General features: G+C 37.6%; 2 protein-coding genes across 2 annotated transcripts; both read left to right on the top strand.

The window, feature by feature from the left end:
* The first annotated feature begins 16,921 nt into the window (after nucleotides 1–16,921).
* Nucleotides 16,922–53,420, top strand: EPYC (epiphycan). The gene is made up of 6 exons (XM_025992343.2): nucleotides 16,922–17,095; nucleotides 39,540–39,711; nucleotides 44,603–44,761; nucleotides 45,803–46,005; nucleotides 47,361–47,456; nucleotides 52,329–53,420. Exons 1-6 carry the CDS (start codon nucleotides 16,931–16,933, stop codon nucleotides 52,497–52,499), a joined length of 966 nt encoding a protein of 321 aa, XP_025848128.2. The 5' UTR covers nucleotides 16,922–16,930; the 3' UTR covers nucleotides 52,500–53,420.
* A 7,686-nt stretch (nucleotides 53,421–61,106) lies between these two features.
* On the top strand, nucleotides 61,107–62,471 carry CCER1 (coiled-coil glutamate rich protein 1). Its single transcript, XM_072722482.1, has 2 exons — nucleotides 61,107–62,137; nucleotides 62,240–62,471. Exons 1-2 carry the CDS (start codon nucleotides 61,107–61,109, stop codon nucleotides 62,469–62,471), a joined length of 1,263 nt encoding a protein of 420 aa, XP_072578583.1.
* The last annotated feature ends 9,618 nt before the right edge of the window (nucleotides 62,472–72,089 follow it).

Raw genomic sequence — 72,089 nt, 5'->3', positions numbered from 1 at the left:
TGACTTTAAGTGAAAGAGATTATCCTTGATAATAAGAATGAGGCTCATCCAATCAACTGAGGGTCTTTAGAGGGAAAACAGATTTCCAAAGAAGAAATTAAGCCTCAAGACTGTAATATAGAGATCTCCTATGAGTTTTACCATCCTACCCTATACATTTCAGACTCAAGGTTACTACATTAACTACTGCCTGAATTTCCAGCTTGATGTCTGGCCCTAGGAATTTTGGACCTACCAGCCCCTACAAGTGTGTGAGCTAATTCTTTAAGATAAATCTCCATGGCATATATACATGTATTCTATTGGTTCTGTTTTTCTGGAGAACCTTGACTAATATTGGGGGTATTGACACCTACCCTAACTTACATCATGCACATAGCTAAAAATTCAGGTAAGGTGTTGATCAAAAACTTGCTTAAAATAGACTGCTGAAAAAAAAAAAAGACTGCTGAAACAGAACCTATATATGGCATCTTCTTATGTTACATGCTGACTCATGCTGACCATTGGAAACCATGCATACTTTCAGAAATCCTAGCTCTGCTGTGAAACTACACACACCTTTAAGATTTCGGGAACTTCAAGGATATCGCCTTAGATTTCAAAGGATAAATAAACTTCCCCTGGTCTATTGCCACTGCCCCAAGCTCCACACACATGCTCCCAAACGCTTAAGTGAGATGGATTCCGTTGCCTTCAGTGAAACCACATCAGAATACCCTGTAAGAGGTACCTAAGTTTTGCACATTTTACTTTCCTACCTGACCTGTAAGTTCCCTGCCATTCTAGAGATTCAGAGGTTCTATGAGGAATCTTTGCAATGACTTATGGAGTTTGAAGAGATCCATTCTTCCTTTTCCAGCTCAAATTTTAAACTAATTAGGATTGACTACAAAATATAAGACATGCTGTTAATCCTAATTTTAGGCAAGCAATGAGTAATTTTTTAGTATAAATCTGTCCCAAATATTACATGAGATATGCTTGTACCTTAAAAAATTGTCATTCATTGAAATTGAAATTTCACTGTGGTGTTATATATTTTTTAAAGATTTTATTTGTTTATTTGAGAAAGAGAGAGCACAAGAAAGGGTGGGGAGGGGCAGAGTGAGAGAGAGAAGCAGACAGATGAGGGAGCCAGGACCATAGGACCATGACCTGGGCAGAAGGCAGATGCTTAACCAACTGAGATGCTCAGGTGCCCTTGTGTTGCTGTATTTTTATTTCCTAAATCTGACAATACTTATCAGTAATTGAGAGATATAATTACAGAGTAAATCAAACAAAAGAGTCAAATTTCACACTTGCTATTGACATAATAATCAATAATATTGATAAAATTATTCATAATTTAGCAATTTTAGTTTAATTTTGATAATAATTCTATAATAAATTATAATTATAAAAGCTGATTTAAAGAGATTTGGTGTTTCCAGGTAGCATAGTTCAAAATGCATCTTACCCTGAGATGGTGAGAGTTGATAAGAGAAAACACTTTTTATCTTAAGAAATAATAATTCTGAAAAATAAAAATCGTCTTAAAAGTAAGGAAAAAGGGTACAAGCTTCCAGTTATAAAATAAATAAGTCACAGGGATGCAATTTACATCACTGGGAATGTAGTTAATAATATTGACCTTTGTATGGTGACAGATGATAGCTAGATTTATCAGGGTGATCACTTTGTAATGTATGTAATTGTAGAATCACTCTATTGTATATGATATTAAGTAGGGGACTAACATGATATTGTATGTCCACCACACTCTAATAAAAAACTAAATAAAAACAAAAAAACTTCCCTGCCTGAAAGAAAAGAAAGAAAATATTGTATTATCTATAATTTTTAACACAGGTAGTTAAACCTTATCATGATGTATTTCCCTCTGGTAGTGTGTGTGTGTGCGTGTGTGCGTCGATATGATAAGCAGAGTGGATAATTGGTGTTATATTCTCTTTGCTGCCTTCTGTCAACCTCTTCAGCTCTGAAGTTTATCATGTTTATTACTTTGTATTCCCTATGCCCATGAGTGATGCATATCAGGACTGAATAAAGACTTCCTGAATCTTCATTCATAATTCATTCATTCAGCAGGTTCTTATGAAATGCCAAGTAAGAGAAAAGTTGGGAAAACTCAACTAACAGTTACCCACTGAGTGGCTAGGACTATGTATCAGACAACAGACAACCTGGTGGTCAGTAAGGGATACCAGCTCCAGAGCTGACACAAGGCATACTAAAAAATCGACAATACCAACTACTATTTCCACCAGTAGACACTTTGGTCATGTGAGGCAACAATCATCCCAGTGGTCTTCCTGTATTTACTTGGTTTTAATGTATTTCTAGACTAATTTGACCCAATGAATGGCCTCACAATATAAATTTTAAAACTCGATTTTCTCTATTCAAACATTGATTTGGAGCCTTCTTTTGTTCCAGAGACAGAACTAGATAATGGACATCCAAAGACAGGAAAATAAAATGTGATTTTTGCCCTTCTGGAATTTAGCTTTGTGGAAATTAAATTTGATAATAAATAAGTTCAAAATATTCAATGAGAAAAAATATGGAAAAATAAAACAAGAGGCCATGGGGAAAAATAACAATATGACTCCTAGTTTGCAGGACTCAGGAAGGTCCCTCCGAGACATAGATGATTCGTTGTGGTGTTTTGAGAGGATGAAAGTACATATGAGACAAAAGGAAACCACAGAGGTGAAGAACTTGAACTGGAAAGAACTTGGTACAGTTGGGGCAGTAAAACACTAATGTGACTGAATCTTTCGTGAGTAAAGAACATGGCAGGATAAGGTGAGGTTGGAAAGGTGCTAAACCACAAAAGAAAACATATTTCAGGTACGTTATTGATTTTTTATTTAATTCCAAGCATAAGAAGGTGTCGGTCATTGCTCTGTTGTCACTATACACAACGTTATCAGAGGATTTTTAAAAATAAGAACAATATAAAGTGATGCATTATAGACAATTTTAAAGAAACGCAGACCATTTCCTTAAATAGAAAGATAAATTCCATAGTCACTTAAATGGAAAAAGTCTCTAGTTGTCATTAACAGATTGTCTATGTTTTCTCTTATGGAAAAGAAACATCTCTGATTCCTTGAGGCATTTACTTAGTAGTTTAAACAATAATAAAAAGACTAGGAAATGCAAATCAAAACTACAATGTGATATCACATCTATTGAATGGCTAAAATCAATAACACAAGAAACAACAGGTATTGGGAGAATGTGGAGAGAAAGAAACCCTCTTACATTGTTTGTGGGAATACAAGTGGTGCGGTGGTCACTGTGGAACAGTATGGAAGTTCCTCAAAAAGTTAACAATAGGACTACTGTATGATCCAGCAATCTCACTACTGGGTATTTACCCCTAAAATACAAAAACACTAATTCAAAAAGATACGTGCACACCCATGTTTATAGCAGCCTTATTTACAATAGCCAAATTATGGAAGCAGCTCAAGTGTCCATCCACTGATGAAGGGATAAAGAAGATGTGGTCTGTATACACAATGGAATATTATTTAGCATAAAAAAGAATGAAATCTTGCCATTTGCAATGACATGGATGGAGCTAGAGAGTAAAATGCTAAATGAAGTAAGTCAGTCAGAGGAAGACAAATACGATTTCACAAATATGATTTCACTCCGACGTGGAATTAAAAAAAAAAAAATGAGCAGAGGAGGTGGGGGGAAGACAGAGAGGCAAACCAAGAAACAGATTTTTAACTCTAGAGAACAAACTGGTGGTTACCAAAGGGAAGGTGGGAGGATGGGTGAAATGAGTGATGGGGATTAAGGAGTGCACTTGTGATGGGCCCTGGGTGCTGTATGGAAGTGTTAAATCACTATAATGTGCATCTGAAACTAATATAACACTGTATGTTAATTATAATGGAATTAAAGTAAGAACTTTACACAAATAATTATAAAAGGCTAAATAGAATTAAATCTTCAGGTTTAGAATCCATATTACCCATTATATCATATAGTTGCTTTTACAAATATTTCACTAGTTATTAATAAACTTATTAAAATTCCATTTTAACTCTTTCTTAGGTGTATATTGTTATTTTATCATCTGTCATTTTGTTAATGGCTTTGGCACTGGCATATTAAAAAACCTGGAGTCTAAAATATGATTGTAACTGGGGAAACCTATAAAAAGGGAAAAACAGTAGTAAGTTTTAAAAGCTATATTGAATGCCATCTCAAGCTACACACATGAGAGTCAAATTAATGTTTGAAGCATAGAAAGAGTGAAAATTGGATGATGTTCTGGGATGGGAATCAAGTTTGGAGCAAAAAGCCAATTCACCTACACCAGCTGTGAAGGCCAAGATGAAAAAAACATATCATCTTGTAAACAAGTACATGAATTAACTTATTCAGCTCAGGACGAGTGATTTAACCAAGTTAGACAACATAAAGGAACTTCAGCCAGGGGAAGACTAGATGTTAACTGTAACGGAGCCAACAAACATCAGAGTCAGAAAACGAGGGAGCAAAGTATTAAGACTGTTGGCATTTATATCCATGTGTAGACACAAAGTTAGAAGTGAGGCAATATTCTGTAGTAAGAACACCATAAACGTACTGTGGGCTACAGTTCTCAGCTCTGATAAAGGCCTCTTTTGATTAAATGTTTTTCTTTAGAAGAAAACATTTGCTGAAGGAGTAAATTTCTCAAATGTATATAATACATATATTATATATACATTTGTATAAAACATATATACACACACTTATATACACCCGTCTCATATATATGTGTGTGTGTGTGTATATATATATATATATGTATTATTCATATATCTTTTACAGTGTATGTATATGAATAATATAATGTACTCAGTATGTGGGTTATCCCTGCAGATTAATGCAGGGATCCATCTGTAACTAAAGGTAGTAGCAGTAGGAGTGATTGTAGTCATACAATACAAGTCATTTTAAAATATAGTCTATCCTTAATCTAGTATGATACTGTATTTTTAGTTTAGGTTCTCACTACATCAGGAGAATTCCATAAAAGTGTATGCGTCAAGTACAGTGCCTGGGATACACAGATATACCTCATTTTATTGTCCGTTGTTTTATTGAGTTTCACAGATACTGTCCCCTCCATCCCCAAATTAAAGATCTGTGGCCACCCTGCATTGAGCAACTCTATTGGCACCGCTTTTTTCCACAGCATATTTTCTCGCTTATTGTCTCTGCATCACATTTTGGTAGTTCTCACGATATTTCAAGCTTCTTCATTATTGTATTTGTTATGATGATCTGTGATCATCAATGACTAGTCCCTGAAAGCTCAGATGATGGTTAGCACTTTTTAGCAATAAAGTGTTTTTTGATTAAAGTATGTACATTGTTTTTTTAAATATAATGCTACTGCACAACTTAGTAGACCACAGTATAGTGGAAACATAACTTTTACGTGCACTGGGAAACAAAAAAAAATTGTTTGGCTTACTCTATTGCAGTGGTCTGGAACCAACTCTGCAATATGTCTGAGGTATGTCTGTGGTAAGTACACTCAAACTAAGGCAAATTCGTGAGTAAATTAATGTATTAATCTTTGTGTGTGTGTGTGTGTGAAATGAAAACGTTAGATTTTTTAAAATTAATTTTTGAAGAATAGGTTTAGATTTGTAGGAAAATTGAGCAGATGGAGCAGAGATTTGTAGATTATCACCTCTTGTGCCCCATATACTTTTCCTTTATTATTAATTTCTTGCATTAGTATGGGGCATTTGTTATAATTAATGAACCAATATTAACTAAAGTCCATGGTTGACATTAAGGTTCACTATTGGTGCTGTACAGTTCTGTGTGTTTTGACAAATGCATAACATCATGTATCAACCATAGTATCATACAGAATGGTTTCCATGCCTAAAAACCTCCCTTTGCTTCACCTACTAACTCCTACACATGCCCTTTAAACACCTGGCACCACTAATTTTTTTTTTTTTACTCTTTTCATAGTTTTGCCTTTTCCAGAATGTCATATGTTTGGAATCATGCAACATGTCTAATTTAAAGATTAGCTTCTTTCATCTAGCAACTATATATTCAATTTTAATCCATGTTCTCTTATGGCTTGATAACTCATTAAAAATTTTTTTGAATAATATTGCATTCTATAGGGGTACTGCAGTTTATCCACTCACCTTTGAAGGGTATTTTGAATGCTTCTTGTTTTGGGCAAGTATGAATGAAACTGCTATCACCAGAATGTCCCCCAACTCCTTTCTCCCATCCTTTACAACATCACTGTCATTCATTTTACGTGTCCATACACCACATTATCCATTGCCTTTGCAAGTTGTCTACTTTTTCTTAATAGTCATGAACATATTAAGCATATTTATTTTAAATTCTCTCTCTGATCATTTCAAAATCTATGTCATATCTAAGTCATGTTCTGATACTTGCTTTGTCTCTTCAGACTGCTTTTCTTGCCTTTTAGTATGTCTTGTAATTTTTGATTGAAAGCTGGACATGATATATGGAATGTTAGACACTCAGGTTATTAGACTTTTAGTGTGAGGTTTCATGTTATCTGGCTAAGAGTTGAGTTGTGTTCAGTGTTTGCCACAGATGTAGGTGCCAGAAGCTATAGTTTTCTCTAGTTTCCTTGCTGGATGTCTCCCCCAGTTTCTGTTGCCTTTGGGTTTCCCTTAAGAACTCTTTCTTCAGCAAAGTCTGTGTCTTGAAGCTTTCTCAGGTCTAATCTGTTGTTTTTATGTTGAAGCCCTGTTGATGTGCTGATAAAGTGTTGGGGAGGATAAGCATTATGTATTTTTATAGTTAAATCTCAGATTTTTAGTAGACCTTAGTCCCTGGGAAATATGCCTTAGTGCTCTTTCTCTCTCTTACTTTATTGGGACAAAGAGGCTTTTGGGAGCTGGAGTTGGCTGATGGCCTTTCCATCAAGTCAGAGGGGCCTCTGGTACGGTAGCTTCCCATGAAGAAAAAGCTTCTGTTAATATTCCCTTGGGCATATTTCAAAATATTTACTAAAAACAATAGAAGAAAACAATAAAAACAATAGAGGAGTAGCCAGTTTAAGGACATACACAGGAAAGAGAAAAATAATAACATGGACTAGAGTGAAAAGAGATGGCAATAGAAAAAAAAAAACAAAATGAGTTTCAATATGATGAAATTGCTATTTCCAAAAAAAAAAGATTACAATGAACTAAACAGAAATCAAAATTCAAAGGTAAGCTAGAAGAGATTTGTGCTGAAATGAGGAATAGTAACTAATCTCAAGTGAAAATGCACATTCTTCTCTTGGAAAGATTGATACAGAACCATAAATGTCAAGCGATCACTTAGTGATGTTACCAAGGTTCAAGGTGTAGAAAACATAAGCCTCCAGAGGAGAAAAGAAAATGACCAAAACAGTGGAAAATAATTAGGCTGGTTTCAGACTTTTCCACTGCAACCTTTAGAGCCAAAAGACAATGAAGCAATGTCTCGATGTCCTAAGAAAAATGTGACCTAAGAATATCCTACCAAACAATTTGTCCTCAGAGTAAAAAATTCAGACATTTTCAAACATGCAAGACCTCAGGGAATTTGGCACATATGAGATGTTTTTGGAAAAAACAAAATCTGGAAACAAATACAGCTAAAAGCATTGTTGTCTGTAGATACACAGAGATAACAACATTTTGGGTGGTGAGCATTCAGATGGTTTATTTTCCCTTTTTCTCAAAACGTAGTCTTGGAATTTTTATAATGACGAAAACGTATAATTTATACCAAAATGATAAGCTTTTTAAAAAGACGCAACATAAAACAGGCAAATAAAATGTAATAATTCAAAGACTAAGTGATGATTAAACAGAACTAACAGTGTCTATAATTGTTATTATAATTATTATGGATTAAGCATGAGTAATGTGAAAATGATACAGAAAACACAGTATTCCATAAACTCTACATGAAGCAGAGATCGAGTGGCACTACTCTAACATCTTGTTTGTCAATGATTCATTGATACCTGATGTCTATTCTTTGGGAAGATGGATAAAAATAATAAATTTTACGGAAAACCACTCAGTTCACACAAAACAGTTTTCAGAAAATCTATGCGCTAAAGCTCAAAGATGTTTGCCACTCATGATTCATTTGCTCTTCTTTTACTAGTGCCTGCTGGAAACCACTCCTTTCTCAGTTCACTGCAGGCTCAGGGGTAAAGCATTCAGCCAGAGACCTAAGTTGGTTCATCAACATATTCAACAAATATTTATTGACTGCTTATTGTGTGCTTACAGAAAAGAAATGCAACAATAAACAAAGGAGATATATCACATTTTTGTGAATATCACATTTTGGCAAAGAAAATAATGTAGGTGGGGTGCCTGGGTGGCTCAGTGGTTGAGCATCTGCCTTTGGCTCAGGTCATGATCCCGAGGTCCTGGGATTGAGTCCTGCATCAGGCTCCCTGCAGGGACCCTGCTTCTCTCTCTACCTACGTCTCTGACTCTCTCTCTCTCTCTCTGTGTCTCATGAATAAATAAAATCTTAAAAAAACAAAAACCAGAAAGATGCAATTCCAAAAAAAAAAAAAAAAAAAAGGAGATGAAAAGAAAGGCCAAAAACCACTTCTCATGAATGCAAATAATCCTATATATTTTAGAGTAGCCCAAACAAATCATATTAGTTATTTAAGTATTTAGTAATAAATAACTATTTATTACTTTGAATTGGTATGCATTTGATTTAAGTCATCATTATTTGATTGATTCATTTAAATAACATTGGGCATGAATCATGGGCCAAGGACTATTTTAGACGCTATTTTAGACTGTGAATATGACCAGTAAATGTTATGCATCATGGTGTTTATATACACCTGGGGAAGATATATAAAAGACAGAAAAATAGAATAACAGATTGCAGCAAGTGACATGAAAAAAACCCAACTGTAGTGCAGTCATTAGTGTGATGCAAAGGAAGAGGGTCTACTCTGATGGAGAGGGGGCTAAGCAGGAAAGCTCCTTTGAGGTGGTATTTATGTAAAAACATGAACAGTTTCAAAAGCTAGCCAGTCATTCTAACATAAGGGGTAACAACGTTAAGTGCATCACTTTGAGGAAGCCGGATCAGGCATGATTCAAGAACAGAAAGGTCATTTGTAGCAAGTGACAGAGGGCATGGTGCTTGATCTAAGCCTGGAGAAGTAAGTAAGCTGTAGCTGATGGAGAGCTTTTTGGGACATGGCATAAGAGTTAATTTTATTCGAAGAGAAATAGGAAGCTACTGAATGTTTCAATGAAAAACTGTGGAGTTTCATATGTTCACATTTTAGATGACCTCTGGCTGGGGTTTGGAAAATGAATGATAGAAGCACAGAAGATGAAGAAGGAGACCTGGTAACAGGCTTTTTTGGTAGTCCAGATGAGAGAGGATGGTGCAATGAAATACACAGGAAATAGAGCCAACATCTTTTGGTAGATTAGATGGGGGGAAGTAGGGAAATGGAAGAAATCTACAATACTTTTATGGCTTCAGACTGTAGCCATCTGAGAGGATGTGATATTGTTTAATTGAGCACAAAGAGCAAAAGAACAAAATTTAAGATGGGTCCAGAATCATTATCTCAGGCACACCGTGATGGCCCAATGACCGATGAACCAAATGAAGATGTCATGCTCAATGTAGTCAACAGCACAGAAGAATCTGCAGCTCAGAATGAATGGTGAGGGCTGGGATGGGAGGTAAAGCTAGAGGATTTCAACATAAAGTGGTGGTTTCGTGTTGTGGTTAAGAAGTTGGACTTTGCTGCCAGACTGCTTCAGCTTTGATTTTGACTCTGCCTCTTACTGGTTGAAGTCACTTAACCTCCCTGGACCTTAGCAAGTGAGGATAATAAACAATTCCAGGTGTAGAGTGAGCATTCAAAATGTTAGTTAGTATTGACATTATTCTTGTTTTGTTGTAATTATAGCATGGAAATAGTTGAAGGCACTCCAGGGAAAAGGATAAATGGAAAAAAGATGACTCACTGGACTAAAAACCAGAGGCTCTCCAGGATGTAAAGGCCGGGTAGAGAAAGAGGTGGCTGACAAAAGAACAGAAAAGGCATAGCCAGTGGGGTAAGAGGAAAACCACAGGGAAACCAAAGTTGGCTGCTAGGACAGCAGTTAAGACAAAGCCAGAAAATTACCCCAACGGAGCCCAAACTACAGGGTAATGGAGATTGAACAGGAACAGAGCAAAGGGAACAGCCAATGAACACCATTTGTCTGGGGAATTTTTTTTTTTTTTTTGTAAAAGGGGTCATAAAAACAGGATGGTAGTAAGATGAAAGTGTATTTTATAAAGTTGAGACATAATTTCAGATGTAGAGTGAATAGAGTCTGCACAAATAGCTTTGGACTCAGCAGTGTTTTAAAATAATTGGACTTTTTGATGTCTTTGGACTAACACATGTGTTCTCAATGATATTGATGAAGCCACCATCTTTGACCTTCATTCAGTTCACTTGTGTCAGAGGGAATTCCTGCCTCAGTTTTGTCCAGAGCATATGCGTCTATGCAGAGAACTGACCTAGCAGAAAAGGAGATGCTGGGAGGGAGGACATAATTAGAGAAACAGATCTTAAAAAAGAGGAAAGGGACTAAGATACTGGTCATCCTTTAAGGAATTTACTTTTAACGTCTTACTCGGTCACAGAAGGAGAAAGCAGAGAGGATGCATATAGGTGCAGGTGGTTTGGATGGCAAAAGTGTAGAGAGTATATTTCTGATGACTTCGACCATCACTCTAATGACTTTCTGTGAAGAGAAAAGGAATAGGGAAGGTTTGATAAGAGAAGAAATGTTATAAAACAGCCATCTTAAAATAGTCTGTTGGCCAGGATTGAAGATCAGTTTAAAGAATTTAGAGTGACACCAATCATTGTTGTGTATGATTTTCACTAGTAAAATACAGCTCCTCAGATATAGGGGAGAAGAAAGTTGGGAGCTGTATTCACCTAAAGTTGAGGTTTTTCCAGGTGAGTAGGGTGGAAGGAGAAAGAACAAAAAAGAACAGAAAGTGCTTGTAAAGGTATAAATATATGATAACAGTGCATCAAATCCAAAGGTAAGGAGAGAGGTCAAGATGGAAGATGTAATGAATTGTGGAAAAGTGATGGAGGCTATGGCAAGAAGGTCTCATTAGGCAAAGGGAAAAATGATACTAGTGGCCCATTAGTAGGGTTATGTAAGACCTGGCAATGGTGAGTTAGAAGGTGTGATGGTGATGGCGAGTGGTGAGCTAGAAGGTGTGACAGTGATGGTGAGTGGCTGGCTCGGAATGCTGTGACTTTACTATACATGTGAAGATAAAGGAGTCACCGCGCTAGATGGATCATGCACATGGAGGTTGGCATCCCTGAAATGACGACAGGGCATGAGTGGAGGGCATGAGCGAGCCACGAGCTACAGTCATCAACAAAAACAGGTTTGGCTGGGAGATCAACCAGTTGATGACTGGGGAGAGGTTACAGAGAATTAAGCCAAATGCCATGAGTTTCAGAATGCGCAAGGTTTTTTTTGAAAGATAAAGATGACAAATCATTTGGAAGAGAAAATATAGAACAAGAGAAATGGATCCATCTTTGAGTTATATGAGTGAAGTAGAAAAAAAAAAAAGACACAAAAACCCATCACTGTAAAGGACAGTAGGACAAAACTTGGTCAGGGGACAGCCAGATTCTTTTAAGATAAAAGAAGCAAAGGGAAATGTTCCAAAAAGAAACTGAGGGCAAAGGAGAGTTTGCAGATTGCAGGTGAGCCTTGCAAGATGCTGGAGGAGGTGATGGGATCAGAGTCGGGGATACAGGTGTGCATGCATTTATGGTCTGAAACTGCAGGACTTGCACTGATGAGCGTAGAGTCTCTCAGGCAACGTAGGGGTTCTTTGTAAGAAGGTAGCTAATCATTTCAGGTAATGGTTTTCTTCCTTACAAGCAGTGGGGTAGGATGTCAACACCCACCTGTAGCTCCCACCGATGTGGCTTTTGGGGGCTGAGGACAAGGATGGGCAGCCGTGTGCGGTCCTCAGAGTGCTCCTCTCTGATCACCACTGCCACAGAACCAAGAGAATCATTAAGAGAAGACCATTCTGTTTAAAATTAATTCCACTTAAGCAAGCAGGCTGACATTGAGTTAATTGTGTTAAGAATTGTAGCCAAAAGGATTTGCAAAATGTTTGGGGGCTTACAGAGAGAAAGCCAGAAAGCCTCAGTTGCTAGATAATGCAAGATCCCCAGAGGGTTTCTAATAACCAAGCTCAGGCTCTATTAAGAAAATTATCATGAAGCTAAAAGATATTTACTAAGGATAAGAAAGACTGGAAGTGGTAATTAATCCTTCTACTATTAAATAGAGATTAGGTCCTCATGAGATTGTTACAAATTTGAGCTCCCACAGTTCAAAATAGATTTTGAAATACTGGAGAGAGTCCAAGTAAGATGAAGAGAAGTGACTGAAAAATTATCCATATTTTATAAGTAAAAGTGAAAGATTTACCTAATTTGGAAAAAGAGCAGACTCGGGAATGATCATTTCTGCTATCAATCCTATATTAGGACAAGTAATTTAGTTATTAAATTGTCACAAAACAACTGCATTAGTGGACAGTGTTCTGAAGCTGAAGAACAATGACACTTAAATGAACAGGTCACTAAAGGATAGTGTGAAAATGTTATTTTTGGAAATAGAGTCCTAGAGGTTTAGCCAGAGAGCCTTTCAGAAAAGAAGGGACTACCTAGATGCCATCTTTTTCACCTGACAATGTGGGCAGAGTATTGGATTAAATAACAGAGGAAGAAGAAGAAATGTCAGGTATTTTCATGGATATTCTATTCATCTATTTTTATCCTCAAACACCTAAAAGAGCCTAACACCCAGGGACAGGTAAACAGCCTTAGAATCTAAGATGAGAGACACCCTGCCTTTTTACCTTTACCTGCATCCCTCAGATGGTCTCAGTAACATCTGGGAACCTGACCCAATTTGATTTTCTCCTTGTTTGCGTCACACATGACACTGGATAATTTAATGCTTGTGTGTCACCCATCTGATTGAAAATGTGTTGAGAGTTAACAATATCTAAAATCATCTAACCGGTGAACTCATATCCAGTCCTCTTTCCAGAAGTGCTTCTGGAAGTAGCCTCCATAGGATGTGAAACTTCAAGGAGGCAGGAAAGGAGTCCTCACCCCCAGAATGGCCTCTCTGCTGTTGGAGAGGTCTTGGTAGGTTCTGGACTTCACCCAGAATCAGTGCTTCCATTACAAATAAAACTGGTCCCCAGAAAAATAAGGTACACGGAGAGCAAATCATGTAGAAGTGTGGAAGCAGGTGTGGGTGATGAGGAGGATGGCTGGCAGCGCCCTGAATTCATATAAGCAAAGAAGTTGGGGTGAGGGGGGAGATGGCTGGGAAGGTGGAAGGAGGAGTGAGAGTCCTGAAGACAGATTTTCTCCTCCATCAGTTTGCCCTAATGCACTTCCAAACTTCAACACAGCTATTCCCTTCTGGTCAAGGAACAAGGATTCTTGATGCCCAAGTTAGAACCAGACTCCGGGACTTATGTAAAGCCTGCCAACGTACATGACACAAGTTTCGTCTTCCTCTAGAATTTTGCAGTGTGAGTAGAGGTGAAAATGGAAGTTAACACAAATGTGTTTTCTCTCCAAACCTATCATAATGCTGAGTTTCACAAACCATGTCAGGTAGCAGGAGCCTACAACAAATCTTGTATTCTGCGGGAAAATGTTTTTATGTAATTTGATTTGTTTGGCTCTGATAGATAAAAAGAGAAAAAGGAGCCTCTTTTTCAAACCACTCAGATCATATTTATGCATTGTTTCAGGACAATTTTTTTTTGTACATGGGCATGCAGAGGGTTTATTGTTTCATTGCTCTCAGAGCATTCTAAACAATCAAAATAATTTGGATTTTTTTTCTTGTTACTTATCCAACATTAAAACAGGTAAGGCTTTTGCAACATTACTGAATTTCTGCTAACATTAATGAAAAGTGAAGAAAGTAATTCAAGACATGCAAGGAAAACTATTTCTTATTAGAATAATTCTAAAATATCCATCTATAGTATCAGTGTATACATTAACTTTTCCTTAATTGGTGAAGTTTTTATAGATGAAATATATTAAAACCAACTTTTTCCATTTAAAATATTGAAGGTGGCACATTGGCAATTATAACTCCTTTAATATAATTTCAAGAGCTCTATACACTATGTCATTTGGATTCTACTGCTTATTTTGAGTGACTATAAAGTAATTTGGGGGTTTTAAAGACTGAGAAGCATTTCTCAAGGTTAGTTTTTCCAAACAGAAAATTGAGTGTTATAAATTCCACCTCCCACAGACCAGAATTCACAACCATTGGTCAGGGGCAAATACTACTGGCTCTGCGTCTTCAGTCACTTCATGCCATTTCACCAAGTGGGAGCCAAAGGTAAGTTTTTACACTTGCTTTCTTCTTGGGTTTAGAGAATTTTTTTTCTACTATAGTAACCTTTTAAAAAATAATTCAACTTGCTTTCATATCTCATAGTGAACTTTGATTCAATGGACTAGGCTTAACTTCGCTATTTTATATTTTTATTATTCTTGGAAAATCCAAAATTTTGAATTAGCTCAGGAATTAATAACATACAGTAAAACTTGATCTTAATAGTTGATCTTAATAGTCAGGATAGATGCCAATAAAATTATAGTAGTTTCCAATATATTCCTTAAATCAAGTGCCCTGACATAGACCATGTTTCTTGCCAGTATAGACCGGCATTATTGATTAGTATTGATTGAAATATTATGCAAAAGAAGAAAAAGGGGAGAGTTCAGGTGTTTTAAAAATATAGTGATGATCACGTGGGAATTATGCATTTGGCCTGTCTTATTAAGATATATGTTTTAAAGTTTTATATAAGCATAATTTTCAAAATATGACATGGTGTGAAGTGCACATCAAATTCAAAGTTTCAACAAACACACTCATTAAATGTTAGGATAGTTACTCGAAGAAAAATCCTTTTTAAACTAAACATACATAGGGGTTCTTCATAGTTTTAGAGTTTGCACAGACTTTCTTACTGCTGATAGCTCTAGGGGATGCTCACAATGCAAATAAACTCTAAGAATGTAGACACTTATAATCAGATACAGAGCATGAAGTGAGAAAAATAATCAGCAAGTGCATAATTACTTTGAACAATGAAAGTTGCCAGAATGGAGAAGGAAAATATTTTTTCTAGGTTAGGGGTGGTCACTGTGAATGCCTCCTACTTGAAAATGGAAGAATGGTTCCTGGAAGATTTGTAAATCACATGTTTGATTAAGTAGGACTTTTTGTTGGTGACTGGTCATAGAAGTTCCAAATCCGCAGTCCTGCAGAGAGCCCTGTAAAGGCAGGTAAAATAGAAGCCTAGTTTATCCAGTGTGAATGAAAAAATGATTTAAAGAAAGCATAGGAGGGAAGAAAAAGGAGCTCCTTGTACTGTGTCTTATTCTCAGAGGGATTTCATATCCTTCTGCCTAAACCTGCTTCATAAAGACTTTCTTTCAAGTAACTGAAGGTCAGTTTGTCTGCCGGTGCATTCAAGTTTAAAAGTAATATTTATCATGAATTCCCTTTTACATGTGTGCATAGGTACCAACACCGTGGTTACTGTTCTTGAAGTAAGCCTAAGAAGTGTTTCCAAAATGCAAAACCTTTAAAATTAGACATGCTTGTTAAAAACTTTTACAAATGCTTTGCTTCCTCAATAAATGATCACCAGGTAACATTTTTGATGGGCCCAAATTAGATGTTTAAAATTAAACATGAGAGACTTCTTTTTCTAAATGAAACTGTATTCATAGGAGTACATAGAGAACTAAAATAATTAAAATTACAAATATTATTATACACGTATACATGTATATGTATAACATATTATATATACTATAAATAAAATTATAAGATTTTGATTGAATCTCTCCCAAAAGCAGGATTATAATCACGGAAAATAGGAATTGCACTTATTGAAGAATTAGAAATCAAAGGGCTTTTTAATCTTAAGTGTGTAGAAATCCTCCTGTAAGGAAATCTTACCAAATAGTGCCTTTTAGACATGGATTCCTATTGATTCTGAGTTCAAAGCTCAGATGGCTATTAAGAATTGAAATAAAGCACTGAGGACTAAAGGAAAAATAATTGTCTTTTCTGCTCCATTTAGCTAATAATAAGTTTTGAAAGATATTGCATGAAATATTAATTTATACATACATTAAATTATATATACATTAATGATACCCAGAGACAACAAGGAAGTAATAGGACAAAAAAAAAAAAAAAAGAAAACCTTTCATTATTTTGTCTGAAAAAAGCCATTGGCTTGAATGTACAAAAGAACAGTTGAGTCCAGTTAGATCACTAGCCAAACCTGTTTTGGTTTCCTCATCTGTAAAATGAAGTGACAGTTCCAGTCCTCCTTCTCCTTCTCCTTCCTACATCCCAGAGTTGATGAAAGAAACTTAATGTTTAGTAAAAGGTAAAACTCTAATGAATGCAAAGTTTTTGTCAATAAGTGTATCACAATATTTCCACATCCCATTTTCTCTGTGTTTCTCTATGAAATAAACTTAATTTCACTGTAATTACAGTATCTACTGTAAAAGCGTAGATAGGTTTCTGAATTAATTTGAGCATCGGTATCAATAGTCTTCAGAATCCACACAATTTCATGTGTTATGTTTATAAATGATCCGTGTAAGCTTGAGCTCTAAGCACTCATATTGATTTATCATTCTGTTTAGTGAAAAGTCTTCATGAGTTATTATCAATTAAATATTTATACATTTTAGTATTTTTTGATTAGGAGAGCTTGAAAAATGAAAATGCTAGCAAGGCTCATTCTGGGACTTGTCATCTTTGATGCTGCTGTGACTGCTCCAACTCTGGAACCCATCAACTATGACTCAGAAACGTATGATGCCACTTTGGAAGACCTGGCTAATTTGTACAACTATGAAAACATACCTATTGGTCAAGCTGAGGTAACTGATTGATCCCCTCTTGAGACTTAAAAGCATTCATATGGGGAATTACTGAGTTTGTTCCTTTCAAATAGATTTTTATTTGTAAATAGAGATGTTATAGCTTCATAATTTCATATGAATCTTTTCTCCAGAATCTGTTCAATCTGTTGTTGAAAGTTAACATTGGGACACTCTTTTGCTTTCTCAAGTTTCACTTCATTTCCTTTACATCTTCTTGTAAAATTAAAACAACAACAACAAAAGAGTTTCTAGCAAGTTAGAAGAGAAAATTAGAAGAAAATGCAGTCAATAAGGAAGAGTGGAGATAATATACATGCAATGATGAGAAAGTTGGGGAAGTTTGGAGCAAAGGAAAAAGATGTGAGATTAAAATAAATTAAGAGAAAATAAAAAGAATGCAAAGAAAGGATGATGATTTGGAATTCCACTGCATTCCAAGAGTGAATGTGCTTTCTGAAATGACTGATTATCTCTCAGCGGTAATGTAGACATTGGCAAGGTTACAGCCCATTACATAAATCTGATATGACATATTTCTAATTAAATGTTAGACTTTTTACATAACTAAAGGATACAGACTAATTTTTTCTGAATCAGAAAACAAACAGACCTTGAAATGTTAGAGTGTAATTAATGTACAACATTGACAAAAACTAATTAAGTAGAAATCAACCAAAAGGGAAATTACATCACCTTTACAGGATCATAACATATTTTGGGCAGTCATTCAAGTGTAAATCTTCCTAGAATATTACTTTTGATAACTAGGGAAATAAAATATTTAGACAAAAGCATATATTCAAATGGAACTTAGTTCTATATTAAGAGGATAAACCTTCTTGTTGATTATGTTGCCTGATGAAATTCAAGAATCACATTTTCACAATACGATAGTTTTCACATCTTCTCCCAGACTCCATTTTCCTTTCCATCTTCCTCTATTTTGTCTTCACTCTCCCCTGCCTGGCCTCCACTCCTTTGTCTCCCTTTTTCTCGTTCTGTCTTGTTAGGAAAGTCTTAGGTTTATCAGAAGACCTTTTTTTTTTCTTTCTGCCATGTTGTGATTCTATTTTTCAGGTCTTTTTTCACTGTTTGATTCATTTTGCTGTATATCTTCTGTTATGTTAAGGGCATGTTCTGTTGAGTGTATATCATTAATACCAACTTGCTATACGTGACCTCCATACCTTCAACCTAATGCATCAGCAGAGAGTATAAGGAGAAACTTTTTCAGGGCTGAACTCATCTGCCCTGCTCCTTTTCCCATTGAATAAATATTTTTTAAAAAAGACTAAGTATGTATCTGCAGTTATCTACAGAACTAAATATTGTAGTTTAAATTTACTTGTCATTTCTTCAAAAGATATTTCATAGGATCAAGAGGCTTGGCGAGTACGGTAAGTGAATCCTCTGTTTTGGGTAGCCCTGGGAGTGGACGCTAGGAAGTGCTCAAGGCTGCCCTAGATAAATTGTGAAGGCAACCAGCTTTATCTGAAGACTTCTTTAAAGCCGTTCCTTGCTGTCAGAAGCCCTTTTTTTTTTATTGGAGTTTGATTTGCCAACATATAGTATAACACCCAGTGCTCATCCTGCCAAGTGCCCCCCCTCAGTGCCCGTTACCCAGTCACCCCATCCCCCTGCCCACCTCCCCTTCCACTAACCCTTGTTTGTTTCCCAGAGTTAGGAGTCTCTCATGTTTTGTCACTCTCTCTGATATTTCCCACTCATCTTCTCTCCTTTCCCCTATAATCCCTTTCACTATTTTTTATATTCCCCATATGAGTGAAACCATATAACATTTGTCCTTTTCTGAGAGACTTACTTCACTCAGCATAATACCCTCCAGTTCCATCCATGTCGAAGCAAATGGTGGGTATTTGTCCTTTCTAATGGTTGAGTAATACTTCATTGTATATATAGACCACATCATTATCCATTCATCTTTCGATGGATACCAAAGCTCTTTCCACAGTTTAGCTATTGTGGACATTGCTGCTATGATCATTGGGGTGCAGGTGTCCCAGCATTTCACTGCATCTTTATCTTTGAGGTAAATCCCTGGTAGTGCAACTGCTGGGTCATAGGGTAGCTCTATTTTTAACTCTTTGAGGAACCTCCACACAGTTTTCCTTTTAGATGCACAGATATTCTCATGAGATTGTGAAGTTCTTTCTGCCATCAAGAAATTTAAGCTAGTAAGTGTATAGAGAAAAATATAATTTAGTATTATATTTAGTATTTCCTCGGTATTTGCTTATTCTGAGATAGCAAACTTCTTGCAAGGTACCAAATACGTGGTGGCATTGTACCCACTTACCTCATTCAGGCTTCCTTAATTTTCACACTGGCCTAGCCAAACCCAGTATTCTTAACAACTGAGAGCTCCAGGGAGCTACTAAATAATCTCTTGTTGCTAATGGAAATATGTAAGTTATCCCGGGTTTCATAACCTTTTGTGACGAAGTCAACATCAGAAAACCAGTGTATAGATACATGATACACATATATACATATACCCATGCTATAATGAAAACATAGTACATTTAAAAACTATGCATATTTTTTAACCAAATTGGCACAGTAGCAAAATTCAATTAGCCAACCTACTCACCCAACACCTATAAAAAAAAGAGATAAAAACAATATGATATAATAAATAAAATAACATGAGGAACAAAATTCAGAACATCATCTCAGATCTTAACAAATCATTAATGTGAATTGCTTTATAAACAAAGAACTAATAAACAATTCCTTATGGAAAAATGTAAAATAAAGCCAATGAATCCCGCCATGTGAATGGACTCTAGAATGCAATTACTTATGATATGAATTTCTTGAATTTAGTCCTGGAAATTCAGATTCTGATAACTCCTGATAATCTTATTTATCTCACCTTTAGAAATTAAGAGCAAGTGTTTAATACATTCTCCATCCTATGTGATACTTTTTGCATGAACACTGGTAACATACCCATATAGGGTGTGGTTGATGAAAAAATTCATGGTAAACAAAGCACATGGAGAGTGCTAAAACTAGGCTCCTTTATTTTTTGTTCTCAAAGCCAAGAGTATGGTTCTGCCTATCTTAGCCTAGAGTTTATCATCTATAGAAAGACAGCTTTAATAGTTTAAAATTACAAATTTACAGAAAAATTGAACAATGCTTTTAAAATATATGACAGTCTCTTTCTTCTAAATTTTAAGGCTTGGCATTGTAAGCCAATATAGTAGACCCTCTAGACTAAATAATTAATCCTTAAGGCCTCTGACATATGAGGTAGGCAGAATTTTAAGATGTACCTGAAATGTCCCATCCCCTAGTATGTCCACATCCTCTATAATCCTTAACAACATGGATATATTGGGATATCACTCCTATAATTAGGTTATTTTATATGGCACAACTGAAATTTAAAAAGGGAAGTTCTCTTGCTTGGCTTGACCTATATTTATGCTCCCTTTCTGTTTTAAATTCTTTTTAAATTTGAATTCAGTTAGCCAACATATAGTACATCATTAATTTCAGATGGAGTGTTCGATAACCACCCCCCCAGCTGCATATAACACCCAGTGTTTATCACATCCTGTGCCTTCCTTCATGCCCATCACCCAGTTACCCCATTCCCTGACCCACTTCTCTTCCAGCAACCCTTAATTTGTTTCTTATAGTGGGTCTCTCATGGTTTGTCTCCCTCTCTGATGACTTCCCATTCAGTTTTCCCTCCCTTTCTCTATGATCCTCTGCGTTGTTTCTTATATTCCACATATAAGTCAAACCACATGATAATTGTCTTTCTCTGATTGACTTATTTCGCTCAGCATAATACCCTCCAGTTCCATCCATGTTGATGTAAATGGTAAGTATTCATCCTTTCTGATGGCTGAGGAATATTCCATTGTACACTTATGCTCCCTTTAAAATGGTGTCTTGAGGTCAGGGTCAAATTTTGCAGCATGAGAGAAATTCAAGGTGAGGGAAATTATCTGTTGCTGGCTTTGAAGATGGATGGGTCCGCATAGTAAGGAGTGCAGGAAGTCTCTAAATTTTGAGAGAAGCAACAGCCAGTGAGCACATGAAAACCACATACTATAGATCCAAGGAACCCATAGTACCACATGAGCTCACAGCCCTAGCCATTACCTTGATTTTGGCCTTGTGAGAGCCTGAGTAGAGAACCTAGTCAGGCCATCTCTGGACTTCTGACCCACAGAAACTGTTAAAAAAATGAATATAGTTTAAAGCTGCTAAATGTATGGCAATTTGTCAGGCAGCCATAGCAAACTAATACAATATGCCATAATTATATTTTTTTCCTGAAAGCCAAATTTGAATTACACTGCTGCAAGGCTTGCATTTATGAATCCAGTGATATATTTAACAATGAGCCAAATTACCACCCCCCAGCCCTGGAGTTAGAATCTCAACAGAGCTTTGTTGATCTCTACTGCTGATAGGATATTCATTACCTCCCTAGTGATTGGAAAGGGTCATGAAAGAATTTCTGGGTTTGAAAATCTTATGTAATAATAGTATTCCAGATTGCTGACTTAAACAATGATTTCTGATGATTTAGAATATCCAGGCTCTGCTAGATTCGATGTTAAGAGCAGATCTCAGGCCCAGCAATTCCATCATGATACTCTATGTTACCCAGTGAATAATGAATGGATAAATTTGCTGGTATAACATAAAATTTCTGAGTTTTTTTTACTTAGCTTTTATTTTACTTTAATGGTATAAGAAGGAATTGGATATAACCCATAAGACCAAATAGGAACTTTTTGCTTTCTGATGAAGCAAATTTCTGATTAGCTAAGCTTGATCGAGCATGTATTATATGCCAAATATTATTCTAGGCTCTCACGTGCATTATTTCATTTCTGACAACAAAACTAGGAAATGCTATTGTCATTTTCATTGAATAGATGAGAATATTGAGGTAAAGAACAAGTAAGTGACTAAGATTATAGTTACTAATGACATGTAATTATAGTGAAACTATGTTCTCATATCAGAAAATAATTTCCAGCAGATGAATAAAAAATTCTATTATCTCCCCTCCATTCTCTACCAGGTTCCAAATTGTTCTTTTAACTTGGTATCTGTTTTAGTTGAACTGAACCCTGGTGCTCCCGCACCACTGAAGGAGAAAGAAAGCATTGTTCTATGGGCGAATAATGTAAACTGGAAGTAACCTTTATAGATAGACTTACCTAATTACTGTAATACAGAATGGCTTAAGACTAACTACTTCAAAGAATAAATGTAGATAGTCATTCTCCAACATAGTATATCTATGTCATGGGCTATCTATCTAATCTGTATATAGATTTATAAAAATCATACTTATTGGGTGATTTGGAATGCAAGGAAATATTTCACTATTTTCCTTGAAAATTTCATAAGTTCAAAATTTGGTATCCTTTGAGTGACTTAAATTGAGACTGTGTCTTTGAATAAGGTAGGTATTTGGTGTTTTCATTTTCATAGTAGTTTTGGGGTTATTGATTTTTCATTTCTCTGAAGTCTAAGAGAAACGCTCCCTGCCCATGAGTTACTTCTTTTCCCCAGAAAAGTATTCAGTGGCCATATTAATATTTATGGAGGATATGAACCTACCATTTCTGCAGGAAATTCTCCTTGGCTCCACCCAGTCAGACTTATCCTGTCCTACACTACCTTACTTATATGTAGTTAATTTTACTTACTTGAATCTGCAGTGTCCCTGCATCTTCAATAGACATCATGAATAGTTTTACTTCAGAACCCCGTGGAACACTTGTTTGTATTTAATGTAGGACAGTGTGAAGGACATTTGCAATGATCCCATACAATGCTCTTCAAGAGGATATGGATTAGGAATTGCCCAAATGGGTTGCAAGTTTTAAGGAAGTTGCTTATTTTCTGGGCCCTACATCTTGTAACTAATTGTGCTAGTCATTTTGCTCAGAAATCTGGAGCCCAAATTTTTGTCTTTTTCTTTCTTTCTTTCTTTCTTTCTTTCTTTCTTTCTTTCTTTCTTTCTTTCTTTCTTCTTTCTTTCTTCTTTCTTCTTTTCTTTCTTTCTGTCTTTTTTTCTTTCAAGTTGTATTTATTATATATAGAGAGTAAGTGTGAGTAGAGAAAAGGTGGGAGGGAGAGAATCTTCAAGCAGTCTCCTTGCTGACCAAGAAACCCCAGGCAGGGTTTTATCTCAGGACCCATGTGACCATGACCTGAGCCGAACCAAGAGTTGGATGCTTAACTGAGTCACCCAGGAGCTTCTCCTCATTTTATATTACTTCCCTATCATCCTAATGTCCTTGTATAGACTGAAGCATTACCACACATGCTTTTAAAAACTGCCTTATAAATTTCTGGAATGAGGTGGGGTATACATTCATAAATAAACAGCAATAACAACTGAAAAGGGATATCAGTAATAATTGACCAACAGGAAATTTTTTGAAGAGACATGCTTTCCTTGCTATTACTCTCCATTGATCTTAAAATTATCCTGTTTTTTCTTTTGTAAAGAGAATAAGTAGCTAAATTGTTTAAAATCATCCTTATAAAGAAAACTGCCATGGAAACAAATTAATTAAACTTTAAAAATAGCTTTCAGAGACGAAGAACCTGTAGGATTCATTAAAGGAATGAAAATTAAATTTAGTGGAGTTGTATAAATGGACAAAAACTCAGTGAAGGCAGTTGTATTCAGTAACTGTTGAACTTTGGTTTCTTTTCAGTTGTCATCATGGTAATATGGTGCCATGCAAATAATTTTAGAATAAATGTTGATGCCCCTAACACTAGAAATTGCTTAAGTAGAATCAAATTAATTTTGGGTGACTTATAGAAAGAAAGTCCACTTTGGAAATGATACATAAAGAGTATTTTTAATTAGGTTACCTAAATGTAATAGATTGGTAATGCTAACAGGTAGCTTATTTCAAAAACCATCTCTGTAGTTTCTAAACAAAAAGTAATTAAATTAGTAATATTTCTACTATTTATTTCCTCTGGTGATGAAGGCATGGAATAATTTTATCCTTATATTTGAAATGATGTCTCTCTTTGGCCAGTTTATACAATACATTTTAAGGTTTCAAACTTATGGTTTGCATATAAAACACTTTTTATTGGAAGAAGTAACTTAGGCTCAACCTGAATTAAATGTTCTTTTCAGAATTTGGCAACAAATAAACGCTAATCTTCTTCATGGAAGACACTCTGGAGGAAGGGAGGGAAGAATTTTGCTGATGAGCTTTTAATATGGTTGTCTGATTAACTTTCCATATGCTCCTCTCAAAACAGTGTTAAACTATTTGAATGTTATTTTAAAACTATTAGAAAACTTAAAAAAATGTAGCAACAAACATACAATCATATAGGCTCATCATGTACAACCATATAGGTTCATATAGGAAATGAAAGAACATTGATGGTCTTTGTCAGTGACTTGTTTGTGTTTGAATTATACCTCATTTATGAGACCACAAACACAAGTTAATTCTCATAACTGTCCCTTGAAATGAGAAATTATTCTATTATTATTATTATTATTAATTATTAAGAACAACTGAGGATCAGAATTTTGCCCAAGGTTATTCAGCTAGTAAATTTCAGAGTAAAATTTAAACCAGATTGTTTTAATGCCAAACCAGAGAGACTTTGGCATTAAAAGCTCCCATTATTTTCCTTCTTCTCTTTAATCTTTACTTCTTTTAGCTGTGTCCAATATTGAGGTTTATTTCCTCTGGAATTAAGTAATTTGATTGTTAGGAATCAGAAAAGCAAGAATTTTCAAGTGATTATAATGAACACAATATCTAAGCGTCTGTGTTAGCTGTCAAAGTATTTAAGGGATCGAGAGGTAACACAATACTGAACTGAAAGCTGCTTTGTGAGAAATGTGGGGATTGAGCAGACTTTGCCAAGCACATTTCTTCCTTTTCCATTTTCAAGATAAAATAGAAAATAAGATAGAGCTTTCATTGCCAGTCTTCATGGTCGCATTCTTTTAGATAATTAATATGGATCACTTAAATCAGTTTGAGCACCAGGCTCATGTTCAGAGAAAAATTCCATTGCACTTTAAGATAACCACACACCAGCCTATGAAACCCTTAAGAATACATCTTTAGTAACCTAGGCTGAATGTCTCACTCCTTTTAAAACCTTCAGAAGCCAATTGTTGACATAATCATAATGACAAGCAATAGCTTCAAGATTTATTATCAACTGTGTGGGACAATTTTGGAAAAAGATAAATGTAAAATTCCATTCTGTTTAACAAAAACTTTAGTCTGTGCTAGAGTGAAAATCCAAATAACATTCTGGATTTCCATTTTCTTTTTTTAATGAGAAGCAGACCTATAATTTAAATATTATCTTTTGAAGGCCTGGCATTATTGGTTCAGAACTGACTGGCACAGTGAGGATCCTAATTGAAGTGAATATATCGATGAGGACATTTGTTTACCTAACTTGACTTTGCCTGGCATTTAAACGATCAACCCACACACTGCAAAGAATAATGAAAGAAACCACTGGCTTTGGGTATTTCTCATGTGTACATTTGTTTCATCCTTAAGAAGCACTTTGTCATGGTGTTGATTGACGTGGGTTTTGGAGCCAGACTTTCTGTGTGTGAGTCTAGGTCTGTACACCAACTGTACAGCCTTGGAAGATCATACAATCCTTCTGAGCTTCAGCTTCCTGCTTATAAGCTACCTTATGATGATTAGGTAAGATAATGCTTGTTAACTGCCTAACTTAGAGCTTGGCACATGGTAAATGTTTAATAAATATTAGCTTTATCATCAAATCACTCATTCAGTCATTAGCCACTGAAGCTTGGGCACTGTGGTCATGGAAACCTCCAGGAAAGGGATGGAATTTCAGCTGTAATTCAGGTTGACTGCATCGGGCATGAGTTCACTTTACATCTGCCATCCTGTCTTCTGCTGAGAGCCAAGGATATTGGGGCAGGGAAATCATACCTGTTCTTCTCTGACCCTCAGTACCTACTTATCTACTCATCTTATAAATATGCAGCTTCAACACAATACAGAAAGTGAAATACACACACACACACACACACACACACACACACACACACATCTATAATTACCTGGTGAGACATAAGGCTTCTATGAATTCTGTTACAAAATATATATGCTGAGAAATTGTCCCCAAATATGTCCTCAGTTGAGAATCTCAGACATGTCATTTTACTTATGTGTTTATCCATCACAGTATTTAAGGCTACTTACATGGATAAAAGCTATAATGTGTACAGCAATAGATAGATATATACAGTGAATATTACTATAGAGATAAAATACCCGTTTACATCAACATCTCACAAAAGAATTTCTAAAATTACATAATATAGTCTATATTATAGAGTGTAGATATAGTCTGTAGATATAATCTGTAGATATCTACAAAATCACATCTTATACTATATATGATTGATTATGTATTCTTTTACATTATGGCACAAAAAATATGAATTAGTAAAGTAAGGTAAAGAGAAAACAAGAGTTAGGAACATAATATGAAGCCAAGAGTCAGGTACATATATAAAATGCATATTATTCTGTATTATAATACATATAGATACATACAATACTGAATTTTTTCTGGACAATAAGTGTTAGGTTTTAAGGGACCCCATATAAGCTCCTCCTAATGCACTACCTAAGTTCAGACCTAGTAGAGTAACAGGAATGAGATTCAGACAAATGAAGTCCAAAATATCTCCTTTACTACCAATAAAGGCTGGGTTGAAATGTATGACTTAGGTATGAAGCAACTATGAGCATCATAATATAAAATTCCAGAAGTAGATATGCCATCAGTTTTCAGCAACAGTGGTTAACCACCATCCTCAGATTAGTGCCCGATCCAGTAAATCTTAGTGCAGGAAGGGACAAAACAATCTATGCTCTTGACAGGCAGGAAATTCCCCCGAAAAGAGAGGGTGAACACTCAGCCCTAGTATTTTCTCCCACCCACCAATTAGCCTAGTCATTCTTCCTCAGTAAACCCCCCCCCCCAACCCCAAGGATGGTGGCCTTCCAGCCATTAGGCTTAACTACTAAATTCAGTATAGCTCTTCCATCAACAGAAAAACCCCGATTTTTAGGACAATTGTGGTCCTGCCTTTAAGAGACCTACCACCATGCCAACGATCACTCTTAGGTGTCCTCTGTAGATTTTGGTCCCAGAAGCTCTAAAATCAATCCAAGAGCATCAATGAATTTATCTCAAAGGCCTTCCTGTACCTGAAATTGAAATTTCACTCTCACTTCTATGTTCTACCTCGAATTGTATCAAAGCCACCTTAATAATAGAGCTTAGAAAAGACTCTGAAATGAAATTAAATGCTAAGTAAATACACTCCAATAAAACAATACCAGAAACATAAAGGTAACACAAATATGTATGTATTTCCTCTACTTCTATGAAGTTTTGGAGGAAAAATAAAAACTATAGATTAACCTCTCCTGCAAATTAAGTCTGAACTTGTTTAAATCCAAAATGATTATAGTATAAAATCAGAGTTGCTTGACTTTGATTTAAAAATCCAAAAAATTTAAATCTAAATAGTCCTTCTCCTAATTCCTTTTGCTTTATCTTCATCTTACCTGGGTCAAGCTGGACTCTTCCAGTAATGACAACATAAGTGGATTCTTCTAGATACAGATGTAGTTCCTTCAAGATGATCCTTTGTTATTAGTTCATTACCAAGTCTCCCATGGCCTTCATATGAAAAAGAATGAGGGATTAAGTGCACATACAGTATTATCACAAAACTAACTCTATTTTAAAGACAAGTTGATCCTGAGTCTCCAAAATAATTAATCCGAGCAAAAGCAGATTCCCCAGAACCAATACATGGTATCAACAGACACTCAAGAAAAGACATGGGGTACCTAAGAAAAATTAGGAGGTGGAAGAAAATCTTGCTTTAGCCTCACCCAGATGTTGGTCAGTTCCTGTTTAGTGTCCCTTGTTTGCAAATTTTGAGCTCAAACACTTGGAGAAATCTTCCATCAGGAGTTATATTATTGCACTGTTTTATTGTTCTTAGAGTAGCTATTCTTAGAATGTAGTTCCTGAACTGACAATATCAGCATCGCCTGGGAGTTGGTCAGGAATGCACATTTTCAGGTCCCACCACAGACCTAATGAATCAGAAGCCCCAGAGGGCTAGTGATCAGGGACTTCACTCCTTCCGTCATTCTGATGGACCTGTCATTTGAGCAGCACTGAACCAGGAAACATCCCCTAGTATAATGGCTCTTTTTTCAGAGTAGCATTTGAGATAGTTCTGTTTTCCAGAATGTTTTTAAAACATATGATGGCGGCCAGCCCAGCCACCAGGTCAATCAGAAGTTTCTTCCTCTTTTTGCATGCTCAACTCAAAGTCTTTGAATGCCTATTTTTCTGCTAAGCCCTGGGTTTCTGGCACCTGATGCTGCTTTATTTATTCTCTCAGGTGACAGATGATCTTGTGAGCAAGAATTTTCAGCTGGTGGGGTTCTCCAGCCTGAAAGCTCTGCCAGTGGCTTCTCCTTGGCTTCCTGCTCCAAAATTCAAGAAATCCAACTCCCAGCGAGCTTTCCGCTCTTCCCCATCTTTTTTTTTTTTTTTTTTTCAGCTGAAGAATCAACCTCAGCAGATTCTTGAACTGAGGCTGTTGTGAATGTTTGTGAAGCCTCTGGCCCCCGGAGCATAGTGTAAAACAATCCTTCTATCACATTCTCATCAAGACTTTACTAACCTTTCAAAATTCTGGGACTTAATTAGCATTTCTGTCTTCTACATACTATTCAGTGGAGTACATTTCCCCTCTAGTGTGGTGGTTCTCAACTTTGACTACATATTTGATTCATCTGTAGAGCTTTCAGAAATCCTAATGCCTAGGCCACACTTCCGACTTTTGAAATCAGAATCTCTTGGGATGGGCCAGATCAAGTGTTTGACTTCCCTCGGCTCCTCTTATAGTATGAGTCAGTTGGTGTTTATTTTTCGTCCTGAATTATTATAATCTGCATTCAATTTGGTCCCCATACTGCCCTAGGACTGTGTGCTACCTGTGTGCCTTCTCTTTTTTTTTTCTCATCCAGACTTTTGTTTTTCTAAAATAGTCCTATTGATTTTGTCTTGTGGCATCTAACATAGGGAAAGATTAAAAGAAATAGGGGCACTTGGGTGGCTCAGTCAGGTAAGTGGCTGATTCATGATTTTGGCTCAGGTCATGATCTCATGGGTCATGAGATCAAGCCCTCAGTTGGCTCAGTAGGGAGTCTGCTTAAGATTCTCTCCCTCAGCTCCTCCCCCCACTCACCCTCACACTCTCTCTCAGGTAATAAATAAATCTTTTTTAAAAAAATAGTAAATTAAAGGGACCTGGGTGGCTCAGTCTGCTAAGCATCCAACTCTTAATTTTGCCTCAGATCATGATCTCAGGTTCTGTACTCAGCATGGAGTCTGCTTGGATTCTTGTTACCCCTCTCCCTCTATGCCTCCCCACTCTCTAAAATAAATAAATAAATAAATAAATAAATAAATAAATAAATAAATAAATAAACTCTTAAAAAACATTTAAGAAGATTCTTGAATTATAAATCTTCTAGAAGTAACACTGTTCAAAAAATTTTTGGAACCCTTCATATTTTCAAGTTGGGTAATCCTACCCTGGACATTTTCTCCCATCACACTAATATCTCACTAAAGATTGAAACTGACCTGTTATTGTCCTGCCTATCTCTCTTTTAATATGCCTAATTTTCACTAAATCTTTCCCAATTCCACAGATTCATCCTTTTAATACTCCTTGGACAAGTTATGGCTAACCTTGTCTTGAGTCTTCCAGGAATAGACAGGCTTACCCTGTATTTATTAAGATCCACACAGACAAGATGGAAATAGTGCAAGAATTATTTGTTGGTAATGTTGTCACCCATCAGTTTGCATACTCACTGGCTTTTGATGTCATCGAGGCCAATATGAGAAGCAGATAGGTGAGCTCTAAAGGATAATCATAGTGACATCATGCCAGTCTTTCTGCTCACATTTAATGTGGGCTTTAAAGAAGTAAAAATATACTCCATTTCTTAACATATACAAGAAGAATAAAGAAAATATGTATAAAAGATATTAAGGCTGTATCAAATTTTCTCATAAGTGTTTTCTTTGGAATTATGATATCAAAACTCTGATTAAAGACATAAATATGAAAGAAATCAAATCCAGGGCATTTAAGAGAAAAATCCTTCTACTAAAACTATATTGAATCTGTAACATATATGAATACATAAAGGAGGTTGAAGGGAAATGATATATTTTGGTACTAAGAGAAAAAAATCATAAAATCAAATATTTTCAAAGCCAATTAACTACTATTCAGCAGTCTTCTACTGGCAGGGTGATTCAATCATAGTAATAATAGCAAAAACCTATGGTCATCAACAAATTTAAAGATTCTGATCCCTTGAAAACAGCTCTTCCTTTACCTTATGGTATTATAGAACTGACTTGCCTAGAGCCCTTTGTTCTGTTCTATGGTCACCAAAAATCTTTTGATCATAATTAGCTTCCCAAGTGAGACTACAAAGGCTCCAGAGACTATATTGGTGGCAGTAGAAGAATTTAAGTTAGCTTTCTGGGTTAGTACAGCTTTTGAATTTGCTTAAAGTAATTCTGACCCTAAAAGATAGTCAGGTTTCTAAATTTGTAAAATTTTTTAAGGCTTTACTACTGAAATTGGATAGTAGAAACAAATTAATTTACTAATTATCCTTTTAAAGGCAATTGGCTATTTACTGGTCCTCCCTGGGACATCCTCTATAAATGCACGTATTTTCCTATTCAAAATGTCAATTGTTACCCACTGATAATATATACATCATCATCATCATCATCCTCATTGTTATCATCATCATCAACATGACTGAATAGCAATTTTATACAGAGAAGTCCTACTTATTAAAAGCCATGGCTTATTATGCTTTCTGAATCAATAAAGTCTGTGTTAGAAGGAACAATTTGCTTTGTGTTAGGATAGGAAAGATTGAAACTTAAAAAAAAATTCTAAATTACTCCATCATAAAAAAAAGGACACAAAAAGACTAGAGTTTATAAGGTTCCAAATCTCTTGGTTTTCAGTCCAACTTCTTGTTTTCAATTACTGTGATTGACTCTCCCCCAACCCCTATCCTCATGAGATTACTGATTTCAGCCTACACTAAATTGTCCTCCTGGCATCCTTACTTGGGGAACAAGGGCAGTAAGGGGGGAAAGAATGTGAACTGACTTTGTTATTAGATAATGTTTCTAAAGCCTTTGCCAAAGTTATCTACCAATATTATTTGGAGACATTCAATTAGAACTAGATGATACATTTTGTGAGAACTAGGATATTGAAAGTTTCTGGAGCCTAGCAGGATGATGGTGAATGGAGACCTTAATAAACTAGGATAAAACCGAAGTAGAATTATTTTCTGGCAACTAAAAATGGAATATTGCCACTTTCTGACAAAAAGGAAAGGAAATGAGAAAATAAACATGTGAACAACAAAATGCTGTAGTCCCAGAAGAGACACAGACTAGAGAGGGTATGATTAAATGAGACTTGCAAATCATCAGCTCTCTTTGCTTTTGCATTAAAATTTTCACTTTAACATTGCATTAAATACAAAAAAGCCTTAACACTTAGAGTTATGAATTTATTTTTATTTTTTAAAATATTTATTTACTAATTTATTTTAAAATAACAATAATGAATCTATCACATATTAATGTAAATAGCATATTTTTAAGAAAAATAGCTATTTTTCAAAAACAACAAAAAGTTTAATGAGAAGATTGGATTGTTTTACATTTTTTTAATAAATTAATTTTTTATTGGTGTTCAATTTACCAACATACAGAATAACACCCAGTGCTCATCCCGTCAAGTGACCCCTCAGTACCCATCACCCATTCACCCCCACTCCCCGCCCTCCACCACCCCAAGTTCATTTCCCAGAGTTAGGAGTCTTTATGTTCTGTCTCCCTTCCTGATATTTCCCACACATTTCTTCTCCTTTCCCTTATATTCCCTTTCACTATTATTTATAGTCCCCAAATGAATGAGAACATATAATGTTTGTCCTTCTCCGATTGACTTACTTCACTCAGCATAATACCCTCCAGTTCCATCCACGTCTAAGCAAATGGTGGGTATTTCTCGTTTCTAATGGCTGAGTAATATTCCATTGTATACATAGACCATAGCTTCTTTATCCATTCATCTTTCGATGGACACCGAGGCTCCTTCCACAGTTTGGCTATTGTGGACATTGCTGCTATAAATATCGGGGTGCAGGTGTCCCGGCTTTTCATTGCATCTGAATCTTTGGGGTAAATCCCCAACAGTGCAATTGCTGGGTAGTAGGGCAGGTCTATTTTTAACTCTTTGAGGAACCTCCACACAGTTTTCCTGAGTGGCTGCACCAGTTCCCATTCCCACCAACAGTGTAAGAGGGTTCCCTTTTCTCCTCATCCTCTCCAACATTTGTTGTTTCCTGCCTTGTTAATTTTCCCCATTCTCACTGGTGTGAGGTGGTATCTCATTGTGGTTTTGATTTGTATTTCCCTGATGGCAAGTGATGCAGAGCATTTTCTCATGTGCATGTTGGCCATGTCCATGTCTTCCTCTGTGAGATTTCTCTTCATGTCTTTTGCCCATTTCATGATTGGATTTTTTTGTTTCTTTGCTGTTGAGTTTAATAAGTTCTTTATAGATCTTGGAAAGTAGCCCTTTATCTGATATGTCATTTGCAAATATCTTCTCCCATTCTGTAGGTTGTCTTTTAGTTTTGTTGACTATATCCTTTGCTGTGCAAAAGCTTCTTATCTTGATGAAGTCCCAATAGTTCATTTTTGCTTTTGTTTCTTTTGCCTTCATGGATGTATCTTGCAAGAAGTTATGATGAATCATAATTTATTAGGATAGATTTTTTTAAAGACATGAAAGAATTCACATTTTCATAACTACATCCTAGCAAGTCAATATCAAATATTGTGATTTTATGATTTTTGAAGTAAATAAAAAGCTGTTAACTAATTTTGATATTGGACTTATAGACAATTATATAGATTTATTAACTCTTACTTAATCCAGCTAATAAAATACTAAGTTTTATAAATAAATAAATTGAAATAATGGTGAATCCATTCAAATGTGGTAGTATACTATTTCAGTAAGTAGTCCACCAAATATGCAAGCTCAAAGAACAGTTATTTGTAAAAAAGAAATCAGAAAGGAAAGAGTGACAAAAATATGCATTTACTTTTTCTCTAATGTCAGTGACATGTGCTAGGTAAATCAATCCATAAACATATTAAAAATTATCCCCTCAGTATAGTTAAGAAATGAATAAGAAAAATTGAAAAAATGTATTTTAGGGCAAGTTACATTAGCAACATTAACAATTCCAAAATCCCAATGGCTTTACACAGCAAAAATTTATATCTTGCTGACATGACTGTCCAATACAAGTCAATAGATTTTCTGTCCTCCAAGTAGCTACTCAGGGATTCAAACTTCTTTCTTGCTAGAACTTCACCATCTTCACCTTGAGACTTCGAGGTCATCATGGTATCTTCCGTTGACAGACTGAGCAAGTATCCTTGTGCTTCATTAATTTGGGCCAGATGTGCTGCATTACTTCCCTTCTCATTCAATTGGCTAAAGCTAGCCACATGACCCAATCTAGATTCAAAGAAAGTAGAAAATGTAGTTTAGCTGAATGCCTGGGAGGAAAATGAAACTGTGGTAAATACACGGAATTGTCTTAGCCATCATGTTTAACCAGACTAAAGTTTATTCTGACATAATACTTTATTTCTCACAAAAATGAGAATTATGGGGATCCCTGGGTGGCCCAGTGGTTTAGATCACACCCTCGACCTAGGGTGTGATCCTGGAGTCCGGGGATGGAGTCCCACATCAGGCTCCCTGCATGGAGCCTGCTTCTCCTTCTGCCTGTGTCTCTGCCTCTCATTCTCTCTCTGTGTGTGTCTGTCATGAATAAATAAATAAAATCTTTATTAAAAAAATGAGAAATATAATAAATGCTACTTGAATTTTATAATCCATCTACACCAATGCTATGTGATATTTTTTGTACTTGTCATTCAGGGGAAGACTGAATGGCTGTCAACTGCTCCCATAGGGCAACATGGCCTTGGTGTGATCTTTAGCCTTCAGGATTAGCAACCGACTAACATAATCAGTGATGATCAAATAAGATTTTTGGTTGATGAGTTATTCCATGCAAAAATTATGTGAGGCTTAAAATGTGTACAAGAAAGTTCATTTATGAATCCTTAAAATGATAATCCTCATTTCCCCAATCCAGAACCCCTCTTTCTCAGAATGCAGGTTCCTAAGAAGCCAGGTTATTCAGCAGACATTTATTTGGCTGAGTGCAGAATCAAAATTAAGTATAGCAAGCAGTCTGAGGCAGCACTAATTAGATGCAAATCTTGGCCTAACTACTTAGAAATTCTGTGACCTCCAGCAATTTATTTGGTCCTCCGCCTCCTTTCCTCAGTTTACAAATCTATTATATGTGCACGATTATTGCACCTTCTACAGATTTCTTCTGATAATTACACATGAATCAATGGAAAGAACGTAACAGTTTCTCACATAGTGAATATTCAATCCATGCCAGTTACTTTTCATCTGGCCCCTGATGAGATCCAGTAAAACTTCTTTTCATATCAGGGATGATCTCTTTAGTGACTTTGGTGTATATCCAACAAATTTACTATTTCTCTCCTCCAAACAATGCTGGCAACAATAATAAACCATTCTTTCCTGAACTTGATTTTTTTTTTTAGGCTGCCACTCTCTTCACTATTTTTTTTTTCTTTCTTTAGCTGTACTAATATCACTAGTAAGTCAAGAGTCAGGAAGCTGCTCCTGAACGCTTGGGAGGAATGCTTTTCGTGTGTGTGTGTGTGTGTGTGTGTGTGTGTGTGTGTTTGTGTGTGTGTGTGTGTGTTTTAAGATTTTATTTATTTATTCGGAGACAGAGAGAGGCAGAGAAATAGGCAGAGGGAGAAGCAGGCTCCTTGAAGGGAGACTATGAGGAACTCGATCCCAGGACCCTGGGATCACGATCTGAGCCAAAGGCAGATGCTCAACCAGTGTGGCAGCCAGGTGCCCCTTCTTGTGCATTTTTAAGGTCAGTTTTATATCATGAGAACAATCTAAAGTAACTTCAATTTCTTGGAATGGAAACCTCACTGGGACTCTATCCTAGACCCTATTCATATCTACAATTAAATCTGCATTATATTTTCTATTCTAATAGAAACAATGATCTCTTCATCCTTAAGTGAAAAATCAATGAGTCAACAAGAATCTCAGTGTATACATACTTATACTTTCTTTTTCTACATGGATTTACTGAACTGTCAATAAAGCTGTTAAAAAATAAAATAAGAATGGGGAAAAAGTGAGGAATGTTGGGAATTCCAAGCAGAGCAACTAGTACATGCAAATGTCTTATAAAACAAGGAGCAAAAGAAATTACAGATGATCAGTGCAGCAGAAGAGCCCAGTTGGTATGAAATGGAGGAAGAGGACACTAGAAGGGTCAAGCCATGCAGGACTTTGTAAGTCAAAGAGTTTTGAATTAATTTTATTTTTTTAAAAGATTTTATTTATTTATTCATGAGAGACACAGAGAGAGAAAGAGAGAGAGGCACAGACACAGGCATAGGGAGGAGCAGGCTCCATGCAGGGAGCCTGATGAGGGACTCATCCCAGGTCCCTAGGATCACACCCTGGACTGAAGGTGGTGCTAAACCACTGAGCCACTGGGACTGCCCGAATTTATTTTAATAATAATAGCAAACATAAAATAAAAATAGCAAAAAAGAAAATAGCAAATAATAATAGTAAATTTCCATGGCGCTTAACTATGTGTAGTAACATTTTCATCCTAACATAGCTGTACTATATACTATATATACCAGGATTTTACAGATGGAGAAACTGAGGTCCAGGAGGTAAAGTAACTCACCCAAAGCCTCAGAGGTAGGTTAAAGTCATGTTCACATTATCAGAATCCTTCCTCTTAACCAATAATGTTTCTGTGCTTCTGCAAGGCCACTGTTCTTGTGTATTAAGAACAATAAAAAAGCCATTTGAATATTTTAAGCAGAGGTTGACATGATCAGCTTTGTCTTTTTAAGAGCTTATTCTCATTATTGAGTGAATGTATAATGGAAGAAGTGCCAACTTCCTGTAAGTAGACTATTGTATTCCCAGCAAGACAGGGTAGTGACTTAGATTATGGTGATGGTGGTGGACACAGAAAAAAAAAAAGAAAAAAGGTGCTGGACTGCTTACATGGAGTCAAGGCTGCGTGGGGTGCAGAGGCTGAAGCAGGTCTGATGATTCTTCTTGGCACTATTATCACTCCAATCTGACATCTGCTGACACTTCGCTCTACCCAGGTCACTCTATGGGCCAGGCATTTGTCATCTCTGGAATAGACATACTCTTGCAGGGGCATGAGATGCACTCCTAAACACAGTCTACCATGACATAAACTATCTATAGTTCTAAAGCCTGGTAAAAAGGTGAAAGAAATAGACAACTTATTACAAATAAGTCAACTCAGAGATATGCCCTGCTGGTCCTATGTTGAGAAGATATGCAAGCGCAGTGGTGACCAAGTCCAAGGCCATATGCAGGAGTGATCCTTTGTATTTATTGTGTTTGTAAAATTCAAGTAAATATAATAAGTATTGGCTTAAAACAATTCAGGAGGAGTCAGGTCAGAGTAAAACAAGGAGGTAAAAGGAAAAATAATGAAGGAGAATGTGGGAAGGATGGATATCTATATCAGAGTCCTCATTATATCTGCATTTGAGTGTTGCCAGTTGTAGCTTGAGAAAAAGGGGCTGGGATGTTTTCTGGCCATTTGTGTTTATTCCCAAATTTAGGTTTCTGTAGCATAAGCATAAAAGTCAGCCACATGGAGAGCCAGGTGGTCATACTTCCTTGGCTTCGTTTCTTTGCTTGCATTGCCTTACAACTTCATAACACAGTATGAAAATTGTTAAAAGAAAAAGAAAAAAAAAAGACAGAAGCCTAAATCATTTCTATTCAATAGTGAGAATAAATGCATCTGCGATTAGAAAAGCTTACCAGGAAGAGCATTTTGAGTTTACAGTTTTGGGATTTCGCTGAACTGAAAAAGGATTCTTTCTCCTTGGTCTTCAAAATTGTTCAACGTTCACATTTTATTAGCAAGTAAGCATGAACAAAACAGGTTCTGATAAACACAAAAGCTGGTTTTGCTTCATTATATCAGATGACAAGTGAGATCTTACAGCTTCACATCAGATCAGTGGAAAAACAATTATCTGTAGAAAGTATGTGCAAACATTTTCCCTACAAAGCTGAAGATTCAAGGCGACGTGTCTGGAATGTGTTTCTCCCTTTAGGCTGCCTCCATTCCATGAAACATCTGTCTCAATTTCCGCCCTTCCTGGAGCCTCCTTTTGGTCTCTGCAGATCTATTCCTTCTAAATCTGCTTCATTCTGATCCTGCAGATGGAAACCGTATGTCTCCCTGTTTAAGGAAGTATGCCCAATCTTCGCAAGTGGAGATTTCTGGCCAAGGTTTACAATATCTTTATGTATGGCTTCCTAATGCACCAAATACAATATGAGCTGCTTCTGGTTGGATTTCATGCTTTAAGTGCATCAAAGTGAGCGTGAACATATTCATGATTCTTATCAGTAGAATTTCTGAAATTAAATATAAGGCTGTGAATTAGATACATTTTGGACAAGCAATTTTAAAATTATATTTAATAAGTACTTGTTGATCACCTATTATGCTACAGCCTTGAGTTACAAAGCGAAAACATGTAACTCGGAGTGTACCATCTAGTGGGTTTGGATAGGCACGAACTGATGGAGCCCTCACAATACAGTGCAGAAAGGGCGGAAATGAGGAAAGTCTACAGAAACAGAGAAACAATTCAAAAGTGTGAACTGACCAGAGAGCTTAGTGTTCCTTTAAAAGGATAATTTTTCATTTGTGAAGCAATGTATTCAAATTTATAAAAAAAATAATACCAAATAATAAGTGTATCTTTATAAAATGTTGTGATGAAATAAAACATCTATCTAAAATACTCAGGGAATATCTGGCCTAATCACGTACTTATTTTATACACAAAAATAATATTGTGCGTGTCATTTTGACATTAAATAAGGTAGAAGGTAATTTGTGTGTTATTTTGCTTGGTTAATAAGTGCAAATAAAGAAGGATGGGAAGGATCAAGCAGCCCAATCAGGGTGATAAAAGGGGAAGCTGGGATTCCTGGGGATGCCATGAAAAAAGTGTGCCCCCAAAAGTGGGTGCTGCATATTACTAGCAAACTGTCTTGAACAGATTTCCTGCCTAAGGTGACAATATTGTCAGGGAGGTAGACATTTTTTAAATAATACAGGAGAATTGTCTCATTGAGGCACGGGAAGGGATTTGAGAGAAGGATTTATTCTAAATGCAAACAGAGTTCTTAAGGGCAGTTCCTCATTACCTAAAATATGCAAGAAGAGAAAACCAAGTAGAATATAAAATATAATCCCTGAGAAAATATTTGAGTATTTTTTCAATTTTAATAAATGCCCTCTGTTGTAAAAGCTCTCAAAAAGGTCAATTTTAACAAACCCAAATGTTGTTGGTAATGCTCGTTACTCAAAATAATATTGAAAGCATATGAGAAATGGCACAGCATAATCGAACCATATAGTTTTCATATCTCCATATATACTATTCTTTTAGGAGAAAGGATACTTTACAGTGAAACAACTGGAAGAAGTGTAAGTTGTTAAAAAACAAACAAGCAAACCAGAATAACTGAACCTAGGAAACCAAGATTAAAAGGACTAGAATATACACCTTCATTTATTAACGGTTTTTATCTTCCAAGGGAATGGTCAGGACTTCAGGGTTAAAAAGACTTTGGGATTTTATTCTGCACGCTTCTGGATTAATTTGAATCTTCCACCACAATAATGCATTCTTGCAATGCTATGTATTTAGAAAACAATAAATGGGGGTTTTTAAAAAATGAATAAACATGTAAGAATGTTTGAAAAAGCAAAAGCCTAAACCCATAAACCCAAAACCATGGGCATTGGAAATTATTACTTAGATTTGAGAAGCAAAATTAATTAAAACCAACAATAATAGTAACTAGAACCACATGTACCCCTCCAGGGGAGCAGGCCCTGCAGTGTCCAACTTCAGAACACCAGTGACCTCTTGTGGCCAAAATGGATACACTCAAAATTTGTGTTCCTGCCTCACAGGGTGAGAGAGAAGATTGCCTGATGAAATTTTGTTTCTTTTTCAGATTGAAATAGCCACAGTGATGCCTTCTGGGAATAGAGAGCTCCTTACCCCACCCCCACAGCCAGAGGAGGCTGAAGAGGAGGAGGAGGAGGAGTCGACCCCCAGACTCATCGATGGCTCTTCTCCACAGGAGCCTGAATTCACCGGGGTTCTGGGTCCACACACCAATGAAGGTCAGGCCCATCAAGGCTGATTTGAATTAAGTCCACTTGGTTATAGAACTGCCGAGCCCCAATGCCACAGGCCATCCGCACCACCCACAGAGAAAGTTGTGCCATAGGCTGGGTTAGAAGCAGGAGATACCCATGTAATTTGTGACAACTATAAAGCGGTTTTAATAATTCAGCTTTGGCATGATGGAAATGATCAAATATCCAAAGATTTGGGAAAGTATTTATCTAGCATCATAACTCAAAACCCTTGGGGTGGGATCCATCTCTAGAACAAAGAATACACTACACTACCAGTGAGATGAAAATTTATGCCTGACAGCGCAGGCCACAGCGGCTCAGGGTGAGAAGGTAAGGATGGCTGATTATGATGATGGTGATGGTAATAATATTTTATATTAATTGAGCACATGCTATGTGTCACAATGTCACATGCTCAGCACCTCACATTCTCTCATTTAATGACTACAACCGCCATGTAAAGGCCTTAGGCCTTTATTACAAAGAGATCACAGAGATCTCATAGCTCATCAGAGATCACATAGCTGCTAGTTTCACACACTGGGTTTAAAGCCAGCCTGTCCTGATTCTTGTCTGTGTATTTATTGGAACATGGGCTGCTTCTCACTCAGTCCTGGGGAACAGCAGAGTGGAAGGTGTTCCCTAACACTGGACTCCCTCTTGTACAGCCTGAAGGTGATCTAAACCAGGGCCTTTTCGTTAATGAGAAAAAGCTCCCGGTGTTCAACGAGATTCTATGATCTGTCTATGTTTCTTGTTAGAATTTGTCAGTGCATTCCTTGGGGGTACTCAGATGGACTCACACCAGAATACTTTCCCATACAGAGAATGGCATAGCAGGGGGGTGTGGGAAAATGAATAGAGTTCCCACTGCAAAGGTTCATTAGCACAGCATTGGAGTGTCTCTGTACTGTAAGTTCTGGAGATAACAAAACTTATCTTAAAATGATGACTGTTCTCATGGATAGTTTTATCTAGTACAGGGAGACAGACATGCAAACAGATGAGGAGGCAATAATGTGTTGTGGGTAATATGACAGTATTGTGTGCAGAATATACTGAGAGAACAAAAGGGAGGGAGGGCACTCAAATCCCAGCTTTGGGACTGGCTGGTTACACATTCTGGAGCAAGCCATTCACTAGTGTTGCCTTAGCTTCCTCATCTAAAATACGGGATCATAAATAACAGAGCTTCAAAGCATTATCATAAGGATTAAATGAACGGAGTTAGTGCCTGACTCATAATAAATATAATAAATGTCAGTTATTCTCGTTACTCTATTATTGATAACAGTTTATTTTTTGCTCTTAACAAATGTTTCAGTGTGCAGTACGGTTTCATTAACTCTAGGCACTATACCGTACAGCCGATCTCCAGAACTTACTCATTTTGCATCACTGAAACTTTGTGTGTGTTGCCCAATAAACCCTCATCACTCCCCACCCGGTCCCTGGTAACCACCAATCGACTCTCCGCACCTACCAGATTTTAACTGTTCACCAATAAGCAGTGTAACAAGTTGTCTTTTGTAAAATGTGGTATCTATGCAAACCAGTATAGTGTTTCAGGTATATTAATTCTTTGAAGAGTCTGAATGATACTGTGTACTAGGTATTATTATTTCCACTTTACAAGTAGGAAAGCTAAAACCCCAACATAGAGTAGAAGTTGTCCAAGATGATGGAGGTGGTTCACAGCAGTGCTGAAATTCGAAGAGAGACCACTAAATCCTAAGCCAGTACCTCTCGTGAGTACACCATAGTCCCTCCACATAGTTAGCATTCTGCGGAGTAGGAGAACACTCGACAAATAAAACCAAGGAGATACACCTACAATAGAAGGAAATGTAAGTACCCAGAAGAAAGTTTCCAATAAGGCAATTAAATTTATCTGGAACATTACTCACTCTTAAGTAATTTCAGATCTGTCAAAAGTTGACTAATTACCTATACTCAGATCTTTCAGCCGAGCCAAGCACAACAAAAAACATGATGCCCAATCTTTTCAAAAGCTTTAGTCAAAATTATGGCTTAATAATGTCAGCTTTGAAACCATATAAAAAAAATCTATGACTTTAGGGGGTAAAAAAGTTATTTCCAAAGTAGTCTGAAGGTGAGTAATGAAGTTAAAACTCAATTCACATTTTAATTTCCATGGATGAAGCATTGCCAGAAATTCTAAACCTTAAGATGAAATTTAAATCTTAAATGTTCATCAAAGTTAAATGGCTTAGAAAGAAATATTTAGAGCATTAGTAATCAAAATATCGTATTTTTTACTATTCATATACCAATTTCTCAAAACAGTGTTCTGAAGCAATATAAAGTAGACTTGGGTTATATGAGTGGAAAAAAGAGAATTAAGTTATAACTGGTGTGAATATATATAAATTACCCTAAGCAATTATTATTAAATTAGCAAAGACATGAATACACAGAAGAATCAAATGCTTTACTTTTTAAAACATTTTATAAGTGGCAAATATTAATTTATAATGATCTGAAAAATTGGTGTTAAATATTTTATAACTTCCCCTTAAATTGTCTTTCCTAGATTTCCAGTCATAAAATAGTTTTCATTCCCAAAGCTATTATTATAAATAACTCCTACTTAATGATAGTAAGAAGACCCAGTAGGTGCATAACTAGTTCTTGATCACAAACCACAAATGGATCCTTCAACTCAGGCAGCCAAGTGTCCTGGTTCGCCTGGGAGTGAGAGGTCCCACGGTGGGAGAGTTCAAAGCTAAAACCAGGAAAGTGAGGGATGCCTGGGTGGCTCAGAGGTTGAGCGTCTGTCTTCTGGTCAGGCCATGATCCCAGGGTAGTGGGATCTAGTCCCACATTAGGCTCCCTGCGAGGAGCCTGCTTCTCCCTCTGCCTTTGTCTCTGCCTCTCTCTCTGTGTCTCTTATGAATAAGTAAATAAAATCTTTAAAAAAACAAACCAAAACAAAACAGGAAAGTAACCTGGTTGATGAACTGACCACTGAGCAATCACAAGAAAGTTCTTGCATCACTTCCATGTAGTCTTCATGGCTGTTTACATCCTCTGTTCATTTCACATCTTACCACCCTTCTTCTCCTCCCTTTACTCCTCAAGCTGAGCCTCCTACTCCACAGAGTAAAATGCGATCTCCTGGGTAGCAGCCTTTCAATCTTCTGTTTTCAGATGTAATTTTTACAAGCACCTGCATACACCTTATCTCCCTCTCCTATTACAACAGACCAACTGTCTGTCCTCTCACAGGTAGGATGCAATCCTTTCCACTGTGCTTTGGTCCCATTTCCTCCTGCCCTCTCAGTATCCTTTTAATAGTCAAATTCTCCTACTTTGGACCTTTTTCTTTAAATTACCCCTGCTTCGGTCAATTTACATGCTGCAAATATATCTGCTGAAACCTATCACCATCTCTCTCCTCCTTCACTGTCAAATTCTCAATAGCGTTGTCTACATTTACTGTCACTATTTCTGCACCCCCAAGTCCCTCCTCAAATGACTGTTCTTCTGGCTCCCAGCCCCATGACTCCTCAACTCTTGCTGAAGCAGCCTGTAATCACCACAATGACTAATCCAACAGATATCTTCAGTCCTTAACTTACTGAGCACCTCAGCAGCTTTTGAATGCTTTCTATTACCTTGTCCTTCAGACTCTCTCTCTCTCCACTGGCCTCCATAACATCTCCCCTTTTCTGTCTTCCTTCTTTCCATCTGGTCATCGCTTTTCTCTCTTCCCTAGAAGCTCACTGTCCTCTACTGGACCAGGAAACAGGGAGTGTAGGAGGCGTGTACGCAGGTGCACGTGCATAGTAGAGACAGACCAAGGTGTGGAGATATAATCCAGCCTCATAAATATCTTTTGGACCTGTTGCCTTTTCAACACCTCACCATGATCCCAGCCAAGTAACCATCATCTTTTATCTAGACAACAGCTCAACTTCAATCTGTCCACTTGCCCTCCCTCAGTCTTCTACTACACCTTCAAGCAGAGTGATTTCTAAAGATGCAAATTTGATTATGCAATACCCTGCCCATCCTTAGGATAAGAAACGACACCTGTAATAACACAGCCGCTAAGGCCTCTGTGTGGTCTGTCCATACACTTCAATGCTCTCTGTAATCCCTCCAAAGTGAAGGGCCTTGGCGCATGCTGCTTCCTCCACCGTATACTCTTCACTCCCACCTGCATGGTCAACTCCTTCCATTCTTGCAGACCTCAACTCCGGTTTCACCTCCTCAGAGAACCATGACTGTCAGACTGAGTCAAATTTCCCTATTTTATGCTCCTATATTCATAACATTTTCCACAGTCATCATTTTATTCGTGTTATTCACATGTATCTGCCATAGAAGATCATAAATAGAATTGTATCTGTTTGTGCTTCTCACTGTTTCACCAGCTAGCACAGTGTCATTTACCTAGAAAGAATTCAATAATTAGAGATTGAGTCAATTAATATTAATGATGATTACCCTATCTTTTTTCTTGAAGCAGATTTTGTTTCAGTGTGGTCTTTAAATATGGAACCAAAAACCTAATAAAAAATAGTATGTGTGACATTTTAACTTTACAGAAACCGTAGTCTTAATATTTACATTGGAAAAGAGAATTTCTAATAAGTATAAAAGCAACAACCACACTCTGGAATTTAAAATAAAATGTAAGACATTACAAAGAATATACTAATTGTTGTGGCTGCTTTGGTTGGTACACTTGACTTTAATTTCCACTTACAGAAAACCATGTGAGAAAATATGAAATATACCAGGATGGTCTGTATGAGACTAAACTTATTTAGCAAACATCTAATCACATTATTTCTTAGAAATTGCTTTTGTTACTTATATATAATTATTTGCCTCTACCTTTTAGACTTTCCAACCTGTCTTCTATGTACATGTATAAGCACCACTGTATACTGTGATGATCATGAACTTGATGCTATTCCTCCACTGCCCAAGAACACTGCTTATTTCTATTCCCGCTTCAACAGAATTAAAAAGATCAACAAAAATGATTTTGCAAGCCCAGGTATGTATGATAACACTAACATCTTTGTCTTCCTTACAGACTTTCCTAAACTTTAGCACTATAAAATGTTGGTACTAAAAATGAAATTTGAATATGAAAATATGGCTCATAAATCAACTTTTTTTCTTATATAAATATTTGAAGGTTTGTTTTAATTATATGATGAAGAGTTAAAGGTCATGATGAAACTACATAGTTGATATTTTCAAATAAAATATTTTTAAGAGGGACGCCTGGGTGGCTCAGGGGTTGAGCATCTGCCTTCGGCCCAGGGCATGATCCTGGATACCCAGGAGTGAGTCCCACATCGGGCTCCCTGTGTGGAGCCTGCTTCTTCCTCTGCCTATGTCTCTGCCTGCTTCTCTCTCTGTCTCTCATGAATAAATAAATAAAATCTTTAAATTTTTTTTTAAGAAATAGAACCATAAATATCTATATTTTATAGGCTAGAACCCATTATCATGTTAAGACATTGAGTAAAACCATGGTCATATATTTACTAGGATTTGGATTGTTTGAATAGACTTCCATTAAAGCACAATTGCTTTATGATTGATGCATACAAGCCTACATTCTGACTTTATAATTGTTGCCAAGTTAGAAGAACTTTAATACTTGTCTTTATAAAGTGTTTTAATCATTTGAAAATTTCTTTTTAATGCCTTTGTATTTTAATGCTAATATATCTATTACTATTAGAAACTATAGCAATCTGTCATCACTGAGGAAAACCTTTTAAATAGTAAAAATCTAGACAAAGCTTATGAAGAATATAGGGAAATGAACAATTATTTTAAATATAATGTATCAATTCCTTGTTGAAGTTAATCTTTCTTACAAGTACGTAAATATGTATAGTATCGGGTGAAAACAATTGAATTTTCATATAAAGTAGTTATACATAATTATTTCTTTTATTGTTCATTCCTAATTAACTTCGTATTTATCTTTGCTTATATGTGAGAAAATTTTTCTTCATATTTTTATGCGAGCAAAACATATTCATACGTATCTAACTACTTCCTTCATTTTTCCTTCTAGATGATTTAAGAAGGATTGATCTGACCTCAAATCTAATATCTGAGATTGATGAGGATGCATTCAGAAAGCTACCTCGCCTCCGGGAGCTCGTCCTGCGTGACAATAAAATAAGGCAGCTTCCAGAACTGCCAAACACTTTGACATTTATTGATATCAGCAACAATAGGCTGGGAAGGAAAGGAATAAAACAAGAAGCATTTAAAGTGAGTTTTAAATTTGGATATGGAAGACTTTCATCCTTCCATCCCATTTTGATGTCAATGACTAGCGTTTTTATTTCTATAAGGAGATTCAATGTGATGAGACTTTTACCTCCTAAAATAAACTATACAATCCTATTTATCGAGCTTTGGGGAAATATTGCGCTTTGGTAAGTTCTGAGGCTGGTTAAACAGCAAGAACAGAGAACAGAACTGGAATAAAGAGTGAGTAACTACGTGGAACATGAATCTATCAGGAGCACTTGAAAATGGTACAAGCCAGACAAATTGTATTTTCCAAGAACTCCATTCAAGGCGAATATTTTATGTGGCTTTAAGGGTAACTACTTGTGGAGGGTGTGGGTGGTGCCTTGACATTCAAATCTTTTTAATTACCTTGTAAAAAAAAGGATGGATTCAGTTCATCTTAGAAATTGTGTTTTCAAAAGAGAGAGAGAGAGAAAGAGAGAGAGAAATTGTGTTTTCTGAGTGAAGAAAGCAAGTTTGGGGCGAGATGGTCTTACTTAGAATAACAGCATAGAGTAAGGGAACACCCACCAACCAGCTTTCTTACCCACTCTTACTGTATCCAAACTGTCCTTCTCAATCTCTGTTAAACAAGCAAATTTGAAACACTGTTTGAAAGGACACAGGGAGCATTCAGGGGACTGTGTGGACCCATTAGGACTGAGCAATGGCGAAAGTCCTGTTTCTCCATTAGCTCTCCTGGGACACTACCCTGGTAGGCAAGGGAGCTGGGCCACCTCATTGGAGCCTGCCAAGGGTCAAAGTTCAGTCTCCCCATTCAGCAGCTTTTGTTGGCATGGGCAGTGGTGAGTCACACTTTGTTCTGTGGTGTCTGGCTAGAGAGTAGACCTGTTGTTGTCTAAATATTTATTGTCTTAGCAAGACAATATCTCTTAGCAGGTGGCTCTTTTCCTGGTACTTGTATGAGAGAGAAGAGGATTTTGTTGGAGAGAAATTCTCTTTTCTCCATCCCTGTAACATGAAGGACATTCCTCCTACGTCTTACCCAAATCCTCAAAATCCTCCGCAGAGTGTCTTCCCTGGAAAAACACTGCCTTGCTTAAACTGAGTAAGTTAGAACAAAGCAAGGTTCTTTGTAGAGATTGAGAAACACTTTGCATTTTCATCAAGAAATATTTGCTTGCAGTTAATTCTTTCCAAACTCACTTGAATTGTCTAGTAACCTGAGAAAACTAATCTGCTTCACCTTTGCAAAACCAGACCTCGACAGGCACGTGCTATTTTACAAATAGTTGTATGAACAGGGAATGGAAAATACAACTGTGGCTCCACTAATTTCCACTAAGTCCTTACATTTGGAATATTTACAGGATATGTATGATCTCCATCATCTCTACCTCACTGATAACAATTTGGACCACATCCCTCTGCCACTCCCAGAAAACCTACGGGCCCTTCACCTCCAGGTAGGCTTCTACTGGTAAGGTATGCCCAACAGCTCCATGAAAAACAAAAGCAAAGAAGAGGAAGTTGAGACACAAAGACTGTTTATAATGGCCTGTTGACGCACTGTCACCATTTTTCTTCTTTTTCTCCTCTCATTCTCTCTCTCTCTGCAAGGTCTTCATGCCTCTGTCTATACTGACTGATTACTTATAATCTTAGTATTTAGAGGTTTTCAGTCTTTGTTAAATCATAATGCATCTTTCGGGCACCCAAAACTACTTTTGAAAAAAAAAAAACAAAAACAAAATGAAAACTTCATCTTCTGAAGAAATGTATAAAAATTAGAAATGGAAGAGAAAATGAGAGAAAGAAAAACCTAATTTGATTTCTAGCTTTCAGGAGAAAAAAGTATCAATTTTAGCTTTTAATTTTAGATTTTATGTATTGAATTAAATTGAATCCTAGGGCATTCCTATCTGCTGAGAGATGACAGATATTCATCTCTCTGGATTAAGAAAATCTGTTTCCAATGTGTTTTCTAATTCTGAGTTAAATTTTATTACAATTGTCTGTGATAATATTGACCCTAGAAAGTAACAGCATCTCTGATGTTTATTCAAACACAATGGGATTGTGTATACAATGTGACATTAAAAAAGTAATTGGCTTCATATTCTCTATTCTAAGCTTTAAAAAGGCATTCAATGAACTCTTTTTAAAGCAATCTCTTCTAATGACCACCTCACCAATATCGAGTATATAGCTGTTTTTAATTTACATTGTTTTCAATTTATATTTTAATGCTTATATAAAAATCCCTTATTTTGGTTCATTTCAAAATGTTTGCCAAAACATAGTATAGTAATTAAGAATGAAGGCTCTGGCAAAAACAGATTCCTTGGGCTGAAATTCTAACTTCCAATACTATCTAAAGATTAGACAAAATATGTGAGCCTCCCTGCACCACAGTTTTAATTTATAAAGCAAATAATAATTACTGGAACATGATAAGTACTTACATGTAAGGCACAATTGTTATTAACAGCAGGTACCTATTACCTATCAAAGGGAACACAGCACATAGGCACTAAAACTTTTATCCCTGGGATCCCTGGGTGGCGCAGCGGTTTGGCGCCTGCCTTTGGCCCAGGGCGCGATCCTGGAGACCCGGGATCGAATCCCACATCAGGCTCCCGGTGCATGGAGCCTGCTTCTCCCTCTGCCTGTGTCTCTGCCTCTCTCTCTCTCTCTCTCTGTATGACTATCATAAATAAATAAAAATTAAAAAAAAAAATAAAAAATAAAACTTTTATCCCTTATGGACATTATGCAATGAGAAGAGGGTCAATTGATTAGAAAGATTTAATGCTTATAAGCATATATACATCTAACAATATATTATATTGTTATATATATAACACATTATATATTATATATAATATATAACACACTCACATTGAATAATGATTATAAACAGTATGCTTCAAAAATGTATGAAGAATAAACTGTCAGAACTGAAGGGAGAAATAGATAATTCAACAATAAGTTGGAATGTTAATACTTCACTTTCAATAATGGATAGAACAACTAGCCATAAGATCAACGGTGAAATAGTTCAAGAACTCCTTAGCAACACTAAAAATCAACTAGACTTAACAGTCATCTACGGAACACTTCATCCAACAATAGCAAAATGTACGTTGTTCTCAAGTGCTTAATGAACATTTCCTAGGGTAGATCATATACTAGGCCACAAAATTGGCCACAACAGATTGAACAGAACTGAAACCTATCAAAGTACTTTTCCGATTATGATGGAATTAAAATAGAAATCAACAAAAAGGAAATTTGAAAAACTCACAAACATATGGATATTAAACAACACTTTCCTTAATAAACAATGAGTCTAGGAAGAAGAAATCTAAGAAGTGATTTAAGCAATGTAGTAGGTAATAAAATTAATATACCAATATTAATTATATATGTATACTCTAGAAATGAACAATTTGAAAAGGAAATTAAGGAAATAATTCTATTTATATTAATAACAAAATAATAAATCATCTAAGAATAATTTTAACAAGAAAAGTACAAGATTTGTAGACTGAAAGCTACATGTTGTTGAAAGACTTCTGCAGAGCAGAAGGAACAATCAATAGAGAGAAGAAGAGATAATCTATAGAATGGAAGAAAAGATCTACAAACCAAACATTTGATAAGGTGTTAATATCAAGAATATGTACCAAACTCAAACAACTCAGTGAAAATTGATTAAATTATTGGCAAAGGGCCTAAATAGATATTTCTTAAGAGAAAACATACAAATAGCCAACAGGTATATGAAAAGATGCCCAACATCACTAATCATAAGGGAAATGCACATCAAAACCACAATGAGATGTCACCTCCCTGAAGAGCTATTATCAAAAAGACCAAAGATAACAAGGTTGATAAAGTTGTGGGAAAAAAAGGGAACCCCTGTGTACTATTTGTGGGAATGTAGGGGGTACAGTCCTTATAGGAAACGATAAGGAGGTTCTTCAAAAAATTAAACAGAACTACCATATGATCCAGCAATCCCACTCCTGGGTATATATCCAAGAGAAATGAAATCACTGTCTCAGAGAGACTCTCATGTTCACTGCATTATTCACAATTGCTAAGACATGGAAGCAACCTATGTGTCTACCAATGGGTGAGTGGATAAAGAAATTGTATATGTATGTATGTATATGTATACAATGGGATATTATTCATATTTTAAAAAATTTCAAAAAAAAGAAAAAATTCTATTTGCAACATGAGAATATTATGCTAAGTGAAATAAACCAAACACAGATAAATACATATTTTAAGATCTCACTTATATGTGGAATCTAAAAAACTTTAACTCAAAGTAGCAGAGAGTAAAATGGTGATTGCCAGGACTTGGGGACTAGGGGATATGGGAACATATTAGTCAAAGGACATAAAATACCAGTTATTCAGAATGAATAGGTTCTGGAGATACAACATAATACAGCATGAGGACTATAGTTAAGAGTACCCTACTATGTACTTGAAATTTTTTGAGAGGTCTTAAGTCTTCTTCCCGGAAACACATACAAAAGGTAACTGCGGGAGGTGATGAAAATTTTAATTAGCTTGATTGTGGTAATCATTTCATAATGTATACATATATCAAAACATTATACAGTACTCCTTAAACAAACATAATTTTATCTGGAGAGACAGAGGTCTAAATAAAGCAAAGGTAGTCCATATTCATGGTTTGGAAGATTTGTTATTATGATGGAAATACTCCCCAAACTGAAAGTCATAAGTAATCCAGCAAACCATCTGAATTATTAAATGAGTTCAGCAATGTGGCAGTTTATAAAATCAATATAATATATCAATTGTATTCACTACAGTAGCCATGAATGAAACCACAATGAAATACCACTTCAAGTCCACCTGGTCAGCTAAAATAAAAAAAAGACAGACATAATTTCAAGTGCTGGTTAGGATGCAGAGAAAATTGGAACACATACATTGTTGGTAGGAATCTAAAATGGTGCAGCTACTTCGGAAAAGCTCAACACTTCCTGGAAAAAGAAATCAACAAAAACGAAATTTGGAAAATTCTAAATCCAAATTTCTATTAACTGATGAACGGATAAAAATGTGGTACATCTACACAATGGAATATTATCAGGCAATAAAGCACAAGTACTGATACATGGTACAAAATATATAAGCCTTGAAAATGCAGTTCTCAGTGAAAGAATCCAGTCACAGAAGATGATATATATGATTCTATTTACATAACATATCCAAAATAGGAAAATCCATAAAAAAAACAGAAAGTAGATTAGAAGTCCCCATGGGCTAGAGATAGGGGATGGAGGCGAGGAGAGTAATTGCTAATATCTACAGGGCTTTTGGAGGATGTTTAACATGTTCTAAAATCAAATTATGAAAAAAAAATAAATAAAAATAAATAAAATAAAATTATGATAAAAATATTAATTAAAAATAAATTATGGTGATGGTTGTACAATTCTGGGGCTATCTTAAAACCCACTAAACCATATACTTAAAATGAATGAATTTTATGGTATGTGAAATATACTTAATAAAGCTATTTTTAAATATGTATTTCTGGGCCCTGTTTATCTTCCTGACAGTTGCTCACTTTCTCCCTCATTTTGCTTCAGCCATGTCTTTTTTTAAAATTATTTTTAAATACTTTATTTATTTATTCATGAGAGACACAGAGAGAGAGAGAGAGAGAGAAAGGCAGAGACACAGGCAGAGGGAAAAGCAGGCTCCACGCAGGGAGCCTGATGTGGGACTCGATCGATCCCAGGACTCCAGGATCACACCCAGGGCTGAAGGCAGGTGCTCAACTGCTAAGCCACCCAGGGATCCCTACTTCAGCCATGTTGACTTTTTTTCCCATTCTTGAAATTCCACTGTAATTACTCAAAATGAACTTGGTGTTCTCTCTCCTTGCAATATTCCTACTTTGGCTCTTTCCAGGCCTGTGTGTTGTTATTCCATTCTCAGCTCCATCACTATAATTCTTTCAGATAACTTTCCACAGTTACCATTCTTCCTTTGCAGGACTCATCAGTTTTAGAAATAACTTTTTCTTTAAATTAGTTTTCTCACCTCCCTTTCATTTCTATTACTGAAGTGCAAGCCCATTTCTACTTTGTGCTCCAGTCACTTAATTCCTACTGCCTAGAAGTTGCCCAATGATGCGTAATGATCCCATAACATGCATTTTTTGGATAAGAGAAGGAACAAAAGAATAAAAATGGGGATGAGGCAAAATGAACTATGTTATTAAACAATACTAAGTGTATGCTATATTTTGCCTTATTACTTATTGTCATCTCTTTTAGAATAACAACATTTTGGAGATGCATGAAGATACCTTCTGCAATGTTAAAAATTTGACTTATATTCGTAAGGCGCTAGAGGATATTCGATTGGATGGAAACCCTATCAATCTCAGCAAAACTCCTCAAGCGTACATGTGCCTACCTCGCTTGCCCATTGGAAGCCTTGTCTAATTTCAGATAATGGTTAGCATTACGATGCCCACTACAATGGAACAATTCTTACTGCTCTCTTAAAAAACAGAAGCTCAGAATGATACTTTCAAATTGTATTCTGAAAAATGGTGTACACCTAAAAGTTTTGAGCTAAGATGACAATTTAGTAATTTAAGCAAACACCAGGTAAGTCAGGAATAAAACCAAATGATGTACAGTAAGAGCAAAACTAAATGCTAAAAAATATTTCACAGATATTCTTGTAAATCACATGTAACTTGCAAGTTTTGAGGATTTATATCCCGTACAATTTCAAGTTAAGCATATAATAAAGAAAAATACAAAATCAACACTTTAGGTGTATTGCCAAGATTTAGATGTTTTTAAGCTTTCCTATTCTTTTTTTTTTCACTAAAGCATGTTTCTATTTCCAAATCTATTAAAGAAAATGAAGGCGAGAATAAAAGTATTTTAAATTTAGAATGGAGTTGTGGGAAAATATTCATTATAATCGTAACACACAAATAATCATATGCAACAATAAAACACGCGGCTTCAGTTTTTGCATAATAATATTTTATCACCTTAGAAATATGACTACTCATTTTAGACCCTTGGTTAAATGGCAATTTATTGGGAGATCTCGTGAGATGGTGGTGTTACAGGAGGACCTGACCCTCGTCTCGTCCCTCAAACACAACCAGACAGCCATCAAATCCTTTTATAGGTATGTTTCTGTGCCTTTGAATAAAGTAAAATTTAGAAAATGGAAAATAGATGATGATATGATCACCGCACTAGGGTAGAAGCTAAGGAACGCCTGCTAAGGAAAGTTGATCTTTCTGAAATGTATGATCAAAATACCAGCACATGGTCATAAACTGAAAGATTGACCAAATGAAAGATGATTTTCCTCCCAGTTGCAAACTCCAAGTTCTACTCCTGAGAAATAACTAAGAAATGGTTTCTTGAATGCTTTTGTGAAAGTTTCCATGAGAAATAAAAACTTCTACATAAGCAATTTCCCTTTTCTTTTTTTAAGATTTATTTATTTGAGACAGAGATGTGTGCCAGTGAGTGTGGCCAGGGGGAGGAGCAGAGGGGGCAGAGGAAAGAGGGGACTAGGGGACTCTGTGCTGAGCATGCACTGGGCTCTGCGGGGCTCAACGTGGGACTCAATGCAGGGCTCCATCTCACGACGCTGAGATCATGACCCTGAGATTGTGATCTGAGCCGAAAATCAAGAGTCAGACACTTAACCAACTGAGCCATCCAGGTGCTCCAAGCAATTTCCCTTTCTTTTTTTTTTTTTTTTCAATTTCCCTTTCTTATACAAATATACATGTGCAGGTCCTACACACACATACACATCACCATTATTATGTGTATAAACATGAATTTTTAAGTACAGGAGATAATCATTATTCTAAATCTTACTTCTCTCGCTAAAAAGATTTCTTGATGATTTTTCCATATAAGCACATACAGCTCTACTGATTCTGAAAAGCATCTATCAGCCCATGACATGAATGTTCATTTTATTTTTTTTTTGTAGTTACAATTAAATTACAAAGACTAGCCTTGTGTAAACATAAATAGCTTTGTGTACATATGAGAGTACATCTATGGATAAATTCATAGAAGTGGAATTCTGGGTCAAGAAGCATATATATCATTTTAAATTTTAATAAATATTACTAGATTGGCCTTCAAAGATGTTATATCCATTTACACTTTTACCGACAGTGTGGGAGAGTGCATGATTCTCTTCTACCTCTCAAAAATGGTTAAATGTCAAACTTTTTCATCATTGTGTAATCTATTCCTGAATTAACCTATTAAAGTAAAAAAGAGACAATTGGCCATAGTACACCCCTAACATTTAAAAATATACAATCTATATTTTTATTTTCAACTGTCTCTTTCAGGCAAATATATTTCTTCATCTATATTATCTGAATTTTTCTCATTAGTCTCTATCACCCATCGGATGCCATTGTTTGTAGACACGATAGCTAAATTCCGAATTTCTGTAGTGCAGCAATTGAAAAGAATTGTTCTCATGGTTCTCCACAGTAGGTGCATAAGTATCTCCTTGTTTCAATTTAAAGTACAAACATTGATATGTCTGTAATATTGAAAAATATCCATCAATTTTCTTGAGACTATCAATTTTCTTGGGGAAAACTAATCATGCACTCAATCATAATTTGTATACCCAAAGTTATAAAACTTAAAAAAGCATAACCATCAATCCATCACTATAAACCAGTGATATTTAGAAATGGAATTTTCATTTGGACTTAAAAAAATTTTTTTTTAAGATTTTATTTTTTTTAGTTGAGAGAGAGAAGGAGCAAGCAAGAGCAGTGGGAGGGGCAGAGGAAGAGGGAGGGTGAGAAACAGGCTCCCCACTAAGGAGGGAGCCTGATGAAGTACCAGGTTCTGCTCTAACCCTGGATCCCAGGACCCCAGGGTCATGACCTGAGCCAAAGGCAGAGGCTTAACTGATTGAGCCACCCAGATGCCCCTCATTTTGACTTTTTAGATATACTGCCTTTAAATGCATTATCCTGAATCAGGCTAAAAGTAGAATTCTAATATTGCAACTCTGTTTTCTATCACTGCCTTTAAAAAATTGTCTCAAAATTAACAGTTTATTATCTCTCAATTCATGTAGGTAAAAAAATCTTCTGTGACTCAACTGAGTTCTCAGTTTAGGATTCCGCAGGTGCCAAGGGCCAATAATGATGTTAGAGACCCATGAAAAATGTCTTCATTTCTTTTAACATAAAAGAAAGCAAGATAACAACAATAATGATGACGATGATAACAAACATGGAGTAATGAATCTAATCTGGCTTATATTTATCTTTACTGCAACAAGTCATAAATTAGAGATTTTATTTTAATTTTCTTATGGAGGAAGGGGCTCATGAAAAAGTCATAATGAAGCTTTGCCCACAGGAATCTTACTGATGATCTTAGATGTCCCCGCAAATGATCTAAAAACCTCTGTCCTCATAGCCTCCCCTGAATACTGTTACTACAAAATTGGGGTGGGCAGCTGTCACAAAAAGTGAAATGAAATAAAATACAAGGATGAGAGGGGCATTGTTGTGGGAACACAGAGCCAAATGACACGTTCCCAGCCATTATGGCTTCCTACTCACAAGGCTACCCTGCAGATTTAATTTACCAGGAATTCTATAAGGACAAGGTGCTACAATAGCCCTGAAAATGTGATGATAGCATTTTAGTATTTGTTCTAAATGCATCCTATTTCAGGGGCCATTTCCAGCGCTTCACATTCTTAATTGAAAGCTCTAATTCTAAAACTGACCCCTGATTAAATGTTGTACTTTTTAATAAAGTTTTTTCCTTTATTCAATTGTTACACGTATTTATTTTTCTCAAAATTAACAGGTCATTTTTCACTGGGGGAAGGCACTTCCTTCTATTGCCCCATAATATAGCATACTTTAAAATTTTTTATAAACACACATTTCCATGCTAATAATAATTCCTAATTGATCGTTACTGCCTACACATGTTTTTCAGATGTTCCGACTTCAATATGTTGGGTTAATTCTCTGCAAATCCTAAGTTATTAACAAGATTAAGAATATTTTCAAAGGGTGATAGTAAATAATACCTACATATAGTTCTATTGTGCATGCAAAATTCCCATCCTTACTTCTTATATCTGGAGAAACTGTCCTTGTAGTTACCTCTTTACAAAGTTAAGTTTCTCTTCATAATGTATTTGAATGACGTGAAGATTTATAAATGGGGAAGTTCCACCATGTTACTCCCTGATGCACGACATGCCTCACGAATTTTCTAACTAACCCCACAACTTCCCAAATTATCAGGAGAAAACAGAGTTAATCTCATCTCACTTTTTGAAAAGCTATAAAGGCTTCTTACCTTGTATTTAGCTTCTATGACCAACAGATGGCGCCTACCTTTTTGGTTTCAAATAACTGTACATGGATATCTTCGAAGTTGCAAAAGGCGAGTTTTTGAGAGTGTATAAAACGCATTCCATTTATTTTTTCAATATCCCATAGGACTTAATAGGTTCCAAAGATGGATCTAAAAATATTTGTTGAATTTTATTTATATGACCAACTATATCAGGTATATCCAACTTATCTCTAAAAATTTTTATTTATAGGTTTAATTAGCTGAGGCTTGCTTTCTAAAAGCCAATTGAAAAATGATGAAATCTAATAAACATACCCAATTACGCTGCACCAGAATAAAGGGTAATTAACGTTGGCAACCTGGAATAGTTTAAATATGATATTCGTGATAAAGATAAATGAAGTACCTATCTTCTCTCTGTTTTGAGCTCTCACTGACTGGATCTTGAATGAGTTACTACTGCCATCAAGTGTTAGAATTCATCCTTGTCAATTCACACAAATGCACAAAAAATGACACCAAGATAGCAGTGTGTTTTCCAACTGGCCATGTAATGGCCTGTGTAACATAAAGCGTAGCATAATCTATGCTGTCATGTAGCATTTAATGGAACTTCTAAATGCTGAATGTCATTAAAATATCCCAAATAAAGTCATAACCAGTTAATGTGAAGGACATATTTAACGAAATTTACTTGGTCTATGTGGTGAATGGACTTTAAGGTAAGCCCTCCAATGAACTTCCCATCTCTTGGTATTCAAGCCTTTGGGTAACCTTCTCCCCTTGAATGCCGGTAAGACCTGGGTCTTGTTTCTAACACATAGAATATGACAAAGAAGGTGGATGTCGCAAATGCTAATGTCAAGCCCAGAGTACGATTCATATGCGTGTGTGTGTGTGTGTGTGTGTGTGTGTGTGTGTGTGTGTGTGTTCGTTGTGCTAGGAAGCACTAGGGAGATCTGCTTTGCTGAGTTTCTGGAATGAGCAGCCCTACTAAGGAGGCCCATGACAAGGAAGTGAGAATGGTCTCTAGGAATGGCTGCTGACCCCTAGGACCTGTTGGTGGCCTCCAAACCTGCAGGTATCCTCCAGCCAACGGACAGCTAAACGGCGGGGCCCTCGCATAGACAGTCACAAGGGAATAAATTCTGCAATAACATTTTCCCACATGGAGCCCCCAGATGAGAACCCAAGCCAGCCAAGCACCTTGACCATAGCCTGGCGAGATCCTGAGCAGAGGATCCGACTAAGCTACTCTTGGGCTCCTAACACCAGAAAACTCTGAGACAACAAATGTTATGTCGTTTTAAGTAAGTTTGTGGGAATCTGTTACACAGCAGTAGAAAACTAATACTACATGTTCAAGCACAGTAAGTGTGTTATATGTTAATGTTGAAGTAGAACACTTCATCTTACAGTCTTTAAAGAATATGGGCCAATTAAATGGTGTCCTAAGGAATTCTTTAATTGCATTTCTGAAAGTTGTGTTTAACACACTCTGGTAGTAATTTTCTCGGGTGATTTACCAGTCATGAACAATTTGAATTACCGTGCTAATTTACTGGAAAAAAAAACCTAAAAATCATAAATCATAATTTTCTGCTTCTCTTAAAAAGACAAAGGATGGAGCAAGAACAATACCACATCAATGTTCTTTAGTAAGGAGAATTAATATGAACTGTGCGGGTCATCATGGAAAAATTGTACAAAAACAATGTCCTTAATTGTAAGTTCTTCTTTTTTATTTTTTTATTTTATTTTTATTTTTTTTTTAGATTTATCCACAAGAGACACAGAGAGAGGCAGACATAGGCAGAGGGAGAAGCAGGCTCTCCGTGGAGCCCGATGCAGGACTCTATCCCAGGTTCACGCCCTGAGCCAAAGGCAGATGCTCAACCACTGAGCCACCCAGGCGCCCCAAACTTTTTTTAACACAAAGAAGAAATTCATGAGAATTCTACTACGGTAACACAGCCAATTTCTAAAGTTCCCAATTAAAACCCAATATGTATACTACTTATGTCCTCAGAAAAATAAATCTGGAGTATCAGCATTCCAATCTGAATTAAGCAGAATAAGGGTATAGTAACTGCCAACTGTGTGATTCTACATCCAGGAAGGGACACTGGGGGCTAAAAGTGTCAGCATTCTGCACTTGGAGTCAAGCAGCAAACCACAGAGCAAACAAAATTGAATGAAGCCTGTGGAGTCTCCAGGTTTCACAACAAGGGTTGAAGTCTTGATCCAAAAAACCCCACATTGTTCTCAATTTTCAACCAGGGAGGCGCAAATGACCTTCGTAGGCTTCAGGGCTTCCCCACATTTCTTTCTCTGTCATATACTGGAGGCTTGTATAGACTCAGGATCCCAGTGGGCAATGTTCCATTTTCCACTATTCCACTCACCCCAGAAAAGCAATAAAGGGATATACTCTGGGATGTTTTTTTCTCTAATATCAAGCTTGGTAGCACTTTCACGATGTTTCTAAAAGGTAGGCCAAGAAAAGGGCATGGCATCACTCACAGGGTTAGTTATCTTTACATACACTGTATCATCTTCTTTAAAAGTCCTAAAGTATTGAAGTGTGACAATGGCCATAGCTAACAGCCACTGTGCGCTCATGGGTACCTGCACCAGCTACTATAATGAAGTACCTTACGAAACCTTGAACACAACTATGGAATAGGTATCATAACCATAGTCTCCGTTCGGGTTAGGAACGCAAGGTTTACAGAGGTTAATCATTGCTGAATTGAACTTGAAGCACATTTTCTTGAACAGATTTCCTTTTTTTTGGAGCAGTTTTAGGTTCACATTAAAATTGAGTAGCCATATCCAGTCCCATATTTGGGAATTCCCATATACTCTCTCGTCCCACTCATGGAGGGCTTCTTCCCTTGCGAATAACCCCTACCAGGAAGGTACTGTCCTTTCAACTGATGAACTTCCATTGACTCATCATCATCACCCAAAGTCTACAGCTCACATTAGGGTTCAGTCTCGATATTGTACATTCTATGGATTGAGATGGAAGCATAATGACATATGTCCACCACTATTATGGTATCATTCAGAGTAGGTTCATGCTAATTTAAATCAAAGCCCATATTCTTCACCGCAGTGTTATAAAGGCTCCCAGAGTATATGCCATCTGGTAGACAAAGGGACATCCGAAAAGAGGCCATTGGCATATTTGTATTCTCAAGAATAACCACCCCCACCCCGACATCCTGGGATGATTTATTTAAGCAGTGGACATTTGCATGCCATAGTGTAATTACTAAAGTGTTTTCCCATAGGATTTCGTGTCCCCATCCCAAAAGTCCTATTTAAGGGTGAATGGGCAGTCCAGCGCAGCCATATGGTTAAGAATTTGGGGTTGGGGGCCAAACTGCCTGAGGTTTAAATACTGGCCCCAGGGCACCTGGGTGGCTCAGTGGTGGAGCATCTGCCTTTGGCTCAGGGGTGGTCCGGGGATCTTGGGATCCAGTCCCCCATTGGGTTTCCCATGGGGAGCCTGCTTCTCTCTATGCCTATGTCTCTGCCTCTCTCTGTGTGTCTCTCATGAACAAATAAATAAAATCTTTAATAAATGAGTGAATGAATGAATACTGGCCGCAAAGCTCCTCCTCCCGACCACCTCGGGTAAACTAACTTCTGGATTCCCTGAGCTGGGGGGCGCGGTGGCGATGCCAAGCTCACAGAGCCCCCGGGCCCTCGGGGAGCCAGCACGGAGAGCAGGGTGTGCGCTCGCGTTTCACAACGAGGCGCTGCAACTGCCAGGCGCTAGGGGAGTGTGCACGGCCCCCAAGGTACGAGTGGGGCCCAGTTTTCTGACACCAGGCACTTTCCCCTCTAGCCCTTCCACCTCCCCAAGTGTAGGATGCATGTTTTGCAATGTACAAGGTAGGTCCCCCCACCCGGAACCCCACACCCCGCTTCCAAGAGGTTCAACTCTAGGCCCAGGTGTCTCATCCCCGCACCCCCAGGTGGTGCGCAGGTTTCACATGAATCGGCCCCGAGCGTCCTCCGAGTTGGGGAGCACTGCCCCCAGCCTCGGGCCCCGTCGCCCCCTTTCAAATCCTGCGTCACAAGCCCCCTGCGAACCCTCGCGGGGCACCTAGTTCCACCCGAACCGCCCCCCATCGCCCAAGGAGAACGACCTGGACCCCGATTGGCTGTCGCCCCGGGCAACCAAGGACGCGGGGGGCACGCGGGGCCTCCGGCCGCTATTTAAAGGCCGCGCCGCCCGCGCCCGCTCAGTCCCGCCGGGTCCGGGTCCCGACGGGGAAGCGCCTGGGTGGGGAGGGAGCCGCCAGGTACTCGCACCCCGGCCTGCCCGGCTCCCAGGCTCCCAGGCTCCCAGGCTCCCGGCGCCTCCGCCGAGGCGGGCGTGGGGGGCCCCGGGGGCGGGTGTCCCCGTGCGTCGCCCACCACCACCTTCGTCCCCCCCTCCCTCCCCAGCCTTACCCAGCCCCAGCCCACCTGGGCCGGACCGCTCGGGGGCGCAGGACGAGAGACTGCGGAGGAAGCGCGAGCGAGCAAGCGAGCGTATCGGACGGAGACCGGCACGTGCTGCCGCCGCGCAGGCGGACGAGGCTCTGCACACCCGAGGCTCTGCACACCCGAGGCTCGGGCCAAACGACCGCAGCTTCTGGGGCGCTACCGCTTCCACCTCCCCGAGCTCCGTGAGCGATGACCCAGACCCTCTACACACGGGAGGACCCTCGTAACCTGGGCGGCGGCTGGGCGCCCCCCGCCCCGTTGCGCACCTGGTCCACCTGCCACCGAAGGCGCAGGGGCGCCCCGATTTACAAGCGGCGCCGCCGCTACGGCCCCAAGTCTGAGTATGAGCCCCCCTGGAAACAGCCGAAGCAGCAGCACGGCCCGGGCCCGTGGTTCCAGCCACCCCGACGGCCCTACTGGGCCGTGTCCCCTAACGGGGGGCGCCGCGGGGGGCCCTGGCGCCCGCCCCCCGGGGGCTTCTGGCGGCGGCCCGGCCGCGTGCAAGTGATCCGGGTGTACGGCCTGCACCCCGTCTGCCTGTGCTGCTGCTCGTGCTGGCGCGGGCCCTGGAAGCGCGGCTGGGCGCGGCCCCCGGGCAGGAAGAAGCGCTGGGGCCGCCGGGGCCGCGGCCCGCGCCGCCAGCCTCGCCGCCCCTCCCCGCCGCGCCCGCCCGCCGCGCTGAGCACCCTGCTCCGGCCCGTCAACCTGTACGGGTGGCGCGCGCCGGGCATGCGGGCGCCGCGGAACACCACGCAGTTCATCATGAACCAGATCTACGAGGACATGCGGCAGGAGGAGCTGGAGCGCCAGCAGGAGGCGCTGCGGAGGCAGCAGGCGGCCCCCGGGGGCTCCTCCCAGAGCGACGAGGCCCCCCGCGGCGAGGAGGGGGAGGGGGCGGGGGCGGGGGAGGAGGACGCCGGCCCGTGGGGCGCTCCGTTCGGCGGCGTGCAGGACCCGTTGCTCACCTTCAGTCCCGACCCCGCCCGGGAGCTCGGGTCTCCCGCCGCACCGCTGGGGCAGGAGGAGGAGGAGGAGGGGGAGGAGTGCGAGTGCGAGTGTGACAACGAGGAGTGTGATGGGAAGGAGGAGGAGAGCCAGGAGGAGGAGGAGGAGGAGGAGGAGGAGGAGGAGGAGGCCTCAGATGATGAAGAGGAGGAGGTCGAAGAGGCTGACTGTGTGGAGGAGGGGGAGGAGGACCAGGAGGAGGAGGAGGAGGAGGAGGAGGATCAGGATCAGGAGGAGGAGGAGGAGGAGGATCAGGAGGAGGAGGAGGATCTGGAGGAGGAGGAGGAGGAGGAGGATCAGGAGGAGGAGGAGGAGACAGAAGAGGAGGCCGTGGAGGAGGAGGAGCCGAGAGAGCAAGAGAACCATTTACCTCTGCAAATGCCTTTGTCGTTCCTAGTGGGGGCCGAGGAAGAGAGAGAGAACTTTCTAAACTGTGCTTATTTAAGCCCCAAGCAGATCATTCCTAGAGTGGCCCAGGAAGCCCTCCTTGTGGTCGAGACATTAACTGTTAGCAGGAGAGGGATTCAGGATGGGATGGAACTGATGTGAGGCTAAAATGGAATAGCCACTTATTGAAAACAAGTTCCAAAAAAAAAAAAAAAAAAGAGTTCCATTAATAAACATACCAATGGAAACCCCTTCTTTAGCCATCACAAAATGTTCAGAAACTGGTGTGTTTGTGTATGAGTATGGGTGGGGGAGGGGCAGCTTTCAAATATAATTTAATCGGAAATGATTAAAGGCCAAATATTTTATTACTACAGTTTGAATGGTTTCATTTGGTGTTTTCCTCTCTAGACACGAGATTTTTTTTTCAAATCTGGCAATTTTTTTTTTTTTTAAATTCTGGCAATGCTGGAAGGTTTTTCTAGGGTGTTTTTTTGTTTTGTTTTGGTTTGGTTTTGTTTTTGTTTTTTTGGTAACAGATTTATTCAACTGCCAAGATTTATTTTGACAGTTGAGCTTGGAATCAACAGGTTTTTTGGCGGTTACATGCTTCAAGAGCCCACGCCGTGGCTACTGAATGCCTGTCAGTGCTCTTAACATCATAGTGACACCATGTAAGAATGTCTATATTTCAAAAAAATATTTTTCCTCGTAGATTCTCCACCTTCAGAGTTCGTTTTTGAGGGTCGTATTTTGCTAACCCCACTTGTCTCTCGTGGCATCACTCATTTATATTCCTTGTGCCACAGTCTATAAATCTTCCTCAGAACACGAAGTTGCTTCTGTGGAACTGGGTTTTGCCATGGCCTCAACAATCCATAAATCCATGCATGGAGAGGATTCCCCATGGTCAGAAGTCAACTTGTACATCTAGTTAAAATCCAAGGTAACTATAAACAATGGAACATAGCTTAGATTTTGAAGCCTTGTTCCTGGATATATTCCTTGTCATGAGTTCACAGGAACCATATAGTTTTTGCAGAATGGATTTTTTTAAAGGATTATTGGCCTTTTGGGGATGGAATATCTTCTTTCCCAGTTGGTCTTCCTTTTAAAGAAGAGTAAACCAAAGATGTGTTCAGTGCAAGCCTATGTGAGCTAGTTTCTAATGTCTAAACAATTACCTACAGAGAATACATTATTCAAAGTAATAGTTCTTATTCAAACATTTTTAGGAAGTAAATACATTTCCTCCTAGGCACTTAATTCTCACAACTTAATAAAAGGTTCCATCCATAGCATATTTCCAGAACATCCCTCGATGTGAAGACTTCGAACCTTTCTCAAAAATTACATTTTTTTTTTTTACAAACTGTGCTTCTAAGTATAGTTTGAATCACAATTCAATATTTATTTGGTGAAGAGCAGACTGTATGGTGATATCTCACCTGGATATTGATTTTTACTCATATATCCAAGCGTACTGCAGCTCTTGGGGGGATAAGCTTAACTTCTTAAAAAATGATTATAGCGTTAAATGAAAGCACTCTGCTTTTCATTATTATTTAAATATCAGAAATCTAATTAGCAATACTTCAGGGGTCAACAGGATGAACAGAAGCAACAACTAACACATGGCGGGAATTTTAAAATGACACTGAACATTCCAAACTGTCGCAATGGATAACCAAACATTTAATAATACTCTAAAAGATCATGACTTTCTCCAGGATGCAATTTCTGAGTGACCTGTAATTGTAGTTTACGACTAGCTCCATTCTAATGTATATATGTAGGGGGGAAACAAAGAGTCCTGCCCCTGATACTGGTCCACAGATCCTTGCAAACTATAGCTCATAAATACTTTATCCAAGACATTCAAATATTCCCTGTATCATAAGTATGTTTTCATTAAGGACTTAGGATTTCATTTAGGGCTTCTTCATAATCACATCCGGACAATTCCCAGATCATCATTACAAAAGATTCTACTTTCACATTAAAAAAAAAAAAAATAACACATTAACCACCTTTACAGGCACAAAGCATTCTTCATTGTAGAGGATGTAGGCATGAGCAGTCCCTCAGGAATTTCCTCGACTTCCCCAACAGTTATTCAACAAATACTATTAGGGGCCAACCAAGGTGAATTTTAATAAGGATACAATGGTGGAAAAAAAAAAAAAAAAAGCCAAAATCCCTACTCTTATGTTGCTGATAGTTTAGTAGGAAGACACGTTAAATGAGATAGACAAATTAGTCATGGCAAGCAATGCCAAGGAGATGCATCGCAATGAAAATCCAGATCACGAGGAAACCCAAGAGTAGAGCTAGGGATGTTAACTGTGTGCAGAGGGAACCATGCGTGAGTCTAAAGGCCAAGAGCTGGGAGGAGCTCAGTGCCTTCAAGGAACTGAGGATGGAAATACGAGTGTCCTGAAGGAGCAGCCACTGAAAAGTTTCAGAAGTAAACAGAAGCTCTATTATCTATTCACTTCTGTACAACCTATATCTTCTGAAATAGGCACCAGCAAAAATTAATGGAGGAAGAAAATGATTAGTCACTGATGATTCTCTATCTGAACACTCTGTTTTATCAGCCAGATAATTGTGATGGCCCTATCACCAATCCTAAAGGCCCATTAAAATGAAATAAATAATGCTGGGGTTTGGGGGGGAGGATAGGCATCCCAGTACACCCATCATGACACTTTTCAGACACCTCCCTACTCACTCTCAGGTAATGACAGGGCCCTAGGGATTGTTGCTTAGCATGCTTGGAGCACTCCTATGGAGAACCTCTGCAGGGTGTGTTCAGTACAACTTGATGACTCAGCATCGGTACGAACTCAGAATAAAGCTAGTCGTTAGTTTTAGAGTTAAGTGTACACTTGACGAAAACACAAGTTTTCCAAAGTAAACTCATTTTTCTTCAAATCAGTTCAAACTGTTTGAGTGAAAACAGTGATAAAGAGGTGCCACTGGGGCTCCTGGGGGCTCAGTGGTTGAGCGCCTGCCTTCAGCTCAGATCATGATCCCGGGGTCCTGGGATCGAGCCCCACAACAGGCTCCCTGCAGGGAGCCTGCTTCTCCCTCTGCCCATGTCAATGCCTCTCTCTGTGTGTGTCTCATGAATTTTTTTTTTTAAAGGAGAAGCCACTCAGCCATTTCTGTCAAGAATCAAGGTACTATTTCCCTTGTCAATGAGAAGAAAAAAATAACATTATAAATCACAAATGTGTTTGGAAGGCCTAGGCTTGATAAGAATCTTTGCTGTCTATTCTCAAGTGTTTTTAAATATAGAGATTCTAGTAATTTTCCTTTCCTGGTGACTGACAGCGTTTCTTGATTTATCTTCATTACTTTGTCTCCACAGTAACTCAGAGGGATTTTTTTTTTCTGTGAAAATACTAGTCTTCTAAGGATGCAAAGACATCTGACGTTTAGAGATCAACTCTGAGTATAGTTTCATAAAGTTTTTAACATCTGCATGGGAAAGAAGTAATTGCAACATATTTAATTCCATTAAAATAAACAGAAGAGGTGAAATAACCAGTTTCCTGCCAGCTACACCAAACCAAGAGGGTCTGGGGAAAAAATGGTACAAATGTCATCTCAGAGGTGGTCTGGGGGCGAGGGAGTGAATAGGACTAAGAAAACATCTTTAATTTTGATTTTAACAGCACAAAAACTTATATATGCAGCTATGTCAATTTAGATAGATTCATATTAATGGAATGATAATAGAAAATTACTCTTAATATTAATGCTTCCCTTCAGCTTTGGTAATCTGTGTATTTAAAGCAATACCGGAATGTGGCTCCATCTTACCTGTTTCAGTACAGTCATTGTTCTGCGTTTTTTTCTTTTTTATTTATTTTTGCACCTATTTACTTTTAATCAGTTAATGGAACATAACCAGACATAAAGGTCAGCGATGGAAAAGAAGAGTTTGGGCATCTGTGTGTGGTCACTGCTGCGTAAGACCCATGGAGTAGCCACTTACCTTGGGTCTGCTTCCTCAAACGTACTTATCATACTCCATTACCGCTCAGACCTACCATGAAGATCAAATAACCCAGTATTTAAGAAGTGCAGTAGACACTATACGTCACTGTTCATCATTATATGCTAAATTAATCATATAATCATGCCAATTTGTGAACATTAGATCAGTGTAGGTTCATTAACAAGGCTCAGAAAGCGTCATCTCATTGCAGTTCCATTGGACCGAAATACCTAGATATTTTCGTTGTCACCACTAAACTAAGAGTGAACTAACTTGCTCTAGAAACTCAGTTTTGGCTCCCAGTAAAATAGTGTGCAAATGTAGGGGCCTGGTGCTTTAGCATTGAAAGTGTAGTCCGTGGACCCCACAGTATTGATACCACCTGAGATCTTGTTAGATGCTCAGCTTCCACTCAAACCTACTGGGTTAGAATCTGCTTTGTAGCAAGACTTTCAGGTGATACTCATGCACCTTAGAGATCTAGAAGTTCTGTGGTTGGGGGATTTGTGCCATCACAGAGCCCTTGTGGGAAGTTAATGATAAAGCTCTCTGTCTGTAACTTCGAAATGTCTTTCATTTACTACTTGGTGACCTTAGGCATGTTACTGAAATTTTGACCTCTCATTTTTTTCATTGGTAGTATCTACCTCATGAGATTAAATGAGATTTTGAAGAGTAGATGGATCAATAACTTAACATTCAGAACAGTGAAATTCAGTACCTATTTGTCATCAGAATAAGAATTTAGTAAATGCACAGGTGAGACAGTTGACATATTAGTGGTGTCTAAACGTCACTTGTTAGTAATTGAAGCAACTACAAACGTAAAACCTCAAAGATAATTAAATGATTCATTAACTGTCTCATTCCCCCCGTAGATAACTAATCCGATGCATTACTTTGAGCTGCACTTACCGTTGTGCAGGATGATCAAATCAGTTAAATCTCTGCAGCTAGAACTTTCTGTTCTTCACCATCTCTCCCTAACGCCAGGCCAGTGATGTTTCCTTCTTTTTTATGGCTGACCTCCATACCCGAAGAGCTAGTAGTGCTAAGAATGGCCCACTCAAGTCAGGCTCATTCTTTTTCATATTAGGCAACACATCTTTTCAAAATCAAACACACGCATAGTAATGCTTAAAGAAGAAGGTTCTGTCCTATGTAAGCTCAAAGATGATGAAAATCCCAATAAATATTAAATACCTGCCATAAGCCATCTACGTAGAACACATCAGCTATTCAGGACAGAGATCTTAGTATTTCAGAAACCATGTAAGCATATGTGAGATTCTTAACCCCCATTATCACATTTAAACATATAGCCACACTGTGAACTAATGCTTTACTTTCCTAATACAGATGAAGGAGCTGAAACTCAAAGTAATAAATTGTTTCAGGACCCAAGTCCTCTGTTTGGAGTTTACAGTGATGAGCGCATTGTATTATTGGAACATCTCTCCCTGTTGTCTTCTTCAAGACAACCTGTGTAGGAACAAAGTTTCCTTTAATAAGTTTGACCTGAGTTCCAAGGGGAGGAGAAAAGATTAGGGTCTCTTCAATGTGGGCTTGGTAATAATAGCACCTAAGGAAGAGAAACTACAATTCCTGTCTTAATTATAATTCTTAGTAGTAGTTTAATCATTTCTATAAGTCATATGATGAAGATCTTAGAAACTGTTGATTAATAACTTTATATATGTGTGTGTGTGTGTCAATCTACATATATCTGATTGGAAACAAAACACTCGATTGGGACAATTTAGTTTTAGATGTTGTGTTGCTTCTCATCTATAATTAAACCAAAATTAAAATTTTAGGCTAGAAAAATATTCACAGGGGTGGTAGGTAATTTTGTAGGGGTGTAATACCCCTGGGTATTAGTCATAACACTGTAACATTATAGAAGGTTCTGTCTTATGGTATTAATATTTGCGCCTTGTGTCATTTTCATGTGGCATTTGAACTTTTTAATAATAATTGATACTTCCGTTATCATGAAATATTGGAATATTCTCTCCTATGAATACATTTAGATTTTTTGCATGTCACTTTTAGTTCTAGTAATCCAAGACTTTTTGCTGGTGTTAATTTAATTCATCAGTTCTCACAAAAATCACTATTAGACTTCATATGTCATTTGCCATGAATAGCACTACCAAAAGCAAAATGAATGCTGCCATATATAATTGTATTTGTTTTGTTTTGTTTTAACTTTATTTCGATTGTAACATTCCCTTGAGCTGTGAGAAAATATAAAATGACAAGCTGAGGTCAGGACTAAGTGGATCTACATTCTCCCACCCTGAGTGGATTTTCTAAAGTCAATGTTCACATTTTATTTATTCTTTAAAAAATAAAAATATCAGGGGCTCCTGGGTGGCTCAGTTGGTTGACGTTTAAGCCTTGAATTTGGCTCAGGTCATGATCTCAGGGTGGTGAGATCAAGCCCCACATTGGGCTCCACTCTCATTGGGGAGTCCGCTTGAGATTCTCTCTCCCTCTGCCCCTCCCGCTGCTTGTGCTCACTTTCTCTCTCTCTTTCTCTCTCCCTCTCAAATAAAAATAAGTCTTTAAATAAATAAAATAAAATAAATAAAACTAAATCACGTTTTCCTTTTCTTAAAAAAATTTTGTGAATTCCACAATATTTCCGGCAATCAACCCATCACCGTAAAGTATATACCAGAACAAATATTTAAATACAAAACAAAGTCAAACTAACTTTTTTTGTTTTGTTTTGTTTTTAATAAAAAAATTATTTTTTATTGGTGTTCAATTTGCCAAGATACAGAATAACACCCAGTGCTCATCCCGTCAAGTGTCCCCTCAGTGCCCGTCACCCATTCACCCCCCCACCCTCCTCCCCTTCCACCACACCTAGTTCGTTTTGAACTTCTAAAAAATTTACTCAGTTTTGTCTTCTTTCGGTACATATGCTCTTCAACTATTAATATATAGGTGCCATCTAGTGGCAAAGGTGAAACTTTTAGATGTGAACTAAAATGATCACGGTGTTCCTGTTGTATTTACAGATACATTTTTGGGGGGACACATATATTAATACATAGAAAAGGAATATATTTAAGGATGTTAGCACAAAGCTCCATATGGAGATATTTGTATCAGTTATTTGAATGTGTTGCCAGATATTTTGGACTTTAATAATAGTAAAATGTGTCCTTTTGACCTATGAAACTAAATATTAATATAAACTATCAAAGTTTATAAGAGAAAGAAAGAAAAGAGACCTACAAGAGTCTTGGATTCCACAAATTATTATTTTCATATTTATAATAAAAGTTTATCTAATGGTATTACTACAATCTGTTTTGAATTCCTTTTAACATTTAGACCACTAGTTAACATCAGCACTCTGTACGGATGGTGTATTTGTTTTGACTTTAATATCAAGAGCAGAAGAGACAACAAATTTGGAATAGATCTTTATATGCTTAAATTTTAAATCCACGTCGCTGAAATAAATGATGCTTAATACTTTAATCCTGAGAAATAAAGAGTATGTGTCCATTGGCCTAGTTTTTAATTGCAATTAAAATTTAAGTTTTTATATTAACTTTAATTTAAATTTATATTAACTTTTAATTTAAATTTATATTAACTTTAAAAATTTAAGTTTTTATATTAATTTCAGTCATTGACATACAGTGTTATGTTATTTTGGCCTCGTTTTACATGCAGGACCTGTGATAGTCGATTACCTCCTGGGACTTGAGCATCATTTAATTTATTAACAATCACAGACACTAATTAGAGCACAACTTATTAGGGAAAGAGACAAACCTGCTTATTTGTCTGGCATCCAGAGGATAATTAATATTTTTATTACTGTCCCATTTCCAGTTCTTTCCAGCTGCTTACCCACTTCTATTGGGAGCATAAATCAGTGCTAAGGATTGGCTCTGTCTCAGCCTGAGAAGCAGTTTCCACATTTCCAACTAGCCTAGTAATGCGCTCATCAACTGCTCCGAGCACCTCCGGAAAGAGCAAGTGCTCCTGCTTTGTACTTCCTTCACACTCACTTCACTCATCATTCCATTATCCTTTTAAAATGATCATTTTCCCTGGTTCTCTTCTGCCTAGGAAATCCCCCAGGGCAAAGAATTGATTTTCTATTTTCAGTGCAGACTCTTGCCTATGAAAAGCCCTCAATAGATGTCTTTCGTGTTATGAAAAAATAAAATGAAATCTATGAAATGATCTACGGTGATCAAAGTAGTTCTCATAGGGAAGCATAGTGACTTATTTTGCGATGTGGGTACTGAAGCCGTTTTCAGCAGGAAGGCTGGAGAGCATCTCCTGCACCCTTAGCTCTGTGTCACACAACAGGCAGGTCCTTGTGGACAGACGGATCCTCATAGGAACTGAACACAAAGTCCCTTAATGTAAGAAGGAAGCTGGTGGCCCTGGCTTTTTGGGCCACAGAATCACAAATATGAACCATGATTACTAAAGCTCACAGCGACAACTCTCCTCTTAAAGTGCACGTGAAAATACATTTTAAGTTTATTATAATTCTGCAATGCAAAGTACTTGGTTTGGAAATGTAAACACTTATTTTATGCCACATTTAAAGTTAACATTGGCCGAGTCCTTACCCTGTGCCAGGAGCTGTGTGCCGTGCACCCCTGTTTAGTTTAGCAGTGAGAAAGCTGAAGCACACGGCTACCCAGAACAGCTCCTGCAGTCAAGGTTGCAAGGCCAATTGATGACCCAGGTTGGAACCCCCCGCCCCCGCCAGTCTTGCTCTGCTCCCTGAAATGGAGGGGAGTATGATGAAATTTCAAATTCAGTTCAGAGCATTCAAGGGCATATAATTCAAAGTGAATATTCCAAAGTCAAACGTCTGCAGTCATACTGCACGTTGTAATTCTGTCCTGAAAAAAAATGCTGAGTCTCAGTAATTGATGTCCGAAGGTTCTGTAATAAATTATTTATGGGATGAAACGTTTTTCAAGAGAGAGGAGAAGCGGAGTGCCAAACTGTGCTAGAATATTCACATCATTAGAGCCGTTTCCTGGCCCCTTTTCACCTTTCTTCTAAGGTGAGAGTAGAAAGCACGTTCTGATCGCAGAGCTCTTAATTCTCTCAATTAGGAATCGGCTGTCACTAATGGAAGTGGGTGGGAATGGAAAATTGTTAGCTACTGGCAGGATAAGAGCCCAAGGGCTGCCATATGGCAGTCACTGGTAGGGGAAAGTAGAAACTAGAAAATACAGAAATTAGAAGCAGGAGCCAATATGAGGAGGTCAGTTGAAAGCTTTGGATGATAAAAAAAAAAAAGAAAGAAAGAAGGAAGAAAGAAAGAAAGAAAGAAAGAAAGAAAGAAAGAAAGAGAAAGAAGAAAGAGAAAGAAGAAAGAAGAAAGAAAGAAAAAGAAAGAAAGAAAAAGAAGAAAGAAAGAAAGAAGAAAGAAAGAAAGAAAGAAAGAAAGAAAGAAAGAAAGAAAGAAAGAAAAGAAAAGAAAAGAAAAAGCTCTGGATATAATGAAGAGTGCAAGTGTAAAAGCTGAGAAAGTTTCACCACGATGAAAAGTATCAGGAATGAGAGGAGGCAAGGATTTCAACAGGAAATGTGGATGAAACTTCAGAGGAAATAGGGAATTAGCTAGGAATAATACCATGTAAGGTGTTACAACTCCTCTGCCACTCATTACCATCACACCCAGCCGTAAATACGGTGTAAGACTGGGAATTTAAATTTTGTGGTACTTTAAAATTCTTTTTCCAGAATAGTTTCCACTGGTCAACGTC

This window comes from Vulpes vulpes, chromosome 10, assembly GCF_048418805.1.
Source record: "Vulpes vulpes isolate BD-2025 chromosome 10, VulVul3, whole genome shotgun sequence".
Lineage (NCBI taxonomy): Eukaryota > Metazoa > Chordata > Mammalia > Carnivora > Canidae > Vulpes > Vulpes vulpes.
Note: the sequence above shows the minus strand (reverse complement) of the source record. Positions and strands in the feature narration are given on the sequence as shown.

What these genes read in the sequence shown, in the direction of transcription:
- CCER1 (XM_072722482.1), top strand. Translation starts at nt 61,107, where the DNA reads ATGACCCAGACCCTCTACACACGGGAGGACCCTCGTAACCTGGGCGGC. An exon ending in GAGGAGGAGGAGGAGGAGGA is followed by an intron (nt 62,138 to 62,239) that starts GGAGGATCAGGA and finishes GGAGGAGGAGAC; the next exon opens with AGAAGAGGAGGCCGTGGAGG.
- EPYC (XM_025992343.2), top strand. Translation starts at nt 16,931, where the DNA reads ATGAAAATGCTAGCAAGGCTCATTCTGGGACTTGTCATCTTTGATGCT. An exon ending in GGGTCCACACACCAATGAAG is followed by an intron (nt 39,712 to 44,602) that starts GTCAGGCCCATC and finishes TCTACCTTTTAG; the next exon opens with ACTTTCCAACCTGTCTTCTA. An exon ending in AAATGATTTTGCAAGCCCAG is followed by an intron (nt 44,762 to 45,802) that starts GTATGTATGATA and finishes TTTTCCTTCTAG; the next exon opens with ATGATTTAAGAAGGATTGAT.